This window comes from Aquarana catesbeiana, linkage group LG04, assembly GCF_042186555.1.
Source record: "Aquarana catesbeiana isolate 2022-GZ linkage group LG04, ASM4218655v1, whole genome shotgun sequence".
NCBI classification, from domain to species: domain Eukaryota; kingdom Metazoa; phylum Chordata; class Amphibia; order Anura; family Ranidae; genus Aquarana; species Aquarana catesbeiana.
The window spans coordinates 26065837-26137925 of record NC_133327.1 but is presented as its reverse complement, the minus strand read 5'-3'; the positions used below and the strand labels follow the sequence as shown (position 1 = coordinate 26137925).

Below are 72089 nucleotides of genomic sequence, written 5' to 3'. Positions count from 1 at the left end.
TGCCCGTTCCCCATTGAGAACGTCAACCTATGACGAAACGCGTCTGGAGAGGGACGCACTGACGTCACCACATTGCCCTGTTGTGGACGGGAGTTGTCTGAGTGCATTGCTGTTTGTCGTTTTTTTAAATGTAAGTGTCTGCTTTTTTTAATAAATTGGAGTCGTAACGTTATTATACTATTGACTGCTTCTCCTCTTTGAATATATACACACATCTGAGTCTGTGAAGAGCCTACCAGGACGGGATCGCGGTGACTCCGCTGCAGTTTCGTTTTTGGCCTTTTCCAGTCGATCTTTTGGTGAGCAGGAACCCCTATGGGTTCAATCAGGATTATAGTCTGGGTTACACAGAGGCAATAAGCCTACCGCTGACTATACCTTCACCAATTTACCATCTGGTAAACGGCCTCTTGTGTCTGTGCACCGGGTGTTCTCCCTGCTTTGGCTTTTTGTCTGCCTGTACAACCTTATTTCTGGTAAACGGATATATTTGGTGTTTTATATTTTATATCTTATTTCCAAGGACACCACCTATTGCATGCTGCATGTCACATTTTTTATGCCCCTGGTTTTGCTACGCAGTCAGGGTGCATTTATGATTTTTATGATTATTTTGTGTGAACACTTTCTCTTTTTGATTTAACTTGTTTATGTCAGTATCACGCTATGGTCTTTGTATTTTTATTTGATTAAACCTTATGTGGACCCGTTCTGCTGCATGAGCGTGACGGATTTTGCCCATCTTGGAGTGCTCCCAAAAGGCCCGGGCTGGGTTTTAAGCCATCTGTCTGACTTGGCTTACGTTCTGGTAAGCAGTTCACCACACAGTTGTTTTTTCTTCACTTCATCACTTAGAAGAATTTGCTGCATTATTTTGGACTTAATTGAATTTAATTTCACTGAATACCAATTGGACTTATATTTAGCGCGGTTTACTTGTTTTATTTATTCTGTTGGTGGGCCCCACTTATAACCGCAGCTCATTGAATTTTATGTTACTTATATTAAGGTGTCACTCTATTCCTATTCACATTTTTTGCTTCTTCACTGACATTTAATCCAGTCCAAGCGCAATTTTGTTTTGTTTCTATTGTCTGTACTTACGGGTTATTATTGCAGCTGGTAAAAGTTTGTTCTGTCATGGATATTTTTGAATTTAGAGCCCAAAAAACAGTTAACACTGAAGGTGTTTTTGAGGCCTACAAAGAGGATGAGAATGATCTAGGGGGTCTTTTTACAAGACTTAAAAATCTCTTGATCTCCGAAACCCATACCCAATGGGACATAGCTTACCTAGGGATATACATAAAAAACTCGATGGTCCCGAGGAGTTTGAGATGGGAGATTTCCCCCCAGAAAGGCGAATCAGAATTGGAGGAGTGGTTCAAATATTTTAATCAAGCGGGTCTATCACTCCTTCAATTTCTGATCGATAGAAAATCTGCGAAATTGCAGAAAATTGATACAGAGATAAAAAGTATCAAAGATAAACTCAGTGCCAATAGAGATAGTGATGAATATAGAGAGAGGTCTCAGGGTCTATTGAAAATCCTTGAAAAAGAGGATAGAGATCAAAAGTATAAAAAAAGAAAGAAATACAATCGCGATCTCAATGATTATTGTAGCAATATGGTCTTTGAGTGGCAGAAAAGATTGGCTGAAGATAACTCAGCCAATCAGGCCAACACTGAGATGGAGGTGGTTACCCAAGAATATGGGGACAATAGCAGTAATGGTGGACGTCCCCTGGGACCACCGTCACCATCAAGAAATAATGGGAACAAAAAAGGCCCCCTGGGTAAAACCCAGAAGAGTATGGGCCCTCAGAGGTTCCAATCTCCTCAAAGACCATTAGCCAATAAACCTAATAATATTCCCCCATACCATCAGTACAATCTGGGACCCCCTAGGCCCAATCACATGCAAAGAGGAGGAGGAGCTGGACCTATCCCCCCTCCTCCATGGAGGGGCGGTCACCCCACAAGTGGAAGAGGGCGTGGCCCGTCCAACTCCACCAGAGGTCAGAGTTATGGTGGGAACTATCCAGATTGGTGGAGACCCAACCATAATTATGATGTATATCAAAGACCGCCATATCAGGACCCGTATGCTGGGGGTTGGGAGTACAATCTCCCCACGCAAAATAGATTTTTTCCTATAAGCGACATGAACCCATATGAGGAAATGTCTGCTCCCCATGCACCATTTGAATACCCACCGGATACCCGGGTTCCCAATTTGTCTTTTCCTCCCCGGGTTCTGGCTACCCCTGGTCCCACTACCTTGTTGCCCAGGGGAGCGGGAACTTGGGGTTTTTCCAAACCAGGCCAGGGACTCAAAAGGCCGGTAGAAAGAAGCGAGGAACTAGAGGGGGGAGGCGAATGCGAGCAAAAAAAAGCCAGAATGTAACAGGTCAGGGCATTTTTAACTTGAGTACCGTTGAACTAACGCAATCCGAAAAGTTGGTGTTGGACAAAGGTCTCAAGTTTGCCCCTCCTAAAAGTTTAAATCGCTTTCAAACATACATGGATGTCCACAAGTTTATCCGGAAATTAAATATAAAGAGGTATATGATAGGGAATCCTATCACAAGGAATTCCCAACCTAGCGATAACTTTGTACATTCAGGATTGGCAAATGCATCCCTTTTCAATCCCCATGGAACACTCGCTCCGGCGCTCAAAGTGTTCAGGGATGTATTGTTAAGGGATCTCGAGGAGTTAGAGGTAAAACATGCAAAAAACTCCAAAGCCATGCAAGAGGGACTAGATTCTTTATGTAAAAATAAGGATTTAGTCATCAGCCCAGCGGACAAGGGGGGAGGGATAGTGGTGCTTGATTGGAAGGATTACCTGGCTGAAATGTCCAGGATCCTTGGCGACACGGAAACCTACACCCCCCTCCCCTCTGACCCAAAAAATGGCTACCTTAGGGAGTTAGGTAGGATTATTTCCAAAGGCACTTCCTTGGGTATTCTGGGGGGCAAGGAGAGCCTATATCTGGTCCCCAAGGCCCCCAGAACCCCTATTATATATTATCTCCCGAAGGTTCATAAGAACCCTATCTGCCCCCCGGGACGCCCTATTGTAAGTGGCATAGACTCTGTCACATCCCGGGTGGGCAGATATATTGACTTTTTCCTCCAGCCCCTGGTTCAAAAGATGCCATCATACATCAAAGACACTCGCCATGTGCTGAATCTTCTTTCTGGTACTGATATTAGACCTGGGATGTGGTTGGTGAGCGCGAATGTCACCTCTTTATATACCATAATTCCCTACGACATGGGCCTTCAAGCTGTAGAGGGGGCTCTGAGGAAAGACTCAGGCCTTCCCACAGACCAGATATCCTTTATTATGGAGCTGTTGGTTTTTGCGGCCTCCCACAATTACTTTTGGTTTTCAGACCAGTTCTATCGTCAGAGTCGTGGCGTGGCCATGGGGGCAAAATATGCCCCCAGTTTGGCCAATTTATTTATGGCCAAGTGGGAGGAGGATGTCATCTATGCCCACCGGAATCCCCATCTAGTCCTGTGGGCGAGGTATATAGATGACATCCTCCTCCTGTGGGATGGGGATGGCTTGGAACTTCAGGAGTTCTTGTCCTCCCTCAATAACAACAATCGTGGAATCCATTTGAATTTTGAGACAAGTCAGACGCAGATCCATTTCTTGGATCTCACCATATCTATAGAAGGTGGGATCCTATCCACATCAACCTTTTTTAAGGAGAGTGATAGGAATTCCTACATTCCACTTGAAAGTTGTCACTACGGACCCTGGTTGAAGGGGATACCCAAAAGTCAATATATGAGGGTCCGTAGGAATTGTTCGGATTTGGAGAAATTTCTATCACAAAGTAGTGTCCTCACAGAGAGATTCCTAGAAAAAGGGTACACCAATGGTGACTTGATTCCGGTATTAAAAAATGTACAGGAAATGGATAGGGAACTTCTGTTGAGGGATGGTCCCCGGACTGGCACCTCCACGATGAATTTGGGTGTCCCTTTTATCACTACATACTCACTCCAACACAAAGAAATTAAGCAATTAGTTTCCAAACACTGGCACATAGTCACCAATGACCGGGTTTTAAAGGAAGTTTTACCACCTAGGCCTAAAATTGTCTTTAAAGGGGCCCCCTCATTTAAGAATAGGTTAGCCCCAGGGGTATTAGACCCTCCCCATAATAGAGCCACCTTTTTTGACCAACTAACTGGTTTCTATAGATGTAACAAGTGTCGGGTCTGTTCCTATAATTCATGTACGACCAGGAGGACCCAAACTTTTGTTTCAACACAAACGGGTCGAACTCATCACATCACTCCATTTATCACCTGTTCCACCATTGGAGTGGTTTACCTGTTGCAATGCCCTTGTGGCTTGCAATATGTTGGGCGGACCAAACGCCCCCTCCAGGTGAGGCTCAATGAATATATTACAAACATCCTGACAGGTTTTAAAAACCATTCGGTCTCGAAACATTACAGGTTGGCTCATGACAGAGACCCTTCTAATACTTTATTTTTGGGGATCGACCGTTACAAACCTCACTGGCGGGGCAGCTCCCTGGTAAGAGAGATCTCCAAATCCGAAATGACCTGGATCCACAGGATTAAAAGCTACACGCCTTACGGTCTCAACATAGATGTGGATGTCAATTAGTTTATTGACAATTCCTGAGGTTCATAATTTCGTGCTGTAAATTAAGGGATTCTCTGGGTAGAATTCTTTAGTAGATTGGATATATCCAACCTCCGATAGGACTCTGTCCTGGATTTATACTTATACTATTTAATTTATTTATTTTTTCCTTTACATTTATTTTTTAATTTTTTTTTCCTTTACACTTCCTTTGCTATGATTTCCAAGTAGTTTTGTAAATTGTAATATTTTTATATTTTATATTTTAATTTTTCAGCCATCTTTTTGATGGCTTTTTTGGCTATGGTTTGGTTAGGGCCCCTGGCAGGGTCCCGTCTGAATTCCCATGTTTCCGCATATAGAGGCACCTTGTAGAGGTGGCCTTAATACTACTGGCCTTATACTCTGGTGGATGACTTACAAGTGTTCTGGCTACCAATCTGTAAGCCTGGTTTTAGAGGATACAGTGGTTTATGTCTTTTTCACGTTTATATTTTTATTAAATTTAAAACTTTAAATTTTATTATCCCCAACACCTAAGGAGGTAATTGCACTACTAATACATGACTATAGATGTAATCTGCGGTTTAGGGGGTACATTGTGTAAAGCTAGGGTTTATTCCATTTGAATTATTTATAAGGTATAGGCTTATCCCTTTAGTAATATATAATGTACCTTTTTTGCCCTACTGCTTGTTATACATATGCTATCTTTTTTGTATGACTTAATAGGGCTGTGTGCCCCCAACCGACTAACCTAAATTGTCGTTCTTTTCTGATATGCACATCTGGTCACTCAGATTGGTCCCGTTGACTTAATAACTGAGGCCCGCCCTCTGTGTGCAGAGGGCGTTAATCGTATTAAATCGTATTATTTCCTATTTAATTTTAGTGCTAAGTGCCTCATCCTTTATGTACCCTAATTACCTGAGGAATAACGGGAATTAGCTGACCTTTATTTGCCGCTATTCCCGTATCTTTCCAATACTTATGCCCACACCTAAGATGGCGTTCTGTGTCTTCTCTTATCCGGTCCCAGAACGAGGCTTGGTGTCTGCTTATAATGTGGTGGCTCAGCGCGCTGCCCGTTCCCCATTGAGAACGTCAACCTATGACGAAACGCGTCTGGGAGGGACGCACTGACGTCACCACGTTGCCCTGTTGTGGACGGGAGTTGTCTGAGTGCCGGCCGGCATTGCTGTTTGTCGTTTTTTTAAATGTAAGTGTCTGCTTTTTTTAATAAATTGGAGTCGTAACGTTATTATACTATTGGCTGCTTCTCCTCTTTGAATATATACACACATCTGAGTCTGTGAAGAGCCTACCAGGACGGGATCGCGGTGACTCCGCTGCAGTTTCGTTTTTGGCCTTTTCCAGTCGATCTTTTGGTGAGCAGGAACCCCTATGGGTTCAATCAGGATTATATTCTGGGTTACACAGAGGCAATAAGCCTACCGCTGACTATACCTTCACCAATTTACCATCTGGTAAGCGGCCTCTTGTGTCTGTGCACCGGGTGTTCTCCCTGCTTTGGCTTTTTGTCTGCCTGTACAACCTTATTTCTGGTAAACGGATATATTTGGTGTTTTATATTTTATATCTTATTTCCAAGGACACCACCTATTGCATGCTGCATGTCACATTTTTTATGCCCCTGGTTTTGCTACGCAGTCAGGGTGCATTTATGATTTTTATGATTATTTTGTGTGAACACTTTCTCTTTTTGATTCAACTTGTTTATGTCAGTATCACGCTATGGTCTTTGTATTTTTATTTGATTAAACCTTATGTGGACCCGTTCTGCTGCATGAGCGTGACGGATTTTGCCCATCTTGGAGTGCTCCCAAAAGGCCCGGGCTGGGTTTTAAGCCATCTGTCTGACTTGGCTTACGTTCTGGTAAGCAATTCACCACACAGTTGTTTTTTCTTCACTTCATCACTTAGAAGAATTTGCTGCATTATTTTGGACTTAATTGAATTTAATTTCACTGAATACCAATTGGACTTATATTTAGCGCGGTTTACTTGTTTTATTTATTCTGTTGGTGGGCCCCACTTATAACCGCAGCTCATTGAATTTTATGTTACTTATATTAAGGTGTCACTCTATTCCTATTCACATTTTTTGCTTCTTCACTATCATTTAATCCAGTCCAAGCACAATTTTGTTTTGTTTCTATTGGATGGAAAATAGGACCTCCATCCGTCTGGTTGTTGCGGGTAGGATCGGATTGGATAGTGACGGATGTCAACTGAAAAACTGTCAGGCGGACCTGATCGGACAGCTCGTGTGAAAGGGCCCTTCTACTAATTTCTCCCTCTGCACTTTATCAGCAGCAATTCCAGTGCTTTCCCTATCACAGTAAAGCACATTGTCGGTATGGCTGCTGGAAACACTGAGATAGAACCAGTGGTGTTTTTTTTATTGGTGGAGGGGGCAACAAGCAATGCCCCCACAGCCCCCCCCACCCCCATGTGTCAGTTGGGTCAATCGCAACCCCCCCAGTGGGTCGGCCCTGCACTTACCCCATCTAAGGCATGAGTAGCGCTTCTCTCCAGGCAATAGGCAGCGGCATCTCCTGCGCCTCCTCACGGCGGCCGTGCATCTCCTCCCTCCTCTTGGCCAATAGGATCGCTTCTCCTTTCGGCTAATCAGGAAACGGGTCTCAAGACCTGCTTTCTGATTGGCTGGGAGGAAAATCAGTCTGACAATAGCGAATATTAATTTGCTGTTGTCACACAACTGGGTGGGCTCGGTGTATAGTGATCGGAATCAATTCCTATCGGTAAAACCGCTCGTCTGTATGCTGTTCCGACAGACCAAAAACGACGCATGCTCTGAAGCAAGTAAGAGATGGAAGCTATTGGCTACCGGCTATTGCACTTCCTTTTTCTAGTCCCGTCGTACCTGTTGTATGTCACCGCGTTCTTGGCGGTAGGACTTTGGTCGGATTTTGGCTTGACCGTATGTAGGCAAGACTGCTTGAATGGAATTCTGTCTGAGTTCTGTCGGAGAAACCTTCGGAGTTTATTCTGACGGCAAAACCGGTCGTGTGTACGTGGCATAAAAGTTTAAGTTAAAGTTCAAGTATGTATTCTTAACTCAAAAAGGTCCCTTTTTTTCTCTGGGCCTCCTGCAAATCTCCAAAGATCAGTGGTTCTCAACTCCTGTCCTCAGGACCCACTTAGTGCCGGTTCACACAGGGGCGACTTGTCAGGCGACCTAGCCGCCTGACAAGTCGCCTCACGTTCTGTACAATGGAACCGTTCTAATAGGAGCGACGCAAGTCACTCCGACTTTGAAAAAGGTTCCTGTACTACTTTGGGGGCGACTTGGGGCGACTTGCATAGACTTCTATACAGAAGTCGTTTTGCAAGTCGCCGTGGCAGTCATGTGCAGGTCGCCTCGGTGAGGCGACCTGCAAGTTGTGCCGCCCCTGTGTGAACCGGGGCTAACAGGCCAGGTTTGCAAGATAATTGAAATACATCACAGGTGATATCATTTGTTGCTCAGTGATTGCAGTATTCTAGTCTGCATCTCCCCAAGATAATACTTAAAATCTGGCCTGTTAGTGGGTCCTGAGGACAGGAGTTGAGAACCATTGTGTTAGATGGTGACTACGTTCATTCACAGTATGTAATAATAAAGCCACCCTCTCTTGCTTGCTTCCAAGATGGATAATGGACTATCAACTATTGGATTTGTAGCGTGCATCAAGCACTACACATTACCGCCATCAACGTGCACTGCTTGTTCCACGCAAAGGAAAGTTAGGGGGGAAAGGAGAGGTTCAGGAGCTCACAAAAGATGTTACAAGGAGGCAGAAAAACCCAATAAGAAATGATTTCCTGAAAAATTGATTACAGGGCCAATAGGTAGTGGATGTGCATGGATTGTTTTGGCAAATAAGGATATTATTTAGTTTTATTTTAATTGTATATGATACAGTAATTTAGCAAGTTGCAGTTATGGTTCTTTAATTTAGATTTTTACAATTAACAACAACTAATATGCAACAAGATGGAATGGAGTATGCCCATAATATATGTATAATATTTATTTTACCAAACCCTCCTTCAAACCCCCTCCCCCACCTAATTTAGGTTTAGTACCTAACCTTAATGTCTAAATACAGGTACTCTTTACAGCAAGTTGCAGAAGCTACACCTGATACAGCCACCATTAAATAGTGAACCATCACTAATCTATGCCTTCAATAATAAAGCCACATACCTGAAGAGTAACGGAACAGCAGTAGCGTAATGCTCCTTTTTCTTTCTGGCTGAATGTTGCTTGGAGTTATCTGCTATTTATATACATTTCTGATGTTTATCTTCTGAATCCCGGAGATTCCTTTTTCCTTCTGGCTGAATGTTGCTTGGAGTTATCTGCTATTTATATGAATTTCTGATGTTTATCTTCAAGAGCAGATGGATGGTGAAGGTACATCCTGTTTTTCCAGAAGAGTTAATATAAATTAATAACTCAAATCAATAACTTTATTGGGTGTGTAACAATAAACTTATATTTACCATGGTACTTGAGCAATAATATTTATTACATTTTGTGTTGGGATGTTCTCCTCAAATGCAAATAGTAGTAAAAGAGGTAATATTTTTTTACAACAAATTTCAGAACTTGGTGTGTGACTTTTCTCAAGAAAGTGATTTATAGATGAGATAATATATTTCAAATAATTTTCCATTTTCCACTAAAACGAGGTGTGTTACTTTTCTAAAGAAAGCAGTATAGTTTATAGACCAAGAAAGTAATGATCAATGCCAAAAGGATACATGATACAAAGTAGGTATTCATAAATTAGGATATTGGCCAAAAGTAAATATTTTAGTTAGTCCTCAGTGATCAGATGTCCAAAAAGTCAACTGAATTAAAGAAAGTTCCTCAGCTGCTGGAGAAATATGCCCCCAGGCAAATAATAACATACAAATAGGACCAACACTTCTATATTCTTCTGTTGTTCACCCTTGCAGTAATTTTAGACTCTCACCGGACTATATTATCCAACATGAGTAAGGGTCAAATAAAGCTCATATTCCAAAGCAAATGTGTGGTGTCTTCTATCTACTAAAGTGTTCTCCTTTAAGGCTCCATGCACACTGAAGCTCATAAACGGCCGTTTTTGGGAGTTTGGGCATTTTTTTAACAGCCCATGAACTCCCCTCTATGTTATCCTATGTGTCCATGCACACATGGATGTTTATCAGCAGTGGAGTTTATGGGCTGTTTTCTGAACGCCATAAAATCGCGTTCATGAGTCGTTTTTCTGACCACAAAAAACGCCAAACGCTCATGAACCCTCATAAACATCGATAAACGCTCAAAAACATTTTTGATCAATTGAAAAAAAGAGAAAAAAAAATATGCTAAAAACCGCTATTAAACACTATTGCAAAAACATTTAAAAATGTTGAAAGACTCACTGCAAAGCTACTGCCGTTTTTATAACATTATTTTAACGTCCAGTGTGCATGGAGCCTAAAGCGCCAACATAGTGTTTCAAAAACAAAAATTAGCTATATAGTGTGAAATGTCAGGCCTAAAGTTACACTAAACAATATCCTTATTTTAAAAAAAATCATCCATACATATCCACTAATTAATAACCCAGTTATCTATTTTCATGAAATAATCTCTTACAGTAGGGTAGGTTTACACTAGTAAGGCTATGATTTGACCCAATTTTCAGTGCAATTATGCAGTATGACTTGGTTGCATTTTTTATGTATGTTTGATACTACTGCGTTTTGACTCATCTCTGTGCATGGGAATTGCTTTTTTTTTTAAGAATCATACTTACCTAGGTAGATGCAGGATCGGTTCTATGCTGTATCTGTCCCCCGCTGGCTCTAAGGCTCACAGCTGCCTGAGCAGAGAGCAGGTCGCTGTCAGTCACCAACTCTCTGCTCTTCCCATCCCCCGCGCTCACTGGAGTGCTGAGTTGTGGAGGGGCGGGAGCGACCGGCTCAGGTTCTCAGTGACTCGCTGAGAGGCTGAGACGGGTACTATTCAAGGCATGTGGGCAGATCCCAACCATATGGTAACGATCTTTTCTGAGCCTGCACTGGCTCTGTGACATCAGCCGACAGCGGGATTTAGCCTGCTATTTGCTGAAAATGAGTCACAGGAGTGCAGAACGAACTGCACTCCTGTGATCCACAAGAGAAGTACAGTCAAACAAGCTTTAGCTGTACTTCTCTTTGAAGAAGCCGATATCCGCTGGCATCATAACAACCAATGACTCCTCTCTGCTGTCAGCCATAAACCCCAGCTGAAACTAATGAGCTGTCACTGAAAAAAACAGCATGGGGTCCCCCCCCAATCCATACCAGACCCTTCAGATCTGATATAGATTTTAAGAGGTACCCCGTGTAAAAAAAAAATGTGTGGAAGGTCCCCCAAAAAAATCCATGACAGGTTTTAAGAGGGGCGTATGCCAAAACATTTTCAAAGATGGCTTGGGATCCTCTCCAAAATCCATACCAGGCCCTTATCCAAGCATGCATCCTGATAGGCCAGGAAAGGGGGGATGAGTGTGCAGCAACCCCCTTCCTGAAACATACCAGGCCTCATGCTCTCAACATGGGAAGTACCCCCTGGCATAGCACCTAAGGGCCTCTTACCCACAGTCCTGGCCCTGTGGTTATGGGGGTATTATTTGAATCTGGAAGCCCCCTTTAAAAATAAAGGGTCCCCCAGATTCCATCCCCCTCCTATGTAAATGAGTATGGAGTATATAGTACCACTACTGTGATCCGGACGACGTGGGCAGCCTCAGGGATCCCTCCTTCCTCCTCCCCTAGCAATCATAGCAGACTCCCTCACACATATATATACTACAGTTCATGCAAGTCTCCATTCAGCGGTCCAATTACTTGTGGAAACACCGGAAGGAGACATACATATACAAGGAACCAGGTGAGAACTCTTCATGCTGGGACAAACCTTACAAGGTTGTCATTTGTTTATCCCTTTTTTGGCTTAATAGAACCCCCCCCTTCTTACTAGGTCCTCTTGTGGCTCTCCCTCATAACATCATTTCTGGGGATTGGGATTGAAACCAAAGGGTGCGTTGGCTCACATTCCTAGTCACTCAATCCATCTTCTACCAAGAGTGTATATACAGTATCTCACAAAAGTGAGTACACCCCTCACATGTTTGTAAATTTTTTATTATATCTTTTCATGTGACAACACTGAAGAAATTACACTTTGCTACAATGTAAAGTAGTGAGTGAACAGCTTGTATAACAGTGTAAATTTGCTGTCCGCTCAAAATAACTCAACACACAGCCATCAATGTTTAAACAACTAGCAACAAAAGTGAGTACACCCTTAAGTGAAAATGTCTAAATTGGGCCCAATTAGCAATTTTCCCTGCCCAATGTCATGTGACTCGTTAGGGTTACAAGGTCTCAGGTGTGAATGGGGAGCAGGTGTGTTAAATTTGGTGTTATCGCTCTCACTCTCTCATACTGGTCACTGGAAGTTCAACATGGCACCTCATGGCAAAGAACTCTCTGAGGATCTGAAAAAAAGAATTGTTGCTCTACATAAAGATGGCCTAGGCTATAAGAAGATTTCCAAGACCCTGAAACCTTGAGCTGCAGCACAGTGGCCAAGACCATACAGCGGTTTAACAGGACAGGTTCCACTCAAAACAGGCCTCGCCATGGTCGACCAAAGAAGTTAAGTGCACATGTCCGTGTGATATCCAGAGGTTGTCTTTGGGAAATAGACGTATGAGTGCTGCCAGCATTGCTGCAGAGGTTGAAGGGGTAGGGTGTCAGCCTGTCAGTGCTCAGACCATATGCCGCACACTGCATCAAATTGGTCTGCATGGCTGTCATCCCAGAAGGAAACCTCTTCTAAAGATGATGCACATGAAAGCCCGCAAACGTTTTCCGAAGACAAGCAGACTAACGATATGGATTACTGGAACCATGTCCTGTGGTCTGCTGAGACCAAGATAAACTTATTTGGTTCAGTTGGTGTCAAGCGTGTGTTGGGCAGGTGAAACTGTCGGTACGCATGGTCCAGTCAAAGTTCCTCATCAAGGACTCAGGGCTGATGGAAGGGCGGTAAGTGTTACCACAGTGGGGGGGCTGGAGGTGCCAAGGAGTCTGTGAGGGAAGTCCGCTAGTACATGGTCACTAGTGGAGTCTTCATCAATACACACGGTGGATTATGGGGAGTCCTGAAGCAGAAAAGAGACTGTGGGGATCTATGTCAAGTCGATGTTGCCTGCGGGCACATGATTTGCAAGTTGGGCTGGCTGGGAACAGTAGTCCATATTTCCTAGAAGATATGCTTTTAACCCACTGGGCCACCGGGGAGAGGTTCTGCAGGCCTCAGGCCTAGTGGCGGCGAGCAATCAGAGCCAGTGGTGAGGCTTATTCAGAGTGGGCCCCTACTATTTTATAGAAGAGGATGTGTCATGCTTCAATTAGTAACTGCAACCAGGTGCAAGGGTGCTTTGGGATCAACATGATGTTTTCCCATTGGCATTGTAATATTGTAATCCCACTGAAGTCTAAATGTGGTTGTTAACCGTTAACGTGTTGTCCCATTTTAATGCTTTTGGCTTGAGGGGTTTTGTCTAATATATATATATTTTTATTTTTGTGAATTTTTGATACAAATAAAGTTGTTTTTTTTCATTAATTAAAGCCACATGTGCAGCATCTTTTCTCGGGATGGAATCTCCTTGCAGTCCTGATCTTGTTACTCAGTGTTTAGTGTAGTGTAGACCACGCCAATTTCAGTGAGTTGGCAGTCTCTATATACATTTTTACCCATCTATGGTCATTTTGTGCTGTTGTATTGTAAATGTCCTCGTTACAGCGTTGGTCAGTGAAAATGCTGCTATTACTATATTGGTCTGTTTAAATGTTCATGTAACATTGGTGGTCGAAGTAAATGTCCCTGTTACAGTATATTGGTGACTGCTGTAAATGTGTTCAATTGGTGTTGACTGTAAATGCATCTATAACAATGGTGGTCAGTATTAAAGTGTTTGTGACTTTGCTGGTATCCCCTCTGGTTTATAAAGTTATTAACAACAGTTTGTGTATTTTTTAAAAATGAGAAGGCTAAATAACGTTTCTCACACTGCAGCTTTGCAGTCATGTGATCCTCTCCGCTCTCCTTCCCCGATCTAAGGAGAGCAGTGCTGGTGTGTCCATAAGGGTGCATGGGTGCCGCCCCCTCTATGATCAATGGATAGATTCATGCTACGCATGAATCTATCCATGGCCGCCACTGCCACCCCCTATTCAGGCACCCGGTCCCTTTTCGGGCACCTGAATTACAGTGGGGGGGGGTTTTTGAAGCACCTGATTAGAGCCATAAGCTCTAATAGGTGTCAAAAAAGGTGACCTGCGAGCGCCATGCTTGGCGCTCACAGTTCACCCAGTTGTGTTAGAACAGCAAATTAATATTCGCTTTCCTAAGACTGAACCGCCTCTCCGCCAATCAGGTGCTCGGGTCTGTTACCCATCACCTGATTGGCTGACATGACAGGCGATGTGATTGGACGCCTATCAGGAGGAGAGGACGGGAGTAGAGGACGGGAGGTGACGCATGGGGGATACCGCTCGCCACCATCACCCACTGCCCCACCGAGACAGGGTAAGTGCTGGGCAGATGGCGAGTGGGGGCGGGGGTCACAGTGGCAGCATTCGATGGCACAGTAGCAGCATTTGATGGGCACAGTGGTAGCATTTGATGGGCACAGTGGCTGCATTCAATGGGAACAATGGTTGCATTTGATGGACACAGTGGCAGCATTTGATGGAACAGTGGCAGCATTTGATGGGCAAAATGGCTGCGCTTGATGGGCACAGTGGCTGCAATTAATGGGCACAGTGGCGGCATTTGATAGCACAGTGGCTGCGTTTGATGGTACAGTGGCTGCAATTGATGGGCACAGTGGCTGCATTTGATGGGCACAGTGAGGCTGCAATTGATGTTTTTATTTCAGAATTTTTCAGTTTGTTTGCGCCCCCTAAACATTTTGAGCACCAGCCGCCACTGAAGGAGAGCAATGGGAGGGGCCGAAATTCCCCTCTGATGTCAGCCAGCCAGCAGAGGGAAGTCGTGTGCCCCCACAGCGGTGGGGTGAGAAAAGGTATTTAGTCTTGTCATTTAATAAAAACACACACAAGTACTGTATTTATTGGCGTATAACACTCACTTTTTCACCATGAAAATCGGGTGCAAATAGCGTGTGCGTGTTATACGCCAATACTTCAATTTCAGCTGCCTCGGATTACATACAGTGAGAATCTCCTGTTTACTTGGCGGCCTCTGCAATAGGAAGTCAATAGATGCAATGGCGAGGCTGCTGCATTGATGGCAATGGCGAGGCTGCTGCATTGATGGCAATGGCGAGGCTGCTGCATTGATGATTGATGGCAATGGTGAGGCTGTAATGATGTGGACAAATAAGGCTGCATTGATGGCACTTGTGAGGTTGCAGGTGGGCATTAATCAGGCTGCATTGATGGCAATGGTGAGGCTGCAGATGGGCACTGACCCTTATTTTGCTTCAAAGTTCCTTATTTAAAATTTAAGTTTTTTCCAGAAACTTCCCTCTTAAAATGAATGTGCGTGTTATACGCCTGTGCGTGTTATATGCCGATAAATACGGTAGTTAATAACTATATGAATCAGAGGTGATACAAGTATTTTTTGCTGCAAAAGTGGTTCCAATTTATTGGCAGTCAGTGGTTACTGAAACAGGAACTCCTCTGGATATTCTGATTCTTGCAACCTATATGACAAAAATTTGGCCACTGGGCTTCTGAGGCCCAATAAAGGCAGGGGAAAACCAAACCTATTATAGAATAGAGGACTTTTTCCTGTTACCTGCGATCAGTGTGTTAACATTCCTGTGATTCCCAGGACAGAGGATGCACTAACAATATGACTTCCACTGATGAGCCAGCAGCTTAAACTTTGCACAGCTCTCAATACCGGCTGTCAGTGACAGGTGGGGTCCCCACTTACCAATGCTATTGGATTCATTCTCAATCATGTGTTTTTCATGTTAGTAATAACATAGAGATCAAATGCTGGCTGGAGGCTCTGTTGACCACCAGGATTAGTGTTGGGCGAACGGTTTGGCTTGAGTATGAGTTTGGGCCGAACATTGCCTGTTCGCCCATTCATCAAACACCCAAATTGTCGGGTGTTTTGACCGTTTGTTCTGCTCTGCAAACTTGTGCTGCATGGGCTCCCTCATTTTTCAAAGCTTGCAAAAGGACCCTAGAATTAGTCGCATCAAGGAGAAGGATCACTATTGGTTGGCAACCCTCCTTGACCACTGTTAAAAGGGGAAAGTCTCAGAACTCACTGAGGGAGCAGAGGATGAAATATCTGGAGGACACCTTAAAAGAGGAGTTTATGTAATGCCATTCCAGACTCTGCTAGGGTCCAGTCTCATGTAAAAGCTAGTTTTGAGGTTTCTGTTGGTCAAGAGAGGAGCGGTTGAGAAGGGGGCCGCCTCAGTGATGCATTTCAAACATTTTTTTAGTGCTCGGTGCCCAGGCCTGTCTGCTTCCCCATCCCATTGGCAGTGTCTGCATCATATGGTGGGAGATTATCTAGGGGCAAAAACAGACATGGAGAATTTTCCAGTTGATCATCCACTGGGTTACTGGGTCATGAGAATAGACCACTGGCCAAAACTTGCCCAGTATGCAAGAATTAAGTAGTCCTCTGCGCTACTAGGGAAAAATAAATATCCAAATAATCTTGTGGGGAATTGCTGCAATACCTGATGAATTCACAGCTTCACAAGAATATATAATAATAAAGTGTACTCCGGCCACGCCCTACGTGTAACATCACTCGACTTCTTCAGGGGACTGAATGACGTAAAGTAATGCGTAGGGCGTGGCCAGAGTACACAGCGGAACAGAAGTGACGTAAGAGGCGGACAAACTTTCAACCGCAGCTTACTGACTTTACATGTAAGCAGATATTATTTTAATAAATAGTCTTTTTTTAAACGATACTACACTTTTGGAGGCACTTTTGTCTATGTCGTGTTTATATGTGAGTTTGGATTTCCATCTGAGGATAAGCAAAGGACTCTCTGGAGGGATGGACCATCTTACCCATATTGGAGGTTGATTCAAGGCTCATGTTATGTATATATGAGGTGAGAGTTCTGTGAGGTGTTGGTGGCAGCAGAAAGACTCTTTCGGATTATTATCATATCAAAGGTCCACTTATCAATATTATTTGAACACTTGAATTTCATATTTTGGACACTTTATTCGCACATTATTTGCCCAGTATGTAATTAAGCTGCTGAGCTGCCCTGCATCCAGCATGCTTTCTTAATGGGCATTCTGTGCTGCCGGAGGTTTTGTGACAGATAAAAGAGTGTGTCAGACACCAGAATTTATCAAAAAAATCTCGAATCTTGTTCCGAGTACACTACATTGTGGCCTTATCATACAGACTGGCTCCCCAAGCCGTTGTTTATAAAATAAAGAAAGCTTGCAGAGAAGATTTCTTTTTTTTTGGCTTTATACATGTCATTTTTTCTGCAGCAGGTTCTTAACACAGTACAGAGGAGCCACTTACTTTACAGGCACACCCAGTTACTATATTTAAAGGAATTTTTCATTTAAATTGTTTCACTTTAAACATCAGTAAATCACTGCTCATATAAAAATGATGTCTTTTACAAACTTTTTTTTGCTTTGATACATGTCTTTCAGGGCAGTACCCAGACCCCTATATTCTTTGTATGTCCAATAACTTGCATCTAAGCCCTCAAGATGGGCACTTTTAATATTTCCATTTCGGGTCTTATAGACTTCAATGGGGTTTGTTATTTGGCTCCGAACTTTTGCAATATTTGAGAGTTGGGTGGTGTTCCAGGTGGTGTTCGGCCCATCTCTAGTAAGGATGCACCATTCTCCTGTGATGCCATCTATCTAACAGTGTAACTGTAACATACAGTTACAATAACAAAAATACTACCAAATACATCTAAAAAAATAGAAGTTAAAAAATACATTGATGAGCATGTTTTATACTATAGTAAAAATAAGGCACGTTTTTTTCAATATAACATTATAGTGAATTAATACCTTAGATTTCCTTAACACCTTCCAACCAACCGTATGCAAATTTGCGGCCTCACGGACATTGGTCTTAATCCATGAGGCCGTATACATGTGTACCAGTGTTTGTGCTGGGAGCACGTTACACAGCGTATTCCCGTCACAGAAACCAGGCTCTCCCAGAAAGCCCTGGGTCTAGTAATAATGGTCTAGAATCCAGACTCCTGGTTCCCATTCACCTGATCATTGTGACAGCCTCTGATTGGCTAACATGGTAATCAGTCACTGTGCAGCCTACCCTGTGTTTTATTTCTCCTCTGAATAGATTGAAACATACATTGTATACATACATTGTATACATACAATATATAATACATTGCATCTTTCTTTCCTTGTTATAGGAGGAAAATGTAAAAAAAGAAAAGTGTATAATAAAAAAAAGAAAGATAGCTAGATTAAATAGCTTGATTTAGGTCGGGGTTAGTGCTAGGGTCAAGGTAAGGGTCAAAGATCAGGAACAAAGTTCAGGTTAAGTATATTTTGGGTAGAATTTAAAAAAGAAAACCTTTTTTTAAACTAGTATCAGTGTCAGTTAGTTCAGTGTGTTTTAAGTAGGATAAAAAAAATCAAAATGCGCACCATTGTTTCTGGGCCTTACTACACATAAGTGGTATCGCTGTGATCGGAGCAGAAGAATTTATTTTGGGTTGTTCTTTGGTGGTAGGTTATGGTAATAGTAAGAAATATACAGCTATATTTAAAAAAATAAAATATTTTTTTTACTCTTTTGGGCAAGTTTTTCCTTTAAGAATAGGAGATCAGAATAGGAGAATCAGGAGATATCCATTACCATTTACAACCAAAAGAAAGCCCAATTTGTCCTGAATAAAAAACAAGATATAAGCCACCTGGATACACAAAACAGTTGTGATGATATGTACTGTTGAAAGCTGAAAAATTGTGTTCAGGCATGAACATTTGTTTTACCCTCAGTCATGAAGGTTTAAATAAATGAATAAACATTATTTAAGTGTGAAAATTATTCAGCGTTATTAAAGGGGAAGTACAGCCAAAGCTCGTTTGGCTGTACTTTTCCTGGGATCACAGGAGTTCTGCACTCCTGTGACCCGTTTTCAGCAGACAGTGCGCTGTTGTCTGCTGACCTCACAGAGCTGGTCCAGGCTCGGGAAAGATTGCGACCATTTGGTCGGGGTATGCCCACATGCCTGGACATGCACCCAGCTTAGCCTCTACGTGATCCGCTGATAGCCTGAGCTGGCCACTCCCACCCCCTCCACAGCCCAGCACTCCAGTGAGTGGGGGGGGGCAGAACAGAGAGCTGGTGACCAGAGAGTCACCAGCTCACTGCTCACAGAGCTGTGATAACCGAGTGATCTGCTGTGTTTAATCACTCGGTTCTCAGTGTTAGAGCCGGTGGGGGACAGATGCAGCCTCGGACCGAGGCTGCATCCAGCTAGGTAAGCATGATTTTACAAAAAATACAGATTTCCATACTTCTCTTTTAAGCTAATTGACACATGCTGACAGAACAACATTTGCCCTGAGAATTTACTGGAGGTATCAATGACGTCTGGCCACAAAATGGATAAATAATGGTTAGGAATACCAGGAGGATTAAGGGTCAATCTATTTTATAAACCAGTGTGTAATTTAGTATTGTCCTTGACCCAAACAGTCTTCATTCTACTTCTGAGCACTATCATCACTAAGAATGTTCTTTTTTCATATTTAAACTCCATAAACAGTTTTACCCATCAATATAAAAAATTAAACATGTTTATGTTAAATAGGGATGAGCGAGCGGTTCGAGTTGAACGTAGGTTCGACTCGAACATTGGGTGTTCGTTTGTTCTAAAACTAACCGAACATATGAGGCATTTGCGGGAAATTTGAGCACCGCGAGATCGTAGTGCATTGCTGTATGATGATTGGCCAAAGCATGCATCTGACCTGCATGCTTTGGCCAATCACAGCGTGCTCTGCTGAGAGAGTCATAATTGGCCAAAGGTAGGGTGCCAATTGCCAATCATGGCTCAGGGGGACGCCCCACACTATATAAGGCTGCTTACACAGCGGCCGTGTGTAGTGTTGTTGGTGTGGACAGAGAGATAGCTTGAGATAGCTTGAGTTAGATTAAGCAGGCAGGTAATTCAATTAGTGGCAGTGTATTTGATTGATTGATATATATATATATATATATATATATATATATATATATATATATATAGTCGGTCAGTCTATATATATATATATATATATATATATATATATATATATATATATATATATATATATATATATATATATATATATATATATATATATTCTGCATTTAGCATAGACTATATATTCAGTGTTTACTCGATATTCAGTCATTATATATATATATATATATATATATATATATATATATATATACAGTCTCTTATATATATAAATATACTCTGCATCCAGTGTAGCCTATATCTACAGTGCATTCGGTGCTGTACTGTTTCTAATACACTTCAGGTGGTGTACACAGTATCTAATACAGTGTGTACAGTTTCTATTACACTCCTGGTGGTGTACACAGTATACAATACACTGCAGCCGTAGTACATTTTCTAATACAGTGCAGGCGGTGTACTCTGTATCTAATACAGTGTGCACAGTTTCTACTACACTTCTGTTGGTGTACACAATGCAGTGCACCCGTAGTACAGTTTCTAATACAGTGCAGGCGGTGTACACAGTATCTAATACAGTGTGTACAGTTTCTAATACACTTCAGGCCATGTACACAGTACCTGATACAGTGTAGTGTGGTGTTGCAAAACAAAAAATACATCATGTCCGGAAGGCCACCAAGGAAAGGCAGACACTCACAGGCTACTAAAAGAGGACAAGCAGCCTCTGTGTCTACAGTCAACAGTGGTGGCCGTGGACATGAAGGTGGCCATGCAGATGGCGGTGGGGCACGTTTGTCCTTTTTTTCTGCTGCTGGCCATGTTATTGAGCCACAGCATGCAGAAGAGTTGGTGGAGTGGATAACAAAGCGGTCCTCATCCTCCTCTGTCACCCAGGGTCAGAGTAGTTTGCCTTCCAACGCACTTGCCAGAGTGGCCTATTCCACCAGCTCCTTGTCCACAGTCACTCTTTCCATAGCCCCACCATCATGCACAGAGGAGTCCCCAGAATTATTCAACCACAATGTCGAGTACATGCTGCTAGAGGATGCGCAGCGATTTGAAGGCTCCGATGTTGGTTCCTAGGTTGAGTAAGGGAGTAACGTGAGTCTAGAGAGAGGGGGTGCCACAGAAGGACAAGAAACTGGCAATTATGTTACCCCAGCTGCAGCATACTGCCAAGTTTGCTCCAGTGACATGGAGGGAGGAGATGATGAGGTCACTGACTCTACTTTGTTGCCTGAGAGAAGAGAGGAGGAGGAGGAGAAGGAGGAGGAGGCGCAACTCCGAGCCAGGATGTCCTCTAGGGGGCAGCTTAAGGGCAGCCACCCTATTGCATCACACCGCAGAGCTCCGCAGGTGCATAATATTTCAACGCAGGGCCTGTTCCTGCTCCCAACAAGAGTATCTGTGAGGTGTTGTACAGTGTTGTGGCACCACCATCCAAGGCCCAATTTTTCTGTCCCTTTTTAACAGGGCCATGTAATTACAATTCTTAATATAATATTTCACAGCAGGGCTCATTCCTCGCCCAACAAGAGTAACTGTGAGGGCTTACAGTGTTCTGGTACCACCAACACCTAACGTCCAATTTTCTGCAGAGTATATAGGGCAGGCCGTATAGTATATATACTGCTGTTCAGAGTATATAGTGCCTGGGGGCCTGCGGGACCCCACATCATTTATTTAGAAATTTTGGTGTGGGGTTCCCCTTAATATCCATACCAGACCTGAAGGGCCTGGTATGGATTTTGGGGGGACATCCACGCCATTCTATTTTGGTATTTTTTATCTATATTTCCGGGATCCAACAATACATTACAGCCATGAGCAGTTTTAAATTACATTATTTCCTTTAGAAATGGCATTTTGCTGTGGCACTGTTATAAACATGGGAAAGATGCACTAGTTTACAAGCATACTAAGGACACCCCCTGGCATGATTCATTTTTATTGTTTCACTTTAAGCATTATTAAAATCACTGCTCCCAAAAAAACTGCAGTTTTTAAAACTTTTTTTGCATTGATACATGTCCCCTGGGGCAGGGCCCGGGCCCCCAAACACTTTTTATGGCAACTTGCATATAAGCCTTTAAAATTAGCTCTTTTCATTTTCACGTTTGCGTCCCATAGACTTTAACGGTGTTCGCACAAACTTTTTGCCTGTTCGCATGTTCTGCTGTGAACCGAACTGGGGGGGGGGGGGGGGGTGTTAGGCTCATCCCTAATGTTAAACATGTTTATACTTCTACCTGGAGCATCTTTAAGACTTTTATTTACAATTTTCATCTTATGCTTCCATAATTCTATTTTCAATCACTCTATTCTATTTTTTCATTCTTCTACCAGCCCATAAATCTTATATTTCACAAAGTGTGATATTTAATAAAAGGAGACACTTCAAATCTCCTCTCTTTGTTATCCCCAAATTTGATCATCATTTCTCTATGCTTTTGCCCTCTCTGGTCTTTAGTAGGGATGAGCTTCGAGTTCGAGTCAAACTCATGTTCGACTCGAACATTGGCTGTTCGCAAGTTCGCCTAACAGCGAACAATTTGGGGTGTTCGCGGCAAATTCGAATGCCGCGGAACACCCTTTAAAAGTCTATGGGAGAAATCAAAAGTGCTAATTTAAAGGCTTATATGCAAGTTATTGGCATAAAAAGTGTTTGGGGGACCTGGGTCCTGCCCCAGGGGACATGGATCAATGCAAAAAAAAGTTTTAAAAACGTCAGTTTTTTCAGGAGCAGTGATTTTAATAATGCTTAAAGTCAAACAATAAAAGTGTAATATCCCTTTAAATTTCATAGCTGGGGGGTGTCTATAGTATGCCTGTAAAGGGGCGCATGTTTCCCGTGTTTAGAACAGTCTGACAGCAAAATGCCATTTCGAAGGAAAAAAGCCATTTAAAACTACTCGCGGCTATTGCATTGCCGGTCCGACAATACTCATAGAAGTTCATTGATAAAAACGGCATGGAAATTCCCCACAGGGGAACCCCGAACCAAAATTACAAAAAAAAAATGACATGGAGGTCCCCCTAAATTCCATACCAGGCCCTTCAGGTCTGGTATGGATTTTAAGGGGAACCCCTGCCAAAATTTAAAGAAAAAAAAATGACGTGGGGGTCCCCCTAAATTCTATACCAGACCCTTCCCCGGGGGTCATGTATCAATGCAAAAAAAGTTTTAAAAACTGCAGTTTTTTTGGGAGCGGTGATTTTAATAATGCTTAAAGTGAAACAATAAAAATGAATCATGCCAGGGGGTGTCCTTAGCATGCTTGTAAACTAGTGCATATTTCCCATGTTTAAAACAGTGCCAAAGCAAAATGCCATTTCTAAAGGAAATAATGTAATTTAAAACTGCTCATGGCTGTAATGTATTGTTGGATCCCGGAAATATAGATAAAAAATACCAAAATAGAATGGCGTGGATGTCCCCCCAAAATCCCCCCCAAAAAGTTTTTATGGATTTTAAGGGGAACCCTGCGCCAAAAGTAAAAAAAACGTGGGGTCCCCCCAAAAATCCATACCAGACCCTTATCCAAGCACGCAACCTGGCAGGCCGCAGGAAAAGAGGGGGGATGAGAGAGCGCCCCCCCCCTCCTGAACCGTACCAGGCCACATGCCCTCAACATGGGGACAAGGTGCTTTGGGGTAGCCCCCCATCCCCACAACCCTGGCCGGTGGTTGTGGGGGTCTGCGGGCGGGGGGGCTTATCAGAATCTGGAAGCCCCCTTTAACAAGGGGACCCCCAGATCCCGGCCCCCCCTGTGTGAAATGGTAAGGGGGTACAAAAGTACCCCTACCATTTCACTAAAAAACTGTCAAAAATGTTAAAAATGACAAGAGACAGTTTTTGACAATTCCTTTATTTACATGCTTCTTCTTTCTTCTATCTTCCTTCATCTTCTTCTTTTTCTTCTGGTTCTTCTGGCTCTTCTGGTTCTTCCTCCGGCATTCTCGTCCAGCATCTCCTCCGCGGCGTCTTCTATCTTCTTCTCCTCGGGCCGCTCCGCACCCATGGCATGGGGGGAGGCTCCCGCTCTTCTCTTCATCTTCTTCTTCATCTTCTTCTTTTCTTCTCTTCTTTTCTTCTTCTCTTCTTCATCTTCTTCTCCGGGCCGCTCCGCATCCATGCTGGCATGGAGGGATGCTCCCGCTGTGTGACGGCGTCTCCTCGTCTGACGGTTCTTAAATAAAGGGGGCGGGGCCACCCGGTGACCCCGCCCCCCCTCTGACGCACAGGACATGACGGGACTTCCCTGTGGCATTCCCCGTGACATCACAGGGAAGTCCCGTCAAGTCACCATGCGTCAGAGGGGGCAGGGTCACCGGGTGGCCCCGCTCCCCGTTATTTAAGAACCGTCAGACGAGGAGACACCGTCACACAGCGGGAGCCTCCCTCCATCCCAGAATGGATGCGGAGCGGCCCGGAGAAGAAAATGAAGAAGAGAAGAAGAGAAGAAAAGAAGAAGATGAAGAAGAAGATGAAGAAGAGAAGAAGATGAAGAAGAGAAGAAGATGAAGAGAAGAGCGGGAGCCCGAGGAGAAGAAGATAGAAGACGCCGCGGAGGAGATGCTGGACGAGAACGCCGGAGGAAGAACCAGAAGAGCCAGAAGAACCAGAAGAAGAAGAAGAAGAAGATGAAGGAGGATAGAAGAAAGAAGAAGCATTTAAATAAAGGAATTGTCAAAAACTGTCTCTTGTCATTTTTAACATTTTTGACAGTTTTTTAGTGAAATGGTAGGTACCCCATTACCATTTCACATAGGGGGGGCGGGATCTGGGGGTCCCCTTGTTAAAGGGGGCTTCCAGATTCCGATAAGTCCCCCGCCCGCAGACCCCCACAACCACTGGCCAGGGTTGTGGGGATGAGGCCCTTGTCCTCATCAACATGGGGACAAGGTGTTTTGGGGGGCTACCCCAAAGCACCCTCCCAATGTTGAGGGCATGTGGCCTGGTACGGTTCAGGAGGGGGGGCGCTTTCTCGTCCCCCCCTCTTTTCCTGCGGCCTGCCAGGTTGCGTGCTCGGATAAGGGTCTGGTATGGATTTTTTTTTTGGCACGGGGTTCCCCTTAAAATCCATACCAGACCTGATGGGTCTGGTATGGAATTTATGGGGACCCCCACGTCATTTTTTAAAAAAAATTTTGGCAGGGTTTTCCCTTAATATCCATACCAAACCTGAAGGGCCTGGTATGGAATTTAGGGGGACCCCCATGTCATTTTTTTTTTTTAATTTTGGTTCGGGGTTCCCCTGTGGGGAATTCCCATGCCGTTTTTATAAATGAACTTCTATGTGTATTGTCGGACCGGCAATGCAATAGCCGCGAGTAGTTTTAAATGGCTTTTTTCCTTCGAAATGTCATTTTACTGTCAGACTGTTCTAAACACGGGAAACATGCTCCCCTTTACAGGCATACTATAGACACCCCCCAGCTACGAAATTTAAAGGGATATTACACTTTTATTGTTTGACTTTAAGCATTATTAAAATCACTGCTCCTGAAAAAACGGCCGTTTTTAAAACTTTTTTTTGCATTGATCCATGTCCCCTGGGGCAGGACCCAGGTCCCAGGGGAGGGCTGGCAGCCTTAGGCCTGGGGGGCAAGTCCAGTCAAGCTTCCCATTGAACCACCGAATCAGCTCAGCATCGCCAGTGCCCATCAATGCAGCCTCGCCAGTGCCCATCAATGCAGCCTCGCCAGTGCCCATCAATGCAGCCTCGCCAGTGCCCATCAATGCAGCCTCGCCAGTGCCCATCAATACATCTGTTCAGTGCATGGGGATTAGAGAGAAGAGTCAACGGGATTACACAGAGCGGAGATCTCCCGCTTACCCGGCACAGCCACTGCCATACGAAGTCCTGCCTCCTGGACCGGCTCCTATGATAGACGTCACCAGTGTGCTGTCTATCATAGGACCCAGCCCAGGAGGAGGGATTTCATATGACAGCGGCCGCCAGGTAAGTGGGAGATCCTCGCTGTGTGATCTGGTGGTGCTGGGCCCAGCGGTACCCTTGGTAGGGTGGGCCCTGGGAGCCCTCCCACTGTCCCAGCTTGCGGTGCACCTGTCCCGGATTGGTCTTGCAAATTGGGGACAAAACCGGGGACAGACTTGGTCCAGGCACAGTGTCCTCAGTCCGGGGACTGTCCCCAGGAACCAGAGACGTCTGTTCACCCTAGGCTAGTAACCAGCAGGCCCAACAGGCCAGCAGGACCCACAGGCCATGGTCAGCAGGACCCACAAGCCAGCAGGACCCAAAGGCCAGCGGCCAGCAGAACCCAAAGGCCAGCGGCCAGCAGGACCCAAAGGCCAGCGGCCAGCAGGACCCAAATGTCAGCAGGACCCAAAGGTCAGCGGCCAGCCGGCGCTGTGGGTAATGCTGGGAGCTGCCCGCGGACCTGTGGGTCCTGCTGGCCACTGGTCTGTGGATCCTGCTGAGAGCTTACCATGGCCTGTTGATCCTGCTGGCCATGGCCAGCACCCAGCAGAATCAACAGCTCCCAGCAGGACCACAGTGTTAATGGCTATTTTGAGGTTACTGGGTAGGCACTGGCCTGGGGCAGGGTAAATAGGGTGTATGGGGGGGGGAATGGGATGTGGGGTTCAGCTGTGGGTGTCAGGGTCTCTCACCACAGTGATGGCAGCTGCCCGTGCTAGTTCAGCAGGTCCTTGCATGGCCTTTTCCAGTCCTGGGGATGTGATGCTCCTGTCCTGGGGTCAACTAAACATGCAGCCCGAGCCAGTCATGTGGGTGCTGACTCCCTGGCGCGCCCTGCTGCCTCCCTCCAAGATCTGGGAGTTGTAGTTTCCTGGCTGCGTTTCCCTGCTCTCAGTTCTCCACCAACCGGGAGCGTGCGTGGACAACAACTCCCAAAATTAGGGCTGGTGTAAGGATTTTTGACACCCTAGGCCAGGGGTCTCCAAACTACAGTCAAATTTTAAAAATGCAGCGCTAGAACAGTAGCATAAAATAAGAGAATATCAAGCAATGATAGAACTAATAAAAGTCCAATATCCCAAGTCCATATATTAAAGAATGGATATACTGTAGTAGCCAACATCCGTGCTCTGTGCAGATAAAAGGGCTATAGGTGAAGATAGAGTAATATCCCTCCTCTGGCAGCAGAGGAGTATCGAGTGATTGGTGAGAATTGAAGAGAGCCTATGAGGTTTCTGGGGAGAACCATTTCCCTACGCTTGGTGAGACCACTTTTATCTGTGGTCACGGATAACTGGTAAGCAGGCTTACTTACTCTCACTGGGTGTGGAACGAGATTCTCTCTGGTGTGGAGGAATATCATCCTATCTTTACTTATAGCCCTTTTATCTGCACAGAGCACGGATGTTGGCTACTACAGTATATCCATTCTTCAATATATGGACTTGTGATATTGGACTTTTATTAGTTCTATCACTGCTTGATTTTCTGTTACTTTATGCTACTGTTCTAGCACTGCATTTTTTATTTTACTATTAACTGTGGAGTCTGTATTCTGACTTTAGATGCTGGCAGCTGAACTTCCATACATCTTTGTTTTAGCGCAGTGCGCAGCGTTAGCCTTGGCTTGTCTCCAAACTGCAACCCGAGGGCCAGATGTGGCCCTTTGCTAGCCTTTATGCGGCCCTTGGGGCACAATTCCTTCCACTGACACCAACAATGGGGGACTATATCCTCCACCGATACCAATGATGAAATACTATTCCTCCTACTAATAGGGGGAATACTCCTCCTATGGTCCACCAACCCTGAGGCCATATTTATTCTCACTGATGCTGGGCCCATGACATTTTCTGCCCCTGCTGGCCACAGTCTGGCCCTCCTAAAGTCTAAAGGACAATAAAGTGTTCCTTTGAAAAGTTTGGAGACCTCTGCCCTAGGTGAAACCTCATTTTGCTGCCCCTGACTCCACCCATGTATTCGGTGGAGGTGGCAGGGGTGGAGTTTTTTTGCGGCACCTCTCCACGTATTTCTTCAGCTGTGGTCTCCACCTGCGTCTCTGGACCTGGCCTGAAGAAAAATAGTGGCAATACAGCACCCCTTTACAATACAGTGCCATCTTTACATCACATACCTCTATCCATTCAAGTCCCCCAATTTACATCACAGCTCCCCTCCTTAAATCACAGACCTTCCCCCTTTACATCAGTGTCCTCAGCCCCCTTCCTTGCATCCCCCTTTCTTTGCACCTCAGTCTCCTCCACACAGCCCCCCCTTCTTGTATCCCAGTCTCCCCCACACAACCCCCCTCTTCTTGTATCCCAGTCTCCTCCACACAGCCCCCCCTTCTTGTATCCCAGTCTCCTCCACACAGCCCCCTCTTCTTGTATCCCAGTCTCCTCCACACAGCCCCCCCTTCTTGTATCCCAGTCTCCTCCACACAGCCCCCCCTTCTTGTATCCCAGTCTCCTCCACACAGCCCCCCCTTCTTGTATCCCAGTCTCCTCCACACAGCCCCCCCTTCTTGTATCCCAGTCTCCTCCACACAGCCCCCCCTTCTTGTATCCCAGTCTCCTCCACACAGCCCCCTCTTCTTGTATCCCAGTCTCCTCCACACAGCTCCCCCTTCTTGTATCCCAGTCTTCTCCACAGCCCCCTCTTCTTGTATCCCGGTCTCCTCCACACAGCCCCCCCTTCTTGTATCCCAGTCTCCTCCACACAGCCCCCCCTTCTTGTATCCCAGTCTCCTCCACACAGCCCCCCTTCTTGTATCCCAGTCTCCTCCACACAGCCCCCCCTTCTTGTATCCCAGTCTCCTCCACACAGCCCCCTCTTCTTGTATACCAGTCTCCTCCACACAGCCCCCTCTTCTTGTATCCCAGTCTCCTCCACACAGTCCTCCTTCTTGTATCCCAGTCTCCTCCACACAGCCCCCCCTCCTTGTATACGAATCTCCTCCACACAGCCCCCCTTGTATACGAATCTCCTCCACACAGCCCCCCCCTTGTATCCCAGTCTCCTCTACACAGCCCCCCCTTGTATCCCAGTCTCCTCCACACAGCCCCCCTCCTTGTATCCCAGTCTCCTCCACACAGCCCCCTTCCTTGTATCCCAGTCTCCTCCACACAGCCCCCCTCCTTGTATCCCAGTCTCCTCCACAGCCACCTTCTTTCCTTGCAACACAGTCCAACATGTCACTGCCCCCCTCTCTTACCTGCAGGTAGAAGACAGAGGATGCAGCATGCTGGATCAGAGGACAGGAGTTTTCCAACTTTCAATTTAATAGACAGATAATTGGTTGCTAGGACTGCCCCTAGCAACCAATCACAGGCGATTTAACTTGAAAAGTTGGACAACTCTCTGCTTGGATGTTTTGTCTTCTACCTTCTGGATAAAAGCAGTGGCGAGGGGGAAGGAGGAGTCACACGGGAGATGAGAAGACACCTAGGCAGGCTGTTTTCACCTGCACTCCCCCCGCCCACTCACTCACTCACTCCCTTCCTCCCTCCAGCAGCGGTACTCTGCAGACAGCACTGGAACTAGTAGTGCAGGGAGTTCAGTCTGCACTCAATGCCACAGCATGCGGCCGTGCCCCTGGCCCAACTTCCTTAGAGAAAAAAACAAATTAGCTGGCGGCCGCCGGCCGTTTTGCATGTAAATTGTGGCAGCCTGGGGGGAAATTTCCACCCTGCCTCCCGGCCCAGTCCGCCCCTGCCAGGTCCCCAAACACTTTTTATGACAATAACTTGCATATAAGCCTTTAAAATTAGCACTTTTGATTATTCATGTTCGTGTCTCATAGACTTTAACGGTGTTTGCGTGTTCGAACAAACTTTTTTCCTGTTCACAAGTTCTGGTGCGAACCGAACAGGGGGGTGTTCGGCTCATCCCTAGTCTTTAGTAATGACAGCAATGAGATCAGGATCTGGAATAATGGTTCCCCTGCCTCCCTGTTAGTAAAAAACACAATTTTTTTAAATATTATTTATTCAGATCTGAGCCCTATACATTTTCAATTCATTTCATTCTTTTTAATGCATCTCCTGCCTTTAAATCCAACACACATGCTCAGCATACTGGAAGAAAAGAACCTGAGGTTTGAAGCAGCACTGAGGTCAGCGTGAAGCGCACACGTCACCTCCTGGGTTCAGGGGCATTCTTTTTCTTCCTATTGATCATCGGTGGCGAGCCGTGGTTTGCACCCAGCGCATACAGACTGTAGTGATTGCTCACCTGGAGCGGCGTCTTCCTTGTTTGAATCCTCAGTATACCGGAACCCAGCAAATTCAGAAAACACATTTGACAATACACATTTAATGCTGAACATTGTTTATTAAACAATATTTAATGTAACTATTCACTTTTTTTCTCTTCAAATTACTAACATAAGGCAATACATTTTAACTTTTACTATTGTATTCATCTGTTGCTCTTTTTTAAGTGGTACTTTCAATGCCTGTCGGTGGTCCAGACTTGAACTTCACATAATTGGAGATATTCTCTTTTATTACGTAAAATGATATTGACATTTCTGCCAACCATGCCACGACAGTAGAAAGTTTGTGTCTTTCCAGCTGGGATAGAGGTAACCACACCACACCTGCAAAGTGAACATGATTAATACCAATAGTAACAATAATACCACTAATACATGCATTTATGTATTGAATTTTTGGCCAACTGATGTCCTCCAGGATAAATAACAGCATTTTTTCATCCCACTTCCTCTGAGCCCAGGCTATCATTGGCACAACCGATGGAGTGGCATGTACAGTACCCCTTATCATGCACATGTAGGAGGCCAGTATCTGGGACCCTCTTATTTTTAAAGGGGGCTTCAATCAATAGTCTTTAAAAGTCACATTTCCTACAGACACCTAAAAGTACTGGGACAGAATTGTGTGAAAGAGGCTCTTCTCAACAATATGGAGACAACCCCCCCCCCCCCCCCCCCAGAAAGGTACCCTCACCAGTTACTCCCCGGTTACTGAAAGCTAGTGACATCACTTCCTGGGAGGGACATTGTTCCTGTGTAGCCAGTGGGCATTTACAGGATGGGAGGAGCTAATCCCATCAGTGTTCTCTCATTGTACATCCTAATTCATGACAACATGAAGAGATAAAAATCCCCATGCACACGGGAGGGGGGGAGATGAGAGGTGCAGTGCACATTTATAGTATAGCTGTGCACAGGAGAAGGGAGCTGGGGGGTGGAGTGTAGCTGGAAGTGCTCTGGGGTCTCAGCTCACAGTCTACAGTGATCATAGTACAGGGAACCACCCTAAGGCTCTGTTTCCACTAGTGCAACTTGTCATGCAATTTTGGACACATAAAGTCACATGACAAATCATTCTAGTGGAAATGGAGCCTTAAACTCATTACTCACATGTAGCTCCCTCAGCTGGGCGTGAGCCACACCATGCACACAATGCTCATCACAGTGCCCATCAGTGCCACACCATGCCACAGTGCCTATTGACTTTAATAGGGTTTAAATTACATTCAGGATTTGTGAGCTGTTCACAAACTATACCCAGGTACATTAGGCTTGTTCCTACTGGTTAGCACTCCTGCCTTGCAGCCCTATAGTTCTTGGTATTAATTCCAACCTAATCACTACCTGCATGGAGCATACATGTTCTCCTTGTGCTTGTGTGGGTTTCCTCCCAAACTCCAAAGACATGCTGGATAATTGGGTCCTGTATATGTTTATGTGTTAATGTGAGATAGGGTAGATTAGATTTTTAGGCTCCTTGTGGACCGATACTGATGTGAATGTGCCATATGTAAAGTACTGTGTAAATCATTGGCACTTTTTATTAAATAGATGTTAAGCCTAACCAGTATTTTTTTTTTCATTTGTATGTGTTTTGCCCATTAACTTTTTAAATGTTGCAATAAAAAAAGATTAATATATATATATATATATATATATATATATATATAAATAATGCAATGGGGTTAATTTATTAAAACCGGAGAGTGCAAAATCTGGTGCAGCTCTGCAGCATGGAAACCAATCAGCTTCCAGGTTTTATCGTCAAAGCTTAATTGAACAAGCTGAAGTTAGAAGCCCATTGGCTACCATGTACAGCTGCACCAGATTTTGCACTCTCCAGTTTTAGTAAATCAACCTCACTGTGTACTTTTTATCTATGGCAAACAGTTTTCTCTAGTCATCTTCCAGGACGGCACACCTGAGAGATGAGAGGCTCCTCCCTACAGGAAACACAATCAATCGACAGCTGTTTTAAGTCCCCACCCTTCCCCTTGATCCTCAGTTTTTGATTGTGTTTCTCCCTACACAGCGAAACCGTTTGTTTTTTTCCAAATGACCCGAAGCCTGGGGCTGGTAGTCCCCCCCTGGGAGCCGGACCAAATGCCTGGGGAAGGCCTACGGCCACATCACCCTGAAAGTGAAAGAGGGCGCCGCCTGCCCGATCTCGTATGATCTCGGAGGCAAAGCAGGGTCGGGCCTGGTTAGTACCTGATGGGCCTCTGGGTCTGGCCGGATATATTTATCCTTCCTGGGGGGTTCCCCTATCCTTTCCTCAGGGGGGGCAGCAGAAACTGGAAGAGCCCCCCTGAGAGCTGAAGGCCCCTGGGTACAGTGGTGTCCCCAGAACTTCAGGGGCCTTTTTCCTGTCTCCCCCCTTACCTGTCCGGGCGTCCGTTCAGACAGGGGTGCTGGCTGTCAGTTCTTTCCAGGGCCCCCGACTCCTGGGCCCCTGGTAGCTCGCGTGGGCTGCTGGGGAGGGCGCCGCCTGAACGACCCGCGTTCTTACCCAGGAGGGAAGTCTGAGAGTCAGCAGGAGCAGGCGCCCACATCCTCCTTTCGAGGAGGCACCAGTTCACTACGGTGGATGCCTGCCTAAACCACCTCAGAATGGAATGAGGAACGTACGGCATTGCCGACCCAAGGGTATATACTGACTGGCAGGACACAGCCTAACCTTGCAGCTCCCTACGGGGACAGCAGTTGGGGGGGCACTTTGGCAGCTATCCTCCTTGCGTGTGGACCATAAGGATGGAAAAGCAAGCCCGGTGGCTGTGGAAAAAGGGGAAGACTACAATGGTGAGTACTTTCCTTTACCTTGGGAATTTAGCTGCAAAATCCCCAATCCCAGCCAGATGGTTTCTGGGCATTTGAGATAATCTCCCCTGGGGTCTAGATTCAAATAGCCCAGAAGTTTCTGCTAAAAACACCAGCTATAGCTCCCTCTTACATCAGAGATGCTGTATGGTGGACAAGTGGTGCAGAGGAGCGAGTGTGCCTAAACCATCTCAGATGGGAAAGAGGTAGGTAAGGCATTTCTTCCCCTTCCCCCTGTATTTACTAAGTGGTGCAGTGCAGGACCTGGGGTCTGCATAACAAAATAGCCCAGAAGCTACTGCTAAAACCACCAGCCACAGCTCCCTCTTACAGCAGAGACACTGTGGTTATCACAACAGTAGGTTTCCAGACTCTCCCTACATGTCCGGTTGTGGGACATTAGTAGGGATGAATAGAGCGAAGGGGGGGGGGACCTGGTAGATACAAAGAGTTCCTTACAGGCCAGGTATACCACTGAACAATTTATGGATTGTGCAATGGTTGAAGGATTCAGGAGTAATCTCTCCTGGTCAGCAGGTGCACAAGGTTATATGGCCCTATTAGCCCAGCTGCTAGGAATCTGAAGTCATAAGCTCCAACCTCCCACTCCACCTTTACATTGTGGTTATATTAAAGTGCAGGAGGTAAGAAAAACCTTTTTGTTGGTTTGGGCTACAGTCAACTCAGTGACAGATCTAAAGGCGATTTACCATAAATCGCTTCCTATATCCTTTAATTAAGGATTTTCTGTGCAAACATATGCAAGAGCTAGATAGATACATGATTGCTTGTTTAAAGCCTGCAGGTGGCTATTTTCCTCCAGGCTAAATTGGTGATCACCTTTTCTAGAGGCTGTCCTAAATTGGTCTCTAGGGCTGGGCTCATTGAGACTTTAGTTTCTGATCAGCCCCACCTGTGTGTGAGCTGGCCAGCGTTTGCTCAGTCTACGGAGGTAAGGTAGGACAACAGCTACTATAGTAAGGTGTCTAACCATTTTTAGAATTTGTTCCTTCACTGGGGGTGAAGTGTTAGTATCTACAGCCCAGGCTATGCCTAGGGATCAAATTGCTCTATTTGGTTATTTCATAAACGGATACACCATGACTCCTCCTTGGTTGCACACCAGTAGACCTCAGTAGTGAAGGTTTGTCCTTGCTGGGATGTTTTGTGGCACAGCAGAAATACACATTGAGATTTGTGACATCTCTGCTCATAAGGGGTATAGTGCTGTACATCAGAAATGCACTGCACTGTAGCTTGGTTGTTGTCTGTTATATCCTAAAGGTACTGCCTTATTTGGCTACAGATCAGAAAAATACAACAGGGAAGGTGGTCTGTACTTTCTGGTCTTGTGACGCATGGCGAAAATGCACATCATTGAGTCTTATGACATCTCTGCTCATATTTGTTATATTGCTGCACATCAGACATACTCAAAATTGAGTTCTGTCTGGGTTTTTTTGTGTCCTGTATTACTGCCTTATTGGTTGCTTATTAGAAAGGCAGTAGTGAAGATTAATGGTCCTGAATTGTTGGGAAATACAAATTGAACCTGTGCCAGGGGTAGTACTAGTACTGCCTTTGGTAATCGGTGCAGCCCCGCAAAGAGGCGTCAGGCTGACAGTGCTATTAACGGCAAAGGTTGCCGATTTTAGGCATGCGATTTGACATGTTGAGTCGCATGCCAAATCCCTTCAATATGGATGTGCTATCTCTATTCAGATTGTTATATTGTTGCACATCAGATATATACAAGATTGAAGGTTGTCTGTCCTTTTATGTCTTACATTTACTGCCTTATTGGCTGCATATCAGAAGGGACACAGCAGTGAGGTTGCTTGTCCTTTTCTGATTTGTTTTTGCTGCCTCAGCAGGGAGACACATTGAGGATGGTGGCGTATCTGCTCAGTATTGGTATATTACTACACATCAGACATACACAAAGATTGAAGATTGTTTGTGTCCTGTATGTTCTATATTTACTGCCTTATCGGCTGCATATCAGAAAGGCACAGCAGTGAGGGGTGTCTTTTCTGTTTCTCATTGTTCTACCTTGCTGCTTCTTATGGATACACAGCAGGGGGTTGTTGGCTGCACGCCTCCAGGGAGATACAGCATTGGGGACCCCTCGCTTGTTCAACCTGAAAATTGCAAGTTACCTGCGACCTGTGTAATCTTAAGGTCTGTGGATCCAGAAAGCAGGGTCTGCTTGGTGGCGCTGCGACCTGGAGTTGCACAGACACAAATGGTTCCCATTGGAAGCCATAGTGTATGACTTTTCTCTTGCGTTTTTGCGGTTGCAAGTTGGGTCGCACAGGTGTGGGAGCCCGAAGTTCCCTTTTGGTTGAGGTTTTGCTACACACAAGAATAGACATCATTGAGTTTATTGCCTTACTTTGCAATACACCAGAAAGATCGCAGCTAGGAAGGCTGTCTGTTTTTATGTGGCTGCACAGCAGAAATACTCAACATTGAAGCTTGTTGGTGCTTTCTGTTTCAGATTCCCTTACCTTACTGCACTTCAGAAAAACACAATGCTGCAGGTTGCTTGGGTCCTTTCCGTGTTGGTTCTATGTGACTGCACTACAGAACTGCATAACAGAAAAGATATTGTCTTGTTATGCTGGTTTAGCTAGCCAGTGCCATATTGATCTTATAACTGTATTTGGTGGTTCATCAGAAATACGCAACATAGAAGTTTGGGTCTTTCTGTCTTATATTTATGGCCCTGTGTACATCAGTAAAACTCCACCGTAAACAGGACTCCCGTCCTTTATGTATATATATCAGTTATGACCTAGCTAGCTGCACTTCAGAAACACGCAGCATTTAGGGTCGGTTCACACTGAGGCAGCACGACTTACAGCGCGACTGCCTCAGGCGACCCAGGACACGACTCAGCGGTGACTTGCGAAACGACTTCTGTATAGAAGTCAATGCAAGTCGCCCCCAAAGTCGTACAGGAACCTTTTTTCTAAGTCGGAGCGACTTGCATTGTGCCGATTTAGAATGGCTCTATTGCACAGAACAGGACGCTACTTGTCAGGTGACTAGGTCGCCTGACAGGTCGTCCCAGTGTGAACCAAGGCTGAGGGTTTGCGTGTGTCTTAATGTTTTTACAGATTGGCTGCACATCAGAAAACCAGACTGTGAGGACTGTTTGTCTACATTGAAGTTCAGATTTGGGTCTCTCCCATATTTGATATGTTGGTTTAGCTAGCCACACTCTGATACACATTATTGTCTATGCTTGTGTCCTTTCTGTCTAAATCTATTGTGCTGGGTCCACAATCTATGATCTTTTTTAATTTGTGATATTAATAATGCATGTATCACCTTTTGTATTTCAGCCCTCTTTTTTCCGTGGAGGGGCCTGGAGTTCTGGCTGCAGACGTCACATGTCAGAAAGCCTCAGCCCCTTACATTCAGGGATGCTGGAACCATTTCCTAGGGTTGAAGCCCAGTAGGGTTATAGGACACTGGAGGAAGGCGATAAAGAATCACCCTGCTTAGTAAGAACTTGGGAAGTTCTGTTCAGAGGAGTATTATGACCTGAAGATGAAGTATAAAGATGTCCACCCGACCGAATAGGTTACGGCTCGGTGCATGGCCTTCATCTCACCCTTCTAGCAGAACTAAATGTAGCAGTATAAGTGTTATACTCCTGCTATGAACTTTATTCTCCTGAAGTAGGCACTCAGGCGTAAGTAAAGCCACAGAGTGGGCATGCCTTAAACCCAGGGATCAAGCCTCGGTTAATTTATTACCCTTAAGTAGGCTTCCCTTTAGTCTTTGCTGATGTAAAGATAAAAATGAACAAAAAAAAAAAAGGTTGTCTGTTAGGGGCCCACCTTTTTTTGCAGTTTTAATTCCCTGAACAGGGTAGTGTTAAGACAGGCCCTCTTAGTGATCAATTAGTGTCCTTGTCTTACAACACAGGTCTCTGATTAATCTTTAAGGGTTCTAAGTAGCACCTACAGGCACAATAGGCCATGGTTGTTAGATGTGTGAGACAGGCAACATTGATAACCTACAAGTTTAACATGTTTTCTGATTCCATCTTTAAGAGCCCACTCCACCTAGGTCTTGCATCCGAAGCAGAGAAGGCAGGGACATCGGTGGAGTAGACCTGCAGACCAGCCGCATGATCCAGCTATAATACCTTCATCAAGCATATGGAGTGGAGGTAAAACTCACTGCAGAACCAAGGTCTGCCAAGAGGGTCTTGCAGTGGTCCCACCCTAAGGTAGGCCTGAGGTACTTGATTATCCTCTCAGGTGTGCCGTCCTGGAAGATGACTAGAGAAAATTGACAGTTACTTACTGATAACTGTTTTTCTAGGATATCTTCCAGGATGGCAGGCCTACTTCCCGCCCGTTGGAGGAGGGAAAATGGTAGAACACTAGAAGGTGAGTACCTATGAGGAATGATTTCCCTTGTGAACCAGGTTCAGGAGTTACTTCTCTACAAACTGAGGATCAAGGGGAAGGGTGGGGACTTAAAACAGCTGTCGATTGATTGTGTTTCCTGTAGGGAGGAGCCTCTCATCTCTCAGGTGTGCCGTCCTGGAAGATATCCTAGAAAAACAGTTATCGGTAAGTAACTGTCATTTTTTTTTTTTTAAACTAGCACTGAGCAAAGTAGAAAAAGGTATGTTTTTTTTTTAATTTTCATTACAGTTTAGTCAATGGATTGCATTAAAAAATAAACTCATTTATGCAAGACTGTATCACCAAAAAAAAGCCTTATTTGCCATAAAATTATTTATGTATTACTTTGTCATCTTAAGTAATGACAAACTTAACACAGCAAAAACAGGCCCAGAGCAGAAGTGTAAAATTTGCTCTAGTCTATAAGGGGTATATAGGTGTGAGAGCTAAAGTGATTAAAGGGGAAAAAATATGTAGAAATCATCCTTACCTGGCATTACTGTTTCCATTGTTGGTCAGAGAGTTTCCAACAAGAATTTCAGCACCGTTCAGTCTTTCAGCACAGCAGTCTCCTCTGTTAGTGATGGAGATGAAGGTAATTCTGTATGGTTTCAGCAAGTCCACCCTCCACCAAGGAGACAGATTGTTGTTTGTATGTGAGCAGGAACCGTGGTAAAAGTATGAGTCTTGGTTCCCATCTACTGCATTTATTGCTAATGACTGGTAGCCATGATCTACCAGAGTTAAAATTGAAGATTGAGTTGCCCGACCTTGAAGGGCAACATTCCGATCTGTTAGACAATGTGAGAGTAGAGCACAATATTACTCAATGTACAAACAGTACGAAAGAAGAGATACATGAGACATAGCTTGGATGCACATGGGGGATTCTTAATAGCTTTTACAGTATTAAAATAGACATTTTTTTTTCTCTTAGTAGTAGATATTTACAACTATCACTGTCTGTCTTCAACTTACAATCTTACCTGAGTAATTGTCCCTGTCCCTCCATCTAGCACGTACCCTACATATCTGTGCACTCATTCATAGTGAGTGTGCTATTACTTGCCAATGATTATCTGATTTCATCCTTGGTCATAAAATCAAGTTGTGACCCATTGCAAACACACGTGGCCCAGTTTGGGTCGACATCCATAGATTCACAAACACTATTCTGGTTATTATGTGGTTGTTCAGCCAAATAGGGTTTCCTTTTTTGGTATGGAGCCAGGGAAGAATCCAGCAGGTGAATGTGACAAGATCATTCTGTGTACTTCTATAACTGCTAAAATGTTTTGCTTAAAAGAAGAGGCCATTTATTAAAAAAAGAGCATGAAACCTACATCCCCTCCGCATGTATTACACAAAGAGGGGACATTTATGTATGAAAGTATATGTAAATGTTGAGAATAAAACCCTATACTCACCACATAGATACGTAAGTAATGTGATTTAATTTATGGCATTATTTGATTCTTCCAGGATAGATAGATAGATAGATAGATAGATAGATAGATAGATAGATAGATAGATAGATAGATAGATAGATAGATAGATAGATAGTTGACTGATTTTATATATATATATATGTATATATCAATGTGATATTGCCATATGTGTCTATATCTTATCATTTATATGTGGTTTATACATAATGAGTAAATGCTTACAATATTAATGGCAGTTATAAACGTACAGGACTGACATTGAGCAGAAACTCCACAGAGGATCCCCAAGAAGGTGACAGCGTGTAGGAATATCATTCTTATGATTCAGTAGGTTCTACAGAAATTCACCTAAAGGAAAATGTGGGGAAAATATACAAAATGTTAGGTGTAGCATAAAACCGTTTTTGACTGTGTATGCTGTTTGATTCTAGAATTCTCTTGTGTAGACCTAACCATTAAAAATCAATCAATATAAAACATAGGAATGATGGAGGTGGACTCGCGCTTTGATTTTTGAAATCTAAATGGTTATTAAAATGGTTTATTTAAAAAAAGAAATATTTCTTTCAGCCATATGGTCAATGCTCATATTTAGATGGTGACATCAGCCAGCATTCCCACCCCTTTGTAACATGCAGCTGCTGGGCAGAGAGTTCCCTAGGCACAGCTAATTGGACCAGCCGCCTGCTATCATGCGACAGTTTCCCCTGAGTTTGTCTGAACCTTGGTTTATCCTTAATTGCCACTGAGATAAAAAAATGATGGAAAGCTTAAAATGTTAGAGCTTAGCTCGTCTTAAGTGACAATGGTGACCAGGACAAAAAAAATGGTAAATTTACCTGACAGGGACACACACAGCAAAAAAAAAACTCCTTAAGAAAGTCCTTAAGAAATAGAAAAATATGTATTTTTCTGGATTTTTAACCCACCACCAGTTCTTGCTTGTAACTGAAATACAAGTTTTAGCTTAATCCCATCTGCAGGGAAATAGGCACCCTCTACAACTCACCCCCTCCCACACATTCACCTACATCATACTCACATACTGCAATTCATTGTAATGCATCACAGCGCAGCACTGGGTATAGCACTGCTCAGCACTGTTTAGTACATCATATGAAACACGTTGAAGAAGCTACTGATTCGCTGTATTGAACAATAATTACTGTTTTATGAAAGATCTTCAACTTGCTACACAAATGTGATGTGTTTGTATAGTTGTTGTACAAAAGTCTCTATAAGGTGTGTTGGTGGTGACTACCACCCATTTGTTCTACAGTGATGTATTTTAATTAATGATACATCTTCGAATAAAGTACCTTAAGTAATTTGTGTCTCTACTTTACTAGCACCTTCAAAGTCCCACCTTTAATGTGAAAAGTGTCTTCACAATTCTGTCAGCTAGGGATGTGGTGCCCGAGTGATCTCCCATTAGTCCTTACTTTTGATTACATTCAATTAAAATTAGATTATATTTGTAGAATTAAAGTGGTAGTAAAGGTCCTTTTTTTTTTTTTTTTTTTTTTTTTTATTTATACCTTCAGGTAAGCCTATAATAAGGCTTACCTATAAGTACAGTAAATATCTCCTAAACACGCACCATTTAGGAGATATTTACTTTAGCAGCTCCGGTGGTGTCACCGATGTATGCGCACTACACTGCTAATGCATAGTGCCATCCATAGAGAAAACTGTACTGCAGCCATGACGCCCACTCACCAGCGCAAGAGTGACGTCATCGTAGCTGGGCCAGTCAAGTGGCCACAGCCGCGAACCCGGAAAGGAGGACTGAGGGAAGATGGAAGCCCTGCCAGTGGTGGCAGCACACTGCTGGAGGGCTGCGTTTTCAAGTAAGTTTTTCATAATGTGCTAGTATGACATTATTTTGCAGGAAGAAGATTTTTTTTTTTTTTTTTTTTTTTTTTTGTGGTTTACTGCCGCTTTAAATATTACAAATATGATACAAACTGTCAATCTGTAAAACAACAGAAACAAAACCTATTGTTTCATGTATTGATTGTTCACACCAATGCGCCATGTCAAGGTGCAGAGAGAAAAGTCATTCTTGCTGCATTTTGGAGCCTAAAAACACTACATTCATGCTCAGGTTTATCAGAAATAAACAAAAATTTATTATCTCACCCTTCAGTCAGCTCTGGTGCTTTCTGACCTTAATTAGAGACAAAAATATTAATATTAAATTATAAAAATATAAATTCACATTATACAAAGGAAAAACTGCTTTGAGAACACAGTATAGAGTTTAAATCAAACATTTTTTTTATTTTTGTCACTACTACCTGCAGAAAAAACACAAACATATAAATTAAAAAAAAAATGCTAGTTTGAAAACCAGACACATTTTGGTAAATCTGTGAATTGTAATTGTAGATTGATACGCTAAAATTTGCAAAGCGTGTAAAGTTGTCCAATCTGCAGAAAAACCATTTGATTCTTGAATCATGTCAAGACTCATAATGTGCTGGATTTATAAACTATGTGTCGCATCAGATGTACAGGAAAATATAATAATAATATTATTATTAAGAAGAAGAACATATTAAATTAATAATAAAATGTTTAACATTTAAACAATGTAGTATAATGATGAGAACATACCTTAGAAAGGATAGCTTTCTGCTATAAAAATACTCTATTGTGATTGCAAATAGATGTCTACTATTTATAGTAGAATAAGAGGAACAATCTCATCCATTTGTAGGTTTAGATAAGAACACACCACCATTTTTTTCTGTTATGGGGCAATTATTGCCAATCGATTTCTGTAGATATGCTATCTTTCAGCACAGGAAACCCAATAGCTGAAAACATAACTCAGTGATATGCATTAATACTGTATATAGAACATAGAAAAAAATACATAGCACACATACAATGCACATTATTAATATTGTAAAGGGACACTGTATCGCTTCTGTAAATTATAATCTTATTAGGATTTATTATCACCGTTTGATGATCATATCAATAGAGGACAGGCTGAGTGCATGAAGGATGCAGAATCCATAGCTGGGTCCATCCCATTAACACCATAAGGTTAATTGCCTCTGAAGGTTCTCATTTATCTGGGCCATGGTTTATCTATTGTTAGTTAGCCACATCCATCTGGCTTTGATCTGTAATTTTCGTTTCAATATCACTTTATTAAAGAATTTTTCCTTCTAAAGGAATAAAACAACTACAAAGAAAAGATTGCAAGAGACAGCAAATACTTTCAATCAAATGGTTGAGTAAAGTTTTGGAATACAAACATTTAGGTCAAAGGAGATTACCCAACAACTATATAAACAACAAACAACTAAGAATTAAAAGAAATTACTTTTTACTCCCCACCCTTAGTCGGAGCTGAAGATCCCATATGCCGCCCCGGGACGCCGACTCCCAATTCACATATACATAGTTGGTGAGGTTGCATAAAGACAACAGTCCAGCCAGTTCAACCTGCGTAGATGTGTGTACGCCCGTGTGTAGAAGAATCATTTCTCATATAGCCGTATATTGTTTTCGCTAAGATACACATCCAAGAGTCTTTTAAAACTATCCATACTGCCTGCCAACACCACCGATTGTGGAAGAGCATTCCATATCCTTACCACCCTGACAGTGAAAATTCACTGTCACCATGATCATTTACAAGTGTCACCAGCGATGATGACATTTACCCAACAAAAGAAGCCTGCAATGAGCTGTGTATTGAAGTTGAAGGAAAGTTGAAGGAACAGAATGTGAGATCAATGACGCACTTATTGGTGGAAACGCATATGCTGAGTGCCAGGGTGAAGGAGATAACGGCGTAACAGTACCAGGAGTTGACATTGTGATGAACCACAAACTTCAGGAAACTGGCTTCTCAAAGGATGCAGTCAAACGATATATTCAAGATTAAATGAAAGCAATTAAAAGTCATCTAGAAAAGAATAATCCTGGAGGAGTACACCCTTTCATGATTGGAGCAGCAGAAAAATAAATTCTTGGAAGCATCAAAATCTTGCAGTTTTTCACAAAATAATGAATGGACTCAGAGGGTATGGTGGGCTTTTTGGATTACCGTGAGGATTCTATAACCCTCTTCATGACTTTCTGCATAGATGGATTGAAAAATGTTAACCATTTGGTTCTTTTGATGCAACCAACTACTGCTGATTTCCATTCATACCACACCAGGATTAAAGAGGAGTTCTAATCTGTAAAAAAAAAAATAAAATAAAATATAATTCAGCAGCTACAAATTCTGTAGCTGCTGCCTTTAATAGAATGACAGTTACCTGTCCAGGGATCCCGCAATGTCGACAACCTTAGCTGATTCATTAATCGGCTTCAGATGCAGGTGCCGGCATCTATAGTAAGGGAAACAGGAAATGAAGCCTTGCGGCTTCACAACTTGTTTCTTACTGTGCATGTGCGAGTCATACTGTGCTTTCTGAATGATCCCACCAGCTTCTGGGACCTCTGCGTGTCTCAGAAGGCAGTGGGGGGAAGGAGGAGGGGCTGGAAATTACATAGATTGCCGTGCGGCGATCTTACAAGGAAGTGGGAGTGGGTTCCTGTCAAAATCCCCCTCCCCCTAAAAAGTGCCCAATGTGGCAGTTGAGGTGGGGAGGGTACGAACAAGCGGATCTTCCCGTTTTGGGTGGAGCTCCACTTTAAATTCTTATGACCAACTTAAACATACGCTCATGCATAAATTAATCATTTCTGTATTCAGGTTCACTGACCATAGTCAATGCATTGGTTGTATCCACAACAGTTATGGGGCATAGGTTTATGAAAATAGATGATGGATTTATGGCCAAGGTAATGTGAAATGTAGGCATAACAGAGAGCTGTCTAGTAAGTGACGATCACTATAAGGAGGGAGCTTGTGTTGCAGTGCATATCCTGTCGTGATATGATCCAATGCAAGCTGGACTGGCCATGGGTGAATTGCCATTAGTTTATTGGACACTGTGCAGTGCAATGTATTATTAATTTTTATTGCTTGAATTCTTTTTCCCATTATGGGTGTGAGTGGGGCTTTAGGTCTAAGTTTTGCCTAAGGCCTCACAAATCCTAGAGCCACCTCTGTGTGCTAGTATGCATCACATACTAGTACATTATGAAATACTTACCTTATGCCGCGTACACACGACTGGTTTTGCCATTGAAATAAACTCCGAAAGTTTCTCCGACGGAACTCCGATGGAATTCCATTCAAGCGGTCTTGCCTACACACGGTCAAACCAAAGTCTGACCGTCCAGAACGCGGTGACGTACACCATGTACGACGGGACTAGAAAAAGGAAGTTCAATAGCCAGTAGCCAATAGCTTCCGTCTCATACTTGCTTCAGAGAATGCCTCGTTTTTGGTCCGTCGCAACAGCACACAGACGAGCGGTTTTCCCGGAAGGAATTGGTTCCGTCAGAAATATTTAGAACATGTTCCATTTCTAGGTCCGTCAGAATTTTTGAAAAAAAAAAGTCAGATGAGGCATACACACGATCAGAATAAACGATGAAAAGATTCCGTCAAACTTTTTCTGTCGGATATTCCGCTCGTGTGTATGCGGCTTTAGAACTAAGTCTTTACAGCGACCCCCGCTCAGCCCTAAGATGGCTGACATCTTCCCCCGGTGTTTCTTCCGGGTTCGCAGGGTCCGGCAGGGGCTCTGATGTCATCGACTGCATGCACTCTGAATATCTCCTAAACTGTGCAAGTTTAGGAGATATTCACAGTACCTACAGGTAAGCCTTATTATAGGCTTACCTGTAGGTACAAGTGGTTTAACAGAATTTACAACACCTTTAAGTAGTGAGCCACTTGCCATTATAGTTTAATTTTGAGATCAGGCTTATGCTGCAACGGATGTACAATCTGCAATTATCTGCAAATATGTATAATATTAATTACGAGGTACATTATATTCGGCCTGTAAACTAGGAAAGGATTTCAATGTATGACCATCATACAAATCATCGAATGATCTAATACCACTGATGCACCAAGGTGGCAGAAAGATATCAGGGATAAAAAGGGAGAGAGTTTATAAGGTGGTTGATTTGGAAAATGTGATCGGAGATGAACATAAATTTCATCTATGAAATTGCCAGAGCACCCACCCCCCCTCCCCATGTTGAGGGCATGTGACCTGGTACGGTTCAGGAGGGGGGGGGGGGGCGAGCGACCTACCGGGCTGCATGCCTGTATAAGGGCCTGGTATGGACATTGGGGGGGCCATGCCATTTTTTCTTTATTTTTTAGCGGCACTTTTTCTTATTATTGTTCAGCTGTCAGCGGTGAAACCCATTGATAGCTAATGACTCATCGGTTGTTAAGGACGCTGCGGCCGGCTTCCTGGCCCCGCTCCTTAAGAACCAGCTATTCACTGCACCCAGATTGGGAAAAGCTTTACCGAGAACTGATGCTCGGGCCGAACCGTTCTCAAATCCCTAATAAGCAGTGAGTATGATAAATGGAACAACCTAATCTGAATGGATTATGATGTCTGCATGCAGGGTCCTTGTGTTGTATGTTGTTGACCAGAAGGAAACTTGGGTTTTAGCCCGCTCACCAAATCCTGAAGGCAGTTGGCACACACACAGGCATTGACACAGAGTCTTCATCCCCAGACAGGCAAGGATGGGTGCAGCATGGGTGGATCATGGGTGTGGATTCAGCAGTCAGTGTGGGAACCCTCGGCACGGTCCCTCATTCATCAGCTGCATGGATAAACATCCTCTTGTGTGGCACAGCGAAGAGATCCCTCACAGGCAGGACAGCAACACAGACACAGAAGCTAAGTGGCAACTCGGCTGCTCACAGATCAATCTCGGGAAGAAGAGAGCATGGGCCTGTGGGAAACTTATTTTATAGGATTTCCCATAAACCCCCTTCTTGGTGAGTGGCTTGTTTTGACATATAGTCTGAAAGAGATTCAGCAATCTAGTTATGGCTGAACACAGTACTACAAATCCCACGGTCTTTTTTTTCCTGGCTCAGAAGTGTGATGTAAACAATCTGAGTGCTAGAGGGAAACAGGAGCAACTTGCAGTAATGAATGTCTGCTATATTCTTACTACAGTAGCATGCACTGGCTACATAATATTTATGCTTTTTTTTTTTGGTGTATTAATTTGCACTTTTCATTTAACTAAAGTGATTGCACATCATATACTGTATTACCAAAACATTCATTAATGTTTTTCAAGCACTTGCAACTTAACCACATCAATACAGGCCACTTATACACCTTCCTGCCAAGACCAATTTTCAGCTTTCAGCGCTGTCGCACTTTGAATGACAATTGTGTGGTCATACAACACTGTACCCAAACAAAATTGTTATCATTTTGTTCCCACAAATAGACCTTTCTTTTGGTGGTATTTGATCACCCCTGCGGTTTTTATTTTTTGCTAAACAAATAAAAAAAGACCGAAAATTTTTTAAAAAAATAAAAGTTTTGCTTTTGTTTCTGTTAAAAAAAATTGTAAATAAGTAAGTTTTCTCTTTCACTGATGGGCACTGATAAGGCGGCACTGACAGGCACTGATATGGCGACACCGATGAGGTGGCACCAATGAGCGGGCACTGACGGGCACTGACGATGGGCACTTATATGCGGCACTGATGGGCACTGGTAGTCGGCACTGATGGGTGGCACTCATATGCAGCACTGATGGGCATTGATAGGCGGCACTGATGGGCACTGATGGGTGGCACTGGGTGGCACTGGGTGGCACTGGTTGGCACTGATGGGCACTGATAGGCAACACTGATGGGCAATGAAAGGCGGCACTGCTGGGCACTGCTGGACAGTGATAGGGTGGCGCTGATAGCCGGCACTGATAGGCAGCACTGCTGTGTACTGATGGGCACTGAAAGGTGGCACTGCTGGGCACTGATGGGCACTGATACGTGGCACTGATATGAGGCACTGATGGGCACTGATACGCGGCACTGATATGAGGCACTGATGGGCATCCCTGTTGGCACTAGCAGTGGTAGGCATTGAAGTGGGCACTGATTGGCAGCTGCCTGGGCACAGATTGGCAGCTGCCTGGGCACACAGTGGCATTTCCCTGGGGGTCTAGGGGCATACCTGGTGGTCCAGTGTGGATGGCTTCCCTGGTGGTCCTGGGCGGCTTCCTTGGTGGTCCTGGGTAGGATCCGAGGGGGGGCTGTGCTGATAAACAATCAGCACAGACCCCCCTGTCAGGAGAGCAGCCGATCGGCTCTCCTCTACTCGCGTCTGTCAGACGCGAGTGAGGAAAAGCCGATCACCGGCTCTTTCTATTTACATTGTGATCAGCCGTGATTGGACATGGCTGATCACGTGGTAAAGAGTCTCCGTCGGAGACTCTTTACCTAGATCGGTGTTGCAGGGTGTCAGACTAACACCCCGCAACAACGATCGCCGCAATGCGCGCCCCCGTGGGGCGTGCAGCGGCTCGATATTCCTCATCACGTCATATGACGTCCGGTCAGGAATATCAAACCACTTTGCCGCTGTCATTTGGCAATAGGGCGGGCGGCAAGTGGTTAAAATAGCCTTGATGCATTATTGTGGGAATATTTTTAGCCACTTGACCTCTGGAAGGTTTTACCCCCTTCATGACAAGGACAGTTTTTGCTATTCAGCACTGTGCTATTTTAACTGGCAATTGTTCTGTCATGCATCACTGTACCCAAATGAAATACATATTATTGTGTTCATACATATAGAGCTTTTTTTTTGGAATTTGATCACCACTGGGATTTTTATTTTTTACTATATAAATGAAAGAAAGACCAAAAATGTTTTAAAAACCTGATATATTATATTTTAAAAACACCCCCCCACACACACACATACACGCAAATGTATTTGTAGTTCCTGCACATGTATAAAGACAGCAATTGCACCACACATATGAGATATCATCCTGAATGTCAGAGTGAGAGCGGTAGTTCTAGGGCCATCTTTCATGATTAACTCTAAATTGATAGCCTCTAAAGGCTTTTAAAGCATCACCTATAAAAAATGTTGGGTATTGTAGTTTGTCTTGTCACCATTTCTCGCTTGCAAAGAATTTTGAGTCTTGACATGTTTGGTATCTGTTTACTCGATGCAACATAATTATTTATATTTTACCACAAAACTGGATATTATATTTCAATAGGGCATTATATTTTAATATTTAAATTTATTTTTATAAGCATGGAATCTAACATTCACTTATTATATTTTGTTTGTGTACAATAAAAAATGTATTTATTCTCCTGATAATTTGCATAAGATTTTTGGAATAGTCACATTTTAATAAATATTTACATTTATACAAGTTCCACTCACAGCACGTAGATAGCATATTGCCATATATCTTTATATTATTGTTATTACATAACTCAAATTCATCCTCCAGAACAGTTTATAAAAACTAGATAAATGATCCACATATATGGGTATTTTTACCTGTTCTTTCATAATGACTACTTTGTGCTATCGAGTGTTCCTCACGGCCAGATATCTGCCCCATAAAGAAGAAGAGAAAAAAAATAGAGAGAGAAGAAAAGAAAAGAAAAAAAAAAAAGAAAAGATGAAGAAAACAAAAAAACATAGAGACATACACAGACATACACAAATCTACACAAACCTCTGGGGAGCCCTCTCCTGACCATCAAGCTAAACAAACGAACAAAGTCCAAGTCCAAGTCCAGGCCTCACTCATATTTTAACTTTTTCAAAGATAGGATCTCAGCATGTCTGAGCTCGAGAATTCGATCCAAGGTGACCACAATTCCATAAACTTATGGTGGCGTCCCTGTATACTTGCTGTTATTTCCTCCATTCTCTTTAATTGATTCAATTCAGCAACCCACTCTTTTTTTTTTCCTTAAATACTTTTTTATTGTTTCATAAATAGCAAAAAGAAGTTACAGCATTGTGATACATTATGTAATATTTTACAATACTTAAAATATTTATATTACCGTACTTTATCATCACCTCCCCTCCCTCTCACCCCACCCCTACCTCCCTTCCCCTACACCACACAATCATTAAATATATATCTATTTCTATTTATTATAGAGCCTCAGAGGTAAAAAGAAAGACAAGCTCCCTTAGGGGCGAAAGGCTGTCTCACGGAGAAAAAAAAGCAAAAAAGTAACAAGAAGAAGAAAAAAAAAAAACAACCTAGGTCCCATGCAAAAGAGGGGTATGAGGAGGAGGATGGCAGGGAGCGAAGGAGAGGCTTTTGTCTGCTCTCCATCGCCCCCTCATAGAGGACACCCTATCTCAACCAACCAAGGCTTCCACATCCTCAAAAACTTCCCGTAATTACCATGCCTGACGAATGCCACCTTTTCACTCAAACTATTGAGTTGATGGTCTTAACCCAATTTCTCATTGTTGGGGGGGTCTGTGCCTGCCATTTCTGTGCAATTAATTTCCTCGCCTAGAATAAGCACCTCAATACCACTTCAATGGTGCCAGTCGGGACTTTACATTCCTCCATACTCCCTAACAGGCATGTCTTGGCCACTGGTTCTAATGTGGATCTGAAGATTTTATTTACCCTGTCTACTATCTCCACGCAATATCCAAATAGCTTCGAGCACTTCCACACCATGTGAATAAAGTCACCTGTCGCCTTGCACCTAGGACACGTATCATCCTGTCTCCACCCAAGTTTGAACATTTTTTTAGGGGTATAGTAAACACTATATATTAGGAACAAGTGGGACACTTTCTGTGAAGGAGAGATCAAAACCAATGCCCCTTGTTCTAAAATCTTGTCCCACTCTTCCGTAGTCATTACTCCCACATCCTTCTACCATCCCATTTTACTCCTAGAGGGTCCTATTCCACTCAATATTCTAGCTCCCAATCTGGTACATAGCTCAGAGATTAGTCCTTTAGCTGTATCTGACTTGATTATTGTCAGAAACCATGAACCAGACTGAGACGGAAGTACAGCAAAATCACACTTGTTTATTAATAAAAGTAAATAGAGTAAGCGTAGTCAAAGCATAGCCAGAGTCCAGTAACTGGATTGGGTAGACAGCCAAGCCTCAGTTCAGTAACCAGATAGGGTAATCAGCCAAGCCAGAGTTCATTAACCAGATCGGGTAATCAGCCAGGCCAGTAGTCAAGGATCCACGTAGAGGAACAGCAAGCAGGATAGGGAGCCAGAAGGGATGTCAGCAAAGCCAATCTTTAAACAGGAACACAGGAGATCGTTTCTTGTGATGTGACCAAGGCGAAGGCAGAGATGAAGTGAGCTGGACAGCTTTAAGCAGGCAGGACAGATGAGCAGGATCAGGAACAGCTGGGTAACTGTGGAGAGAGATGAAAGCTGGCAATTAGCTGACAGCTGAGCAGCCAGCTCAGAGAAGGAAGGGCTGAGCCAGCCCTGGCAGTACCCCCTTCTCAACGACCCCTCCCCCTCGGAGGACCACCGGACTTGAGGGGAAAATGTCTACTAAAATTGCGGGGGCATGTACGTTCGAGGATGAGACCCAGGAGCGTTCCTCCGAACCGTACCCCTTCCAATGCACCAGGTACTGTATGCACCCACGGAACCTATGGGAGTCAACAATGGATTGTACCTCATACTCCTCATGGTTCTCAACCTGTGTAGGGTGAGGACGTGGCACCGAGGTGGTAAATCGGTTGCAGACCAACGGTTTTAATAAGGAGACATGAAACACATTTGAGATGCGCATACTAGGAGGAAGGTCCAACGCGTAAGCCACTGGGTTAATCCTGCAAAGGATATGGAAAGGCCCAATAAACCGAGGTGCAAACTTCAGTGAGGGAACACGAAGTCGGAGGTTGCGAGATGACAGCCAGACCCTGTCCCCAACATATTAGGAAGGCGCAGGCAGGCGTCTGCGGTCAGCATGGAGTCTGTACCTATCATTAGCATGACGCAAAGCCTCCTGGACTTGTGCCCAAGTGGAATACAGACCATGGAGATGCTCCTCTAACGCAGCAATACTGTGCGGAACAAATGAGTCAGGCAACATGGAAGGTTGGAAACCATAATTCGCTGTAAACGGAGACAATCAGGAGGCAGAATTCAAGGCACTGTTGTGAGCAAACTCTGCCCATAGTAATAGGTCTGACCAGTTGTTATGATGGTCAGAAATATAGCAACGTAGGAATTGCTCCAAGGACTGATTGGCTCGCTCTGCGGCCCCATTAGACTGCGGATGATACGCAGAGGAGAAAGCAAGCTGAATTCCCAACTGTGCACAAAAGGCTCACCAGAACTGGGAGACAAACTGACTGCCCCTGTCCAAGAAAATCACCTTGGGTAGCCCATGTAAGCAAAAGATCTCCCGAGCAAAAATGGAAGCCAGTTCCTTAGAAGTAGGCAACTTCTTAAGTGGAATACAATGACACATCTTTGAGAACCGGTCAACCACCATAAGGATAACAGTGTTGCCTTGGGAGTTGGGCAACTCCACAATGAAATCCATAGACAGGTGGGTCCAGGGCCTCTCTCCATTGGGTATGGATTGTAGGAGGCCCACTGGAATGTGTCGTGGAGTCTTACTCTGAGCACACACGGAACAGGCAGCTACAAAGGCAGTTACATCAGCAGAATTGTTGGGAAATGGCCCAAACGAGTTGATTCCTCCCAGGCTGGCTAGCTGCCTTGGGAGAATGGTAAGTCTGGAGCACGGCAGTACAGAGACACTCTAGGACAAAGCAACGGTCACAAGGTTTCTCAGGAGGAGCATCGACCTGAGCAGGAAGAACTTTGTCACCCAAAGGTGAAGTAAGACTGGTGTGAACCGTATCCAGAATACGATCAGGAGGAATCACAGGAACCGGAACTGACTCCAACTTGGAAGTGGAGGAAAATTGTCATGACAAGGTGTCAGCCCTTACATTCTTAGTACCGGGTAAGAATGAGACAATGTACTTGAAACTTGACAAGAAAAGAGACCATCGCGCCCTTCTGGGAGAGAGGCGTTTAGCCTCAGACAAGAATGTGAAATTCTTATGGTCAGTAAGAATGAGAACCGGCACAGTGGTACCTTCGAGGAGATGTCTCCATTCTTTCAGGGCTAAAATGATCACCAACAGCGCTCTGTCACCAATCTTGCAATTGCACTCCGCAGGTGAAAATTTCTTGGAAAAGTAGCCACAAGGATGCATAGTGCTCTCAGAGGTGGGGCGTTGAGACAAAAGGGCACCAACACCAGTCTCAGAAGCATCAACCTTAAGGATAAAAGGTAACATAGGATCAGGATGGGCCAACACAGGAGCAGAAACAAAGGCAGCCTTGAGACTCTCAAAGACCTTAATGAACTCCGGAGACCAACTCTGTGGGTTACCGTCCTTTCTTGTCATATCAGTCAGGGGCTTGACCAGAGATGAGAAGTTAGGAATAAACTTCTGATAATAGTTGGCAAAACACAGGAAACGCTGCAGAGGACGTAAACCCACGGGTCGAGGCCACTGTAGGACTGCGGAAAGTTTCTCTGGCTCCATCGAAAGACCAGCAGTGGAAATGACATAGCCCAGGAATTTACCCAGTTCACAATGGAACTCACACTTCTCCAGTTTACATTAGAGATTGTTCTCTCTTAGTTTCTGAAGCACACGACATCTGTGTGGTGGCTCTCCAGGGACTTGGAAAATATGAGGATATCATTGAGATAAACCACCACACATAACTGCAACAAATCTCGGAGGACATCATTAATAAATTCCTGGAAAACTGCCGGGGCGTTACAAAGGCCAAAAGGCATTCAAGACCGACAAAGGGTAAACCCGGCCACGAGGGGGTATGGCACTAGGTTGAAGGTCAATTGCGCAATCATACGGCCAGTGTGGAGGCAAACTACCGGCTTGACCTTTGTCAAAGACATCGCTAAAATCACGGTACTCCTTTGGCAGGGAGGAGGGTGAAGAGGTGCACAGGACCTTGGCTACCTTCCGAAAGCATATCTCACTGCATTGTGGTGACCAGGACAGATCCTTAGCATGGAGCCTATCAAAAGAGGGGTTGTACCTCTGCAACCAAGAATAACCAATAACCAGCAGAAACTTAGGTGAGGAAATAACTTGGAATTGGACTATCTCATGGTGATGCGCCCCTACGGCCATGGACAATGGAACCGTCTCATGTTTTACATGGGCAGGCTGTAAAGGTCTCCCATCAGGAGCCTCAATGGCAAGTGGAGTGTCACGCAGCTGCAGTGGAATTGAGTGCTTTGATACAAAGGCAGCATCAATAAACAGGCCTGCAGCCCCAGAGTCGATTATAGCCTGTGTCACGATAGACGACTTAGCCCAAGAAAGGGTGACCGAAACCAGGACCTTATTCTTCTGGATAACTGGGGATGACACAACGCCACCTAAGGTCTGTCTATGACAGGGCCTCAAGGTTGGGGTGTTCCCAGGACGGGTAGGACAAGACTTCAAAAAGTGACCTGCCTGGCCACAATAAAAGCACAATCTCTCCCTCCTCCTAAAGGCTCTCTCATCCGTAGAGAGACGCGTGAAGCCCAAGTGCATGGGTTCATCTTCACTGACCGACTCGGTACCAGGAGGCATGGGAGGTGAGGGAGGCACGGGTGGGACTGCAAAGCTCGGAGGCAAACGTACAGGAGGCTTCCGCAAGTGCTCCTTAAAAGAAAGTCTTTCTCTGAGTCTGGACTCAATGAGAATGGCAAACGAGATCAAGCTTTCCAGCTCAGTGGGTATATCTCAGGCTGCTATCTCATCCTTGATGGAATCCAAGAGACCATGAGAATAAGCAGCCACGAGGGCCTCATTGTTCCAAGCAACCTCTGTTGCCAGAGTACGGAATTCAATGGCGTAGTCGGCAACAGTTCTCGTACTCTGTTTGATGGACATGAGGCACTTGGCAGCAGAAGCAGAGCGTGCGGGAACGTCAAATACCCTTTTAAAGGAGGCCACAAAATAAGGGTAACTTAAGACAACAGGTTTTTGCGTCTCCCATAGAGGGTTAGCCCAGGCCAAGGCTCTCTCAGAAAGCAAAGATATCAGGAAACCTACTTTGCTTCTGTCTGTGGGAAACGCCTGGGGCAGCATCTCGAAGTATATCTCAACCTGATTGAGAAACCCTCTGCATTGAACTGGATTGCCCCCAAATCGCTGGGGAAGTGGAGCAGAACCAGACATACCTCTTATAGAGGTAGTACTCTATGCGGGTGCCTGCACAGAGACTGGCGCAGCAGCAGGGGCGGCCTGCAACTCAGGAGATGGTTTCTTGTGATGTGACCAAGGCGAAGGCAGAGATGAAGTGAGCTGGACAGCTTTAAGCAGGCAGGACAGATGAGCAGGATCAGGAACAGCTGGGTAACTGTGGAGAGATATGAGTGCTGGCAATTAGCTGACAGCTGAGCGGCCAGCTCAGAGAAGGAAGGGCTGAGCCAGCCCTGACAATTATTTTTAGGAGGATGGGGATCTGGGTCCATTCGATTCTTTGTGACCTAAACTGTGTTTGAATAGCGTGCCTTATCTGGAGATATTTATTGAAGGAGTTATTTGGTATATTAAATTCCTGTCTTAAATCTGAAAAATGTTTTCATTATATTGCCCTCATATAACTGGATTAGCAGATTGATACCCTGCCTCTCCCACTCCCTGGGCCTCTCTATGCCCCTTAGTTCCACCAGGTTTTTGGTATTCCATAGGGGAGTATATGCTGTCATACCATTATACCCCATTAATTCCTTTGTTACCTGCCATACTTTGCTAACTAGTTTTATAGTTGGGCATCTATGGATGAATGAGTCTGCCTCCAATGCCTCCACTAGTATGTTATGTGGGGCCCCTGTTAGCATCATTCTGCCACTAGAGTTTCCACCTCCTGCGCCTCCACAGCCCGCTAGATGTTGCAGCTGGGATGCCAAGAAATATGATCTTGGGTGCGGTACTGCCATACCCCCTTCTTTAATCGGTAATTGCATAGTTTGCAGACTAATCCTAGACTGGCCCTTCTTCCAAATTAATTCTCTAAAAAGGGATTCTATTCTTTTAAACCACTTTTGGCCTATCCAAACCGGGGAATTGTGAAACAGGTATAGTATCTGCGGCAACCATATCATCTTTATTAGATTGCAGCGTCCTGCTACAGATAGCGGAAGTCAACTCCAGATATCTCCCTTTTGCTTTAATTTAAGTAATAATGGGGTTAGATTGTTATTTACATTTTGGTTTGTATCAGTCGTGATCCAAACACCCAGATATTTCAGCTTTGCTACTACTTTTAGGTGGGGGGGCTCCAGACGGTATCAGACTGCCAAGTGGGTCAACCGGCAACAAGGTCAAATTCTAATGCCCCGTACACACGATCGGACATTGAACGGACATTCCGACAACAAAATCCTAGGATTTTTTCCAACGGATGTTGGCTCAAACTCGTCTTGCATACACACGGTCAAAGTTGTCGGAAAATCCGATCATTCTGAACGCGGTGACGTTAAACACGTACGTCAGGACTATAAACGGGGCAGTAGCCAATAGCTTTCATCTCTTTATTTATTCTGAGCATGCGTGTACACACGATCGGAAATTCCGACAACGGATTTTGTTGTCGGAAAATGTTATAGCCTGCTCTCAAACTTTGTGTGTTGGAAAATCTGATGGAAAATGTGTGATGGAGCCTACACACGGTCGGAATTTCCGACAACAAGGTCCTATCACACATTTTCCGTCGGAAAATCCGACCGTGTGTACGGGGCATAGCAGTTTATAGCCAAGCCAAAAAATCGCCCAAACTCCCCAACCATTTGAATCACTGTGTTTAAGGAGGTTTCAACGTCTCCTAGAAAAAATAGGACATTGTCCACATACAGCGCTATCCTGTCCTCTCCTGACTGCCTTCGGAACCCCTGCATACCTGACATTGATCTGGTCATGACTGCCAGTAGTTCCATCGCGAGGGCAAACAGCAAGGACAGCCCTGTCTCGTCCCTCTTTCCAACTGAAACAGCTCTGAATGTTCATTATTGATTTTTATTTTCGCTCTTGGTTCGATATATAATATTTTTACCCATTTAATAAAGGAAGGGCCAAACCCTAATCTCTCTAGCACTCTCCATAGGTAGTCCCATTCCAGGCCATCAAGGGTTTTAGCGGCATCTAAGGCTAATACCACCCTAGAGCCTTCATTGTCTGTTGGGATCTCACTCTTTAATAGTGGGAGCAACTCTAGTACTCCAGTGTCTGGGTATAATTATTTTCGCAGCGGAGATTAAGTCCTTTTGTGGTCTCTCTCAAGGAGCCCAGGTATATGGATAGTAAAGCTTTTTCTGGAGATTTCTGGTAGGATATGCCAGTGACAAAGGAGCAAATTTGAAATACAGACTCCCAAAATTCTTTAATCTGGGAGTCCACTGTATATGAATCATTGTTCCTATATCTCTTCTGCAGCACCAACACTCCTCAGGGTAAATCTTCATAAGATAAACTGCTGCACAAATATCGTGTAAATGAAAAAATTTCAAAAGCCACCATTTTATTCCACTGGGCCTCTGCTTCCAATAATTTAATTGGGGGGGGGGGGGGGGGGGAATATCTAAATAATTTCCTAGCAATAAATGCATATTTTAACTTTTTTTTTCAAGACTCTTTGTGAATGCGTATGGGTACTATGTATCCCTTCCTGCACAGCGCCTATAACAGGAACCGCATTTTTTTTGTTTATATAGCAAAAAAAAAAAATAAAGCAAAAAATAAAAACCCCAGTAGTGATTTGTGTGAAAACAAATGATAGAAATTTCATTTATGTACTGTTTTGCATGAACAATCAATTACCAGTTAAATATAGCACAGTGCTGAATTGCAAAAAATGCCCTGGTCATACAGGGGGTAAAACTTTCCGTGGTTATTAAACAGTTAGTATAAAGGCTCAAAGTACATTATATGTTTCTATTGGCTTAGGACACTCTACACAGATAAAATTTGCCCCCCAAAAATAGAAATGTGAGAAAGAAAGAACAACAACTAAAAATAATACACAATGGAACAATGATCATTTAAATCAGTGGTCTTCAAACTGCAGCCCACTGGCTGGATATGGCCCTTTGCTTGACTTTCTCTGACATTGGGGCATTACTCCTCCCATTGATATGAGACACTGTTTCCTCTATTGACACCAGCAATGGGGCACTATTCCTTCCCATGACACCAGCAATGAGGTACTATTTCTTCCACTGACTCCAACAATGGGGTACTATTCCTCTCACTGATACCAATGATGGGGCACTATTCCTTCCACTGACACCAATGATGGGACACTATTCCTCCCACTGACACCAAACATTGGGCACTATATCTTACACTGACACCACTGACACCAGCAATGGGACACTATTCCTCCTCCTACCGATCATGCACCTTTGTAATGCAATTTTTTTTTACTCCTACTGATAGTTAAAGTTGAACTTCACTCCCAATTAACATGGACTATTTTTAATCCTGTTGCTAGCTAGCATTAGTAAATAGATATTATATACTTTTCTATTTACTTGTTTTAAACTTTTTTTCAGTTCTTCAGTTCTTCAGTTCTTCCTGGTTTTCAGGTTTAGGAAAATAATGTCATACACCCCAGGAGTCTACAGGAGGGGAGGGAGGGTTACATAGTTACATAGTTGGTGAGGTTGAAAAAAGACATCAGTCCATTCAGTTCAACCTATGATATGTGTGTGTATGTGCTTATGTCAATAGTACATCGTATACCCCTGTATGCTATGGTCATTAAGGTGCCCATCTAATAGGTTTTTTAAATTATCAATGCTCCCTGCTGATACCACTGCTTGTGGAAGGGAATTCCACATCCTTACCACACTGACAGTAAAGAACCGTCTACACAGTTTAAGGTTAAACCGCTTCTCTTCCAGCTTTAGAGAATAGCTGCGTGTCTTTTTAAATTCCCTTTCACTGAAAAGTTTTTTCCCAATGCTAGGGTCATCGGCACGGTATTTGCACATCCCTATCATATCCCCCCTCAATCGTCTCCTCCCCAGAGAGAATAAGTTTAATGCTTGTAGTCTTTCCCCATAGCCAAGGTCCTCCAGTCCCTTTATTAGCTTTGTTGCCTTTTTCTGGACTATCTCCAGTTCCAGCACATCCCTCCTGAGGACTGGTGCCCAGAACTGGACAGCATACTCAAGATGTGGCCAGACCAGAGTCTTGTGGAGTGAGAGAATTATTGTTTTATCTCTGGAGTTAATCCCCTTTTTAATGCATGCCAATATTCTGTTGGCTTTGTTGGCTTTGATTTGCTTGCGTGTCAGATAACGTGTTTCAAAGCTTCCACTTTTTCTTTAGATCTAATTGGCTGTTCAGAGTGTCAGTCTTTTATAGTCCCGTTCAGACTGAAGCCAGCAGCATGTGATGACGGCCGGTGTTTACAAGAAGATATATATAAATAATAATAATATAAATAAATACAATGAATAAACAAAAGGACCAATTATTTATAAATACATACATCATGAGAGATTGACGCAAGGCATTAAAAACAATGTTAATCAAATAATAAGTAAATAAATTAATTAATGCAATCCATAAAAGAGAATATATTTAAAAAAAAAAAAAAATATATATATATATATATACATGCACACACACACTATGTGTGTCATTAGCAACCAATTAGATCTGAAGAAAAAACGGAAGCTTTGAAACACCCTTACGTCACTTCCAGTTCAAAGACACTGGTGCGCACGCCGATAAGCAGGATCCAGGCTGGCCCTCTTCATCGTCCTGCTGATCCACTCGCTGCAGTGAACTGGGACACCCCCTTGGATGAAGTTCCGGACTCTACAGTGATCCCATAGTGACCTCAGGCACCTTTACCATACATGCCAGATTCTCACAGATGTTATGTGAGTAGCCAATTGGCTCTGTATTGAATAAATTGTTCCTAACTTACTGCACTTAGTCTGGTGCACCTTGTCCCTTTTTACCCTGTTTTCCAGAGTCTGCTTCAACTCCCAAGGGAGCTGGAGCTGGTGCTGTCTATTTGAACTTACATATTTTTACCAGGACTCATTGCTTTTAATTCCTATCTAGCACTGATTATCCCCATTGTATTTTATTGACATTGATGTTGATAATATTCAAGCTGTGTGTGCCCCAATCCTTGCGACATCCTTCCTTTTCTATCTTCTTTCATGGTTTCCACACCCTGCAAAGAAGTTATTGCACTGCTTAACTTTGTATCGTCCGCAAATACCTAGATTGAGCTGTTTATCCCATACTCCAGATCAATTATGAATAAATTAAACAGGACTGGTCCCAGGACACATCCCTGGGGGACCCCACTTTACACACCAGACCATTCCAAGTACTCCCTATTTATCACCACCCTCTGGACCCGCCCCTGTAGCCAGTTTTCAATCCAGGTACTCACCCAATGTCCACTTTTGTGCCACCACTTCACCACATGTATAATATAGATTCCACTCACCAGGTGAAGTTGACCCTCTTGCTGTATAACACGAGGAGTCAATAGCACTTAATGGTCACCCAAAGACCAGGGGTATCCTTCACATCACTCCCCAGTGTTTCCTCCTCGTGGCAGCATCACCAGTGGCTCCAATGGCAAAGTTATTTGTGAATGAGAAAAGAAGAGAAGGACTTAAAAACAAAAAGAAAAATCACTGACCTTTCTTTGCATGTGTACACACACAAACGTGTTTGAACTCAAAGATACATTTAAAAACCAGGAATATGAATACAAGATTAATTATTTGTAACTAAACTAGAGACAACGGGTTTTAATGTTGGCACACGTTATTCTATTTGTCAAAATATATTGTACAGGATGAGACCAACTACCTTCGGTCAGCAGTGGGTTAATTCTGAGCAGGAAAAGGTTCATGGACTTAAAAAAGGTTTAAAAAGGTATCTGTTGCTGACCCTGAACAACATCAAGCCACTAACACTGACAAAGGGATACTAATAATTCAAATAAAAATCTTTTGTAAAGAATAACCGGTGAAGTATTAAAAATGAATAACTGTATAGTTTTCTATTTTACCGTGTGTTATCGTGAATCGTTTTTGTGATCCATAAATACTAAATGTCTAAAGGCAGATGCCTCAAAGCTAGTACAGCTACTGCACTTTTTACTAATAAAGATTTGCTTTACTTTTTTTTCCTGTATATTTTGTTCTATATATGTGTGTGTATCAAGAAAAGAGCATTTCTTTAGTAAATAAATATGGAACCATTTGAAGCTTGTTTACACCCAAAAAACAAAAGTGTATTTTATTGATGATTGTTATTTTTGAATGAGAAAAGAAGAGAAGGACGGGTCTAATACTGTAGAAAGCTTCTGGTTCATTTAAAATATATATATACGTTGCCAGTAGCATAGATAAAGCGTTTCCCATAGGTAAAAAAAGTCTAAATAAAGCCTCAAGCCGCTAAAGCTCCGGCATGCGTTCCACCTACTGGGAGTCCTACGCACCGTGCATTCCAAACTGACGCATTTCATCACTACGTAACCTCTTCAGGAGTCTTCAGGAGGCTTGTGGCTTTATTCACTGTTTGTACCTATGGGAAGCCCATGTTTTAAACTTTTTATGTCATCTTCCAATGGGAACACTAATTCTGGTGACCTGGGGGTCCCCAAAGAATTCCTTTAAATTGCAGGGATTTCTCTTCCTGTTTGGCTGTGGGACAGGAGGTAAAAGGAAATTTATGCAATGGGATACAGATGGCAAAAAAATCTGACAGGAGGTATAACCCCCAAGCTGGCCCATGCAAATTATTTTTATTACAGAACAGTTGCTGTGTGGGAACTGTAGTAGGTACAGTATATAAAGGCGCTCTGAGCATAAGGACCAAGCAAACAGTACATATGAAAAACAGAGGTCCGATGGTGTATCTCCCACACTTAGGGCTGTGCTCACAAAGAGAAGCAATCTCTAAAAGGAAACAAAACAGAAAAGAGAGGCCCCTTTAAGTGCAGAATTAAAAGCTATTTATTATCCCCAAAAAGGATTAAAAACATGATCTGACAAATAAAAAGGCATGTAATCATTTTTAGTACAGGTGGTCCGGCAGACAGGGAAGTCCCCGACTTTATGAAGGTTCTCAGAGCTGTGTCTTATGCTGCGGCAGAGGATCCGGAACCTTGGGACTGCCAGCGTGAACCCTTAAGCCGGATGTAGTCTTCAGTAAGGGACGCGTTTCAGAACATATAATTGGTTCCTTTATCAACCTTTGTCAGAGGTTGATAAAGGAACCAATTAGATGTTCCAAAACGCGTCCCTTACTGAAGACTACATCCGGCTTAAGGGTTCACGCTGGTTCCTGTCTCTCACCGCTGACATCACTTCCGGGATCTCCTTTCATCGGCTTACCGGCAGTCCCATGGTTCTGGATCCTCTGCCGCAGCATATGACACAGCTCTGAGAACCTTCATAAAGTCAGGGACCTCCCTGTCTGCTGGACCACCTGTACTAACAATGATTACATGCCTTTTTATTCGCCAGATCTTGTAAGTGTTTTTAATCCTTTTTGGGGATAATAAATAGCTTTTAATTCTGCACTTAGAGGAGCCTCTCTTTTCTGTTTTGTGTGAACTGTAGTAGCATTAGCTACAAACAGTAGATGGCGCTGTGTTCTGGCAGCAGTACAGGAGACTTTCTGTCTACTGCCAAAATTAAATAGAGTCGGGCTAAGTTCTTCTACACCATTATCAATTAAAACAAGGCTTGCTCTGGTTGAGGTGGAAATCATGACAACAGAGGAAGCCTTTTATTCACTCATAAGAATACAAGGCTTCCCCTGAATGGTAGAGAATCACTCAGCCTGACTCTCTTTAACCACCTCCCGCCCACGCTATAACCGAATGACAGCTACAGCGCAGGCCTTAGTTGTCGGGAGGGCATCAATAGACATCCTCCCATGCATGAGCTGCCTGTGCGCCCTGTGATCACCAATCCTGACCCCTTACCATGTGATCAGCTGTCAGCTAATGACAGCTGATCACGTGATGTAAACAAAAGATCGGTAATCGGCCAATCACCGGCTTCTGACAGAGGGACAGGCAGAGGCACTGCTGCTATGTAGTGCCCTTCAGTGCCACCTGCCAGTGTCCACTAGTGCCACCTACAGGTGCATATCAGTGCCACCTACCAGTGCCCATCATTGCTGCCAACCAGTGCCCACCAGTGCCTCATCATCAGTGCAACCTATCCGTGTTACTGATCTATGTCACCTACCAGTGCCCATTAGTGCCACCCATCAGTGCCCTTCAGTGCCACCCATCAGTGCCACCTCTCAGTGCCACCTATCAGTGCCCACCAGTGCCGCCTCTCAGTGCCCACCAGTGCCACCTGCCGGTGCCCACCAGTGCTGCCTTATCAGTGCCCATCAGTTCAGCCTATCAGTGCCCATCAGTGCTGCCTCATCAGCGCTCATCAATTTTTGGTCTTTTTTCAGTTTTTTAGCAGAAAAAAAAACCTAGTGGCAAGTAAATACTCCCAAAAGATAGCTCTATTTCTGTAAAAAAAAATGATAGAAATGTCATGAGTACAGTGTTGCATGACCACGCAATTGTCATTCAAGTGTGACAGCACTGAAAGCTGAAAATTGGTCCAGGCAGGAAGGGGGTTTAAGTGCCCAGTAAGCAAGGGGTTAATTACAGCAGAAGATAGGAAAATACCTATACGGCTGCCGGAACACAGCACCACGTACTGTATGCCACATTCTGTACATTTTCTGTAATGGGAATTGTTTCTTTGAGCCAGCTGAGCCCAAACAAACGATTTAACTTACATTTAAACCTGGAATTTTGCTTTAAAGTTGAAGTAAACTCCTCTATCGTTTTCAGTCAATGAAGCTGTCATCTTGGCCTCTGTTTAAACTACAACTGCCATGATGCTGCACGTGTGATCAGTTATGACACCAGCCATTGGATGGTTTGACAGTCTGGTTGAGAGCACAACCAATCAGTGGGTTACATTCCCGGCACGTGCCGGATATGTAACTGTCATGGTTATGCAGTAATCTTTGTCAGCTTACCTCTCTTCCTTGTGTTCACCTTTAGAGGCCAGCCACTCTCACCTGACTGCTTATATAATCTTTCCTCAGCATAGCTCCACCTCAGCCTCTAATTAGGAACACTAGATTAACCTGTGCATTTCAAGCCAACCTTGCTGATCAACCATTGTGTGTTTAGCTTTCGTGTGCAACTTGCTGTGTCTCCTACATCTGATTCCAGTTACCGATTTTGGCCTGTTCTCGACTATTCCTGCCTGCTTGTGACCCTGACCTTTGGTGTGTTCTATGTCTATCCTTGTCTGCTATTTGCCCCGACCTTTGACTTATCCCTTTACTATCCTTGTTGTTCCAAGCCTGCTGCTTTCTTCCTCTTTCTCCTGTAGTCTACCGTGAGCGTGAGCTGTGAGACCCTGGGGGCCGCGACCTGGAGTCAGACTGCAGCGCAGTCCATCCTCACCACTAGAGGCTCTGGTGAAAACCTGCTGGCTCTTAGACTCCGCGCCCTGGGGAATCTATGCTCTAGCTCCCAGTGGCATCTGTGTTGGTGCTCCAGTAGACCTGCTTCCTGAACCTCCCAGAGTTCAATCGGCAGCAGTCAGTCCTTGGGTCCACTACCTTAACGGTGCACTCCTGACTCCTACGGAGTGCATCTGTCACCTGGACTCAGGTGACCTGACAGTACCTTATTTGAAACGGTTAAATGGATGGGTTTACTTTCATTTTAGGTGAGTTGGACAACTAATAGACTTGCATTGGAGGAAAGAACAATCATTGAGTAGCGTTGCAAAGCAAGATGCTGGGCCTACATATGAAAAGAGCACATATGTTCTGACACATTGAGAGTCGGTCACAGTCTCCTGTCATGCGAATTGAAAGCGGGGAAACCCACATCCAATTGGCATAAGTGTGAACCCAGACTTACTCTTCTGCCATGTACTCATATACCTAAGAACCTGATAAGAAACAAGCTCACCTATGTACTGCTTCAGTTACACCGTGAGTTACAATTGTAGTAGGATTTTGATACCTACATTAGTATGTTTATTGAAAAAAATCTTCAAATGTGCTGAATAAACAGAATAGCTATTTGGAAAGATGCTGAATGCAAAATTTCAATGACAACATATATCATTACAAACAATTCACAGAAATAATATATATATATATATATATATATATATATATATATAGTAAATATCAGAGAAAAAAAATATTCCCTATAAGGACATAAGTCTCATATCAGAAACAGCAACTTTGGTTATATCTTGAGTCATCAGAAAGTTTAGAAAATAACTGTCACATTCTGAAGAAAAACACGTTCTTTCTATTTCCACATTTTTTAGATAAGGTGATTTGATTGCAAGTTTGTATTTCAAAGGTAAAGCTGTAAAGCACTCTTTAAAAGTGGCACTACATGTTGGTTTTTTTTTTCAATCAAATTGTGTAAATACATCATTTTGATTTGATATGGTGTTTACAAACTATAGGATATTTATATATTTTTTTTTTATCTTTTTACTAGTAATGGCAGCGATCAGTGACTTATAATGGAATTGCAATATTAAGACGAAATTGATAGGGATTAACAAAAACAAGTTTAACAAATTTGTCCGAATATTCATAAAATTGAATCCTCAAAAAGTCGCAAATTCGAATATTCTAAAAGTTGTGAATTTGAAAATCCAGAAATTCGATATTCAAAAATCCTTGAATTTGAAAATCTGTAAATTCGGAAATTTGTAAGTTCCAAATGCTAAAATCCGAAAATTCGGAAATGTGAAAATTCGCAAATCTGAAATTTTGAAAATAAGAACAGAAATTCAAAAGAACGAAAATAAAAACGAAAATCCGAAAATTCGAATACCCGAAAAGTAAAAGATCTGAAAAAATAATTAACTAATAATAATTTAACTATTAAATTATAGGTATTGGAATTTCCTTTTTGCTGTTAGTGAACGTAACAAATACAAATTTATCTGAAGTTACACATTATTCAAAACAACAAATGACACATCTAAACAAATGGAATGCAATGAATTAGTAATAATAAATACAAATAATAATAGTAAAAACTTACTATGATTATTATTTATTGTTAATTTGCTCTGTTCCATCCGTTTAGATGTGACATTCGTTATTTCGGATAATTCGTATATTCAAAAAAATTTGTATTTGTTACGTTCACTAAGAGAAGAATTTTAAAGGAAATCCCAATACCTATAATTTAATAGTTAGTTATTATTTTTTAGTTAGCTAGCTATAATTTCGAATTTTCGGATTTCCGTTCTATAGAATTTTGTGATTTTCTTTGTTATCTTTGTATTTTGGAATTTTCGGATTTTGAAATTTCCAATTTTTGGATTGTACGAATTTCCTAATTTCCAAATTTTCTAATTTTCTAAATTCCGAATTTACAATTTCTGAATTTTCGAATTTACAGATTTCGGATTTTCACATTTTCGAAATTCTGAATTTATCATTTCTGAATTTACGAATTTCGATCATAACAAATGACCCGAAAAACTAAAAGAAAAAAATGAATGACAGGAAAACGAAAACGAACATTTTTTTTCGGCAGTGCACATGTCTAGTGATCAGTGCTAAAAATATGCACGGTCACTGTACTAATGACTATGGCAGGGAAGGGGTTAACATCAGGGGCGATCAAATGGTTAAATGTGTCCCAAGGGAGTGTTTACTAACTGTGGGGGAGGTGCTTTTCCTGCTTGAAGACATGTATCGGTGTTCCTGCTTCACAGGAACACAGGATCCATTTCTTCTGTACTCACAGAATGACAGTCTGCCTTGTTTACATAGGCACACTGTCATTCTGCCACAGTTAGGAATGATCGGTGGGTCCCCGACGGACATTGAGACCCACTGATTGGCTCCTGTTGTGTAAAATCATAGTGGGATTGAGCCGTCGCCAGTGCGTGCTCGTGCCCTGAACCCGGAAGTGCAGAATCACATATATATATATATATATATATATATATATATATCCTTATTTTTCAATAAATTTCTTGGGTCAATGCCTGCTTCTTCGGGAAACAAACAAGAGGGAATTATCTGCAATACAGTTTATAATATTTTTATACAAACTATCTTAACCACTTCAGCCCCGGAAGAATTTACCCCCTTCCTGACCAGAGCACATATTGCGATTCGGCACTGCGTTGCTTTAACTGACAATTGCGCGGTCGTGCGACGTGGCTCCCAAACAAAATTGAGGTCCTTTTTTTCCCACAAATAGAGCTTTCTTTTGGTGGTATTTGATCACTCTTGCATTTTTTTTTGCGCTATAAACAAAAAAAGAGCGACAATTTTGAAAAAAACGCATTATTTTTTACATTTTGCTATAATAAAAATCCCCCCAAAATATATAAAAAACATTTTTTTTTTCCTCGGTTTAGGCCAATATGTATTCTTCTACATATTTTTGGTAAAAAAAATCGCAATAAGCGGTTATTATTATTATTATTATTATTATTATTATTACACAGGATTTATATAGCGCTGACAGTTTACACAGCGCTTTACAACATGAGGGCAAACAGTTCAATTACAATACAATTCAATACAGGAGGAACCAGAGGGCCCTGCTCATTAGAGCTTACAATCTAGGAGGGAGGGTCAAGTTATACAAGAGGGTAACAGCTGTGGGGGATGAGCTAATGGAGAAAACAGTGCAGTTGTTAGATGGAGGCAGGATAGGCTTTTCTGAAGAGCAAAGTTTTCAGGGATCGCCTAAAGGTGGATACATTTGGAGACAGTCTGACAGATTGGGGTAGGGAATTCCAGAGTATGGGCGAGGCTCGGGAGAAGTCCTGGAGAGGGATATGGGAGCAGGTGATGAGTAGGGATGAGCCGAACACCCCCCCGTTCAGTTCGCACCAGAACCTGCGAACGGACCGAAAGTTCGCATGAACGTTAGAATCCTATTGACGTCTATGGGACTCGAACGTTCGAAATCAAAAGTGCTCATTTTAAAGGCTAATTTGCATGGTATTGTCCTAAAAAGGGTTTGGGGACCCGGGTCCTACCCCAGGGGACATGTATCAATGCAAAAAAAACTTTTAAAAACGGCCGTTTTTTCGGGAGCAGTGATTTTAATGATGCTTAAAGTAAAAAAAAAAGTGAAATATTCCTTTAAATATCGTGCCTGGGGGGTGTCTATAGTATGCCTGTAAATTGGCACGTGTTTCCCGTGTTTAGAACAGTCCCTGCACCAAATGTCATTTTTAAAGGAAAAAATCTCATTTAAAACTGCTTGCGGGTTTAATGTAATGTCGGGTCCTGGCAATATGGATGAAAATCAGTGAGACAAACACCATGGGTACCCCCCAGTCCATTACCAAGCCCTTTGGGTCTTGTATGGATATTAAGGGGAACCCCGCACCCAAATTAAAATAAGGAAAGGTGTGGGGCCACCAGGCCCTATATACTCTGAACAGCAGTATACAGGCGGTGCAAACAAGACAGGGACTGTAGGTTTGTTGTTAAGTAGAATCTGTTTGTCATTTTGAACGGGTACATTTTTAACGTGTTTAGCTCCAGGCAAAAAATCTTTTTTAAGCTTTTTGGAAAACATAGGGAAGGGTTATCACCCCTTTGACATTTGTTTTGCTGTCTTTCCTCCTCTTTAGAAGATTTCACCTCACTTTTTGTCCCAATGACAAATGCTTTTTGAGAATTTGGGGTTTTTTGTGGAACAAGGATTGGAAAGCATCAGTGGAAAGGAGAAATGTTTTTCCCATATTAACTCTTACAGGAGAGAATTTCCCTTCCTAGGGGTAGATTTCATCTCACTTCCTGTTGTCTCCTTCCGTTTGCAAGTAGGAGTCGTTTGTAAGTTAGATGTTTGAAAGTAGGGGCCTGCTCTATATACTCAGCAGAAATTTGGGCCTTAGGCGTTGTTGTGGCCACAACACTGTAAGCCCTCACAGGGCCCTGCTGTGAAATATTAGATCAAGAATTGTAATTACATGCCCCTGTTGAACAGGGGCAGAAAAACTGGGCCTTTGGTGGTGGTGGTGCTGGTACCACAACACTGTAAGTCCTCACTCGCTCTTGGTGGGTGCAGAAATGGGACCTGCTGTGAAATATTAGATCAAGAATTGTAATTACATGCCCCTGTTGAACAGGGGCAGAAAAATTGGGCCTTTGGTGGTGGTGGTGCTGGTGCCACAACACTGCAACCCCTCACAGACACTCTAGTTGGAACGCAGGAACGAGCCCTGCTGCAAAGTATTGCATCAAAAATTGTAATTACACGCCCCTGTTAAACAGGGGCAGAAAAATTGGGCCTTAGGCACTGGTGCTGGTGCCATAACACTGCAACCCCTAACAGACACTCTATTTGGAACGCAGGAACGAGCCCTGCTGCAAAGTATTGCATCAAAAATTATAATTACACGCCCCTGTTAAACAGGGGCAGAAAAATTGGGCCTTAGGCACTGGTGCTGGTGCCACAACACTGCAACCCCTCACAGACACTCTATTTGGAACGCAGGAACGAGCCCTGCTGCAAAGTATTGCATCAAAAATTGTAATTACACGCCCCTGTTAAACAGGGGCTGAAAAATTGTGCATTAGGCACTGGTGGTGGCGCCCAGAACCAGCGTGATGATTGAGGAGGAAAAGGATAATTACTCAGGGATAGTCACTCAGCATCAGCATAGGCAGTCTTTGAAGGGATCTGAGATTTCAAAAAAAATTATTCGGTTACATCACCATCAGGTGCTTGGTAGCTGGTGGTGATCCAAGACTGATTCATTTTTATGAAGGTCAGTCGATCGACCGAGTCGGTGGACAGACGCACCCAGTGATCGGTTACCACGCCTCCAGCAGCACTGAATGTGCGTTCCGAAAGAACGCTGGATGCAGGACAGCCACCTTCTCCACCGCTCCTTCTTTGACTGACCGAAGCCTCAGCAACACGTTGTCCCGAAACAGGAGTTTGTAACCTCCCAGTCTCTGGGAACGCGTTGCACAGACCTTTCTGCAAGGCCTCCCGAAGATGTTTCATCCTCTGCTCCCTCTGCGATGGCAAGATAAGGTCCGCAACCTTACCCTTGTAACGTGGATCAAGGAGGGTTGCCAGCCAGTATTGGTCCTTCTCCTTGATACCACGAATACGAGGATCCTTACGCAGGCTTTGCAGGATCAGGGAGGCCATGCAGCGTAGGTTTGCTGAGGCATTCGGTCCGGAGTCCTCTGGGTCACTAAGGACGACATGGTCCGCAGCCACCTCCTCCCAGCCACGTACAAGTCCATGTGTTTCTTGGGACTGATCTCTTAAAGACTGCTGCTGATGCTGAGTGCCAGGCTTCACCTCAATACTGACACAATCTTCCTCCTCCTCCTCCTCCTCGTCCTGTTCCTGTGTGATCGGCGGGCATGCAGGAACACTGTCTGGATAAAGGGGGCCTTGAGAGCTAAAGAAGTCCTCCTCTTCCTGCCTCTGTTCTGCCTCAAGTGCCCTGTCCATTATTCCACGCAGCATTTGCTCCAACAGGTGGACAAGGGGGACAGTGTCACTGATGCATGCACTGTCACTGCTCACCATTCTCGTGGCCTCCTCAAATGGTGACAGGACAGTGTATGCATCCCTGATCATGGCCCACTGGCATGGGGATAAAAAACCAAGCTCCCCTGACCCTGTCCTGGTGCCATAGTCGCACAGGTACTCATTGATGGCCCTCTGCTGCATGTGCAGCCGCTGCAGCATGGCTAACGTTGAGTTCCACCTGGTGGGCATGTCACAGATTAGGCGGTTCTTGGGCAGGTTAAACTCCTTTTGGAGGTCCGTCAGCCGAGCACTGGCATTATATGACCGGCGGAAATGCACACAGACTTTCCTGGCCTGCCTCAGGACATCCTGTAAGCCCAGGTACCTGCCCAAGAACCGCTGCACCACCAAGTTAAGGACGTGAGCCAAACAGGACACATGGGTCATTTGTCCCTGTCGGAGGGCAGAGAGGAGGTTGGTGCCATTGTCGCAAACCACCATTCCTGCCTTAAGTTGGCGTGGCGTCAACCACCTCTGAACCTGCCCCTGCAGAGCTGACAGAACCTCTGCCCCAGTGTGGCTCCTGTCCCCCAAGCACACCAGCTCAAGCACCGCATGGCATCTTTTGGCCTGCGTACTTGCGTAGCCCCTTGAACGGCTACGGAGCACCGCTGGTTCCGAGGACAAAGCACAGGAAGAGGCCATGGAGGAAGAAGAAGAGGAGGGGGTGGAGGAGAGGTGTGTGTCACAATCATTAGCATTTTGGAGGCGTGGTGGCGGAACAACCTCCAACACTACTGCACCTTGTCCTGCATCCTTCCCAGCTGCCAGCAGAGTCACCCAATGCGCCGTGAAACTTAGGTAACATCCCTGTCCATGCCTGCTGGACCATGAGTCAGCGGTAATATGCACCTTACCGCTGACCGCCCTGTCCAGCGAGGCATGGACATTGCCTTCCACATGCCCGTAGAGAGCCGGAATCGCCTTTGGTGAGAAAAAGTGGCGTTTGGGTACCTGCCACTGAGGAACCGCACATTCCACAAACTCACGGAAGGGGGCAGAGTCTACCAACTGAAAAGGCAGCAGTTGAAGTGCTAGCAATTTTGCCAAGCTAGCATTCAACCGCTGGGCATGTGGATGGCTGGGAGCAAACTTCTTTCGGCGATGCAGCAGCTGGGGCAGGGAAATTTGCCTGGTATAATCTGATGTCAGTGTACCAAAAGCAGATTGCCCACAAGTACTTGGCTGTGACACACCTAATTCTACACCTTCATTCCTCTCAGTGCAGGTCTCAGAGAGGACTGAAGGTATAGTGGGGTTGGAAATCTCAGCTGATGAGGAGCAAGGAGAGGTCCTCTTTGTTCTTTGGTGTGGGTCTTTTAGATACGCTTGCCAACGAACTGCATGGCAGGTCAACATATGTCTGGTCAAGCATGTGGTACCCAAGCGGGAGATGTTTTGGCCACGCAAGATACGCTTGAGACATATGTTGCAAATAGCAGCGGTGCGATCTGATGCACTCGTCTCAAAAAAGGCCCACACCAAAGAACTTTTTGAATAACGCGCAGAGACTGCAGCGCCCTGCACATGTGGAGCTTTCGGGTGTGATGCAGTCAATGTGCTGCCCTTAGGCTGGCCCCTGGAGGGCATCCTGCCTTGTTGGTGATGTGCCGCCTCCTCCTCCTCCTCCTCTCTCCTATCAGGCACCCACGTTGAGTCAGTGACCTCATCATCCCCTCCCTCCTCATCACTGGAGTAAACCTGGCAGTATGCTGCAGCAGGGGGAGCATGACTGCCAGATTGCTGTCCTTCTTGGGCACCCCCTCTGTCCGTGCTCATGTTACTGCCTTCATCAAGCTCAGTATCATCATCAGAGCCTTTCAAACGCTGGGCATCCTCCTGGAGCATGTACCCAACACTGTGGTCAAACAGTTCGAGGGACTCCTCAGGAGGACATGGTGGGGCTAGGGAAAGAGTCACTGATGACATTGAGCCGAGGGAAGAGGCCGCTGCTTTGCCAGACAAAGTACCCTGGGCATGGGTGAGAGAGGATGAGGAGGATGAGGACGGCTTGGTCATCCACTCGACCAAGTCTTCCGCATGTTGCGGCTCAACACGGCCAGCTGCCAAAAAAAAGGCCAAGCGTGTCCCACGGCCACGTGCTGAAAAGGATGCACCGTCTCCACGACCAGCACTAGACACAGAGCCTGCTTGCCCTCTCTTATTGGCTTGTGACTGTCTGCCTCTCCTTATTGGCCTTCCAGACATACTAATGGCCTGTAGCTGCACTAAGCTGGGATATATATATATATATATATATATATATATATATATATATATACTGATTTGGGATGAGCTTCGAGTTCGAATCGAACTCATGTTCGACTCGAACATTGGCTGTTCACAAGTTCGCCGAACAGCGAACAATTTGGGGTGTTCGCGGCAAATTCGAATGCCGCGGAACACCCTTTAAAAGTCTATGGGAGAAATCAAAAGTGCTAATTTTAAAGGCTAATATGCAAGTTATTGTCATAAAAAGTGTTTGGGGACCTGGGTCCTGCCCCAGGGGACATGGATCAATGCAAAAAAAAGTTTTAAAAATGGCCGTTTTTTCAGGAGCAGTGATTTTAATAATGCTTAAAGTCAAACAATAAAAGTGTAATATCCCTTTAAATTTCGTACCTGGGGGGTGTCTATAGTATGCCTGTAAAGGGGCGCATGTTTCCTGTGTTTAGAACA

The 72089-nt window shown here is 44.0% G+C and overlaps 1 protein-coding gene across 2 annotated transcripts; it reads right to left on the bottom strand.

Moving 5' to 3' along the window:
* Positions 1 to 29940: 29940 nt before the first annotated feature.
* LOC141139109 (fucolectin-like) lies at positions 29941 to 47222 on the bottom strand. 2 transcript variants are annotated; one of them, XM_073624929.1, is made up of 5 exons: positions 46946 to 47214; positions 40992 to 41019; positions 39098 to 39197; positions 37892 to 38192; positions 29941 to 30478 (listed from the first exon to the last, which is right to left on the bottom strand). In XM_073624929.1, the coding sequence occupies exons 3-5, from the start codon at positions 39162 to 39164 to the stop codon at positions 30328 to 30330; spliced, it is 519 nt and encodes a 172-aa protein (XP_073481030.1). In that variant the 5' UTR covers positions 39165 to 39197; positions 40992 to 41019; positions 46946 to 47214; the 3' UTR covers positions 29941 to 30327. The 2 variants fall into 2 exon arrangements, with proteins under 2 accessions (XP_073481030.1, XP_073481031.1); XM_073624930.1 differs by lacking the exon at positions 29941 to 30478 and adding an exon at positions 36809 to 37548 and having other exon boundaries at positions 46946 to 47222.
* Between the last annotated feature and the right edge of the window lie 24867 nt (positions 47223 to 72089).

Coding starts and splice junctions, on each gene's coding strand:
- LOC141139109 (XM_073624929.1), bottom strand. CDS start 39,164: ATGATATTCCTACACGCTGTCACCTTCTTGGGGATCCTCTGTGGAGTT. Junction 38,193..39,097: donor TTCTGCTCAATGTCAGTCCT/GTACGTTTATAA, acceptor ATTGTCTAACAG/ATCGGAATGTTGCCCTTCAA. Junction 30,479..37,891: donor AATGGAAACAGTAATGCCAG/GTAAGGATGATT, acceptor TTCACTTTGCAG/GTGTGGTGTGGTTACCTCTA.